Source organism: Pinus tabuliformis, chromosome X (assembly GCF_031772625.1).
Source record: "Pinus tabuliformis cultivar Carrire ecotype Pingquan chromosome X, CPIR1, whole genome shotgun sequence".
NCBI lineage: Eukaryota > Viridiplantae > Streptophyta > Pinopsida > Pinales > Pinaceae > Pinus > Pinus tabuliformis.
In genome coordinates this window covers 246,439,472-246,511,560 of record NC_142308.1, presented here as the reverse complement: position 1 = coordinate 246,511,560, position 72,089 = coordinate 246,439,472, and the positions used below count along the sequence as shown (strand labels likewise).

The 72,089-nt window shown below is 36.5% G+C and overlaps 1 protein-coding gene across 2 annotated transcripts; it reads left to right on the top strand.

Annotated features, from left to right (window-relative positions):
* The first annotated feature begins 22,149 nt into the window (after positions 1-22,149).
* On the top strand, positions 22,150-52,551 carry LOC149139296 (acylphosphatase family). 2 transcript variants are annotated; one of them, XM_089448181.1, is made up of 3 exons: positions 22,153-22,335; positions 22,432-22,728; positions 52,015-52,551. In XM_089448181.1, exons 1-2 carry the CDS (start codon positions 22,216-22,218, stop codon positions 22,696-22,698), a joined length of 387 nt encoding a protein of 128 aa, XP_089304307.1. In that variant the 5' UTR covers positions 22,153-22,215; the 3' UTR covers positions 22,699-22,728; positions 52,015-52,551. The 2 variants fall into 2 exon arrangements, with proteins under 2 accessions (XP_089304308.1, XP_089304307.1); XM_089448182.1 differs by lacking the exon at positions 52,015-52,551 and having other exon boundaries at positions 22,150-22,335; positions 22,432-22,717.
* Positions 52,552-72,089: the final 19,538 nt, after the last annotated feature.

The following is a 72,089-nucleotide window of genomic DNA, read 5'->3' as shown; positions in this document are numbered from 1 at the left end:
ATTAAAACTTATGATTTGCAAGGTTCCATTTTGTAAGCGACATTATAATAGTTTAGATCTTCTTCAACTTTTGAATTTAGGTTTCTACTTTAGAATATTAAAACAAAATTTCAAAATATTAAAACAAATAAAATTGTTAAAGTTTTTAAGTAGGGAGATTTTTATAGTTGAATTCACAAAGTTAAGATTCAGTAAGTGTTTAGTTAAAACAATGAAATTTCTATTTTGCATTAAAATCATTTATAACAAAAATTTACACAACAAATGACATCAATTGGCTTTTGTTTGTTGTCTATATTCTTAAATAACTAATGCATCTACAAATGCTTATAAGTCTTTACCTTGCATTATTTGACAACTTGATATTTCAAGGCCTTATATGACTCCTACACAAGTTGCCCATAAAATCAAGCTAGCTATTAAAGGTATGTAAAAATGTTTGAAACAAAAACATTATATAATATTAAAGGAACACATAATTAATTATGAAAAGGCATGTTGACTTAGGGGCATACCAAAGAGCTATAAATATTTATAATGGAGGGGACATTGTTTTTTCTTATCAATACATTATATTATTTTGAAATATGTTGTTAGTAAAGGAATAGTTAAGTTTTAGGCATTTTATATTTTTATGAAAAAACAATAGAAAAATATTTATAAGTATTGGGAGACTTTAAGTTATTAATAGATTAGATAAGCAATAAATGTAAAATTGAGACTATAATATCAGTTCCAATTAGAAATCAATTTATGAAGGTAAAAAACAATTTCAATATTTTTTTTCATATATATATATATATATATATAATTCAACTCAAATGTTGATCATCTATCTAAAGAAGTTGTATTAATGTAGGAAGGGACTCAAATGCAACAAGAGTTTAGAGGAAGAACTTAGATTGCATTTTCAAAAATATATTTATATTGATATAGGAAGTGATAGAAAATCACAAATGTGTTTGTTGGATTTTTTTTGTAGTTGTTGCAATAGTATTGGAGTCCTAGTAGTAAGGCTTAAAAGAGATTTTGTTAAAGATTTCTCATTATAACTTAGGAATATTTTATTTAAGTAGTGACATAATAATTTTAGATGTTTTTCTTATATTAAGTAGATTATATATGTTAATACTAGAAATTGTACCAAGAGGTGCAAATGAACGTTAATAGGAGGAGAGGAATGTGGAAGGCAATAATCAAGCAAAATATATGGACAATGAAATACAATGTAAGGTATGTGGCATTTGGATGGAGATGAGGACGGGGATTGGGTGGAGATTGTATAGGATTTGGAATTGATCAACCACATGTCAGGGGTTAATTATTCAACGTGTTAGATTCTAATTCAAGGGAGGCAGACAAAAATGAGGCTTTGTGATTGGTTGGGGTGAACAATGCCTCCCCAACCCAACCTCGCAAAGAAATGATTATCGATGTGAGTACAACATTAATATGATATGATATTGTAATCAACCATAAAAGATAATATAGATTGCTATCAAATTCAAAAGGGAAATGTGTTTGTGAACAAAGATGCATGAGGCATCATTTGGCAAGCTACTGCTTCAGAAAAAAAAGTCTAAGGCAATTTTTTTTCCCAGGTATACTAGAAATCAAAATGGGGTGATGAAAGCGACTTGTTGCTTAATAAAGTGTCATAGGCATGTGTTTTATTTGGTTGAGAATGGGGTATGGACTTGAAGGGAAATTTAATGTTGCAGGAAACTTTCCTCTAAGCGTGGGGAGAAGAGATGCATTGATACCAAGCACCCACATGTTTTCTAGAGGTAACAAGGTGGCCCTTCCCAACCAAATGAACCAAACAATGAACAAAAGGCAAATGGTGGAGATCCACTAGATTGAATAAATCTCCAACCAAGTATTTTCTCTCCAACAACCGCTCTCCGTACACATCCAACGCTTTGCCCATCATTTACACATTATACTTAACCAATATTTCGTCCATGCTCGCTCTATGAGGTTGGGGTGGGAAGGCATTGTTCATGCCAACTAATCGCAAAGCTTCATTTCCATTTGCCTCCCTCGAATTCGAATCTAACACATGGAACAACTAAACCCTGGCATGTGGTTGATCAATTTCAAATCACACCCAATCTCCTCCCTATCTCCAACCTCGTCTCGATCATGCACACCTCGCGTTGTATTTCATTGTCCATATATTTAGCTTGATTATTGTCTTCCACATTCCCCCACTCCCCTTTTAGCCATTTCCTTGCACCTCTTGATGCAATTGCTAGTATAAAAATGCTTGGATACTTATAAATTTTTTCTTTTCTACAATATCAAAGAAAACAATGCCAAATTATAAAAAAATTGTGGCTATTTGATTCTCTATATAGTCACTACAACTTAGTTAAGGTAATGTCGGAAAGTTAATAAAATATTTAATTCACTTATTTTTCATTTATCGTTAATGTACATTTATCATCATTTATTTTGATTTGCGACACTCGTAAAGTTGAAATATTTCATAAAATTTCCATATTACCAAATAAAATTGAAGTCATTATAGTCATCAATTTCTCTTGACAACGAGGAAGTATTTGGAATTCCAAGCCCACCTCTCTCCGAAACTTTTCAATCTAAATTTTGTTGTCACTTAATATCTTAATTAGATCAATCTCAAGGATATTTGATGAAAATTACTTATGTAATTTTGGTACCCACAGTTTGACATGCTTCCAAATTGTGTCCAACAGTGCTATCGTTTGCCTTCATAGTAAATTAAAACACAAGTACACTCTTAAAATAATTTGGTTAAGGAATTATCTATCGATTAATCTAAAACTCTAAGTCGATGATTGCACCAGACTCCTGAGAAGTTCTCGGTTGATGAATTTGCACTTCCCAGAGATATAATTTGTTGGGTTGAATGTGGTTTGCCCCATTTTTTAGAGCCACAATGAAGAAAATGTCTACAAGTAGGGCAGGAAGAGTGAGAACGAAGCCATTTGTATACACATTCCATGTGGAAACCATGATTGCAACTTGAAAACACTCTCACATCTTCTCTTGCCATGAATTATGCCAAATAGATAATGCACTTCGTTGCAAGTTGTGGCGCAATAGATTTTCCATAAATGTGAGATGGGAGAGGATATATGGATTTGTTGTTCAGTCTAGTATTAGCCCATCTTGTGGCCATATGATCATGGCATGGTCTCCAAATTTTGTCCCATGGAATGAATAAAGCCAGCCCCACCAGAGATATGGCGGCGCAGAACAAGGTAAAATGAACAATGATAGTGATTTCTATCCTAGGAGGTCTAATTGTCGCTTGTAAACTTTCGCATGACAGGTCCATTGAAGAGAACTTATCGAGGGTGGCCTCTAAAACCATTTGTCCCTCACTCGTCGAAAAAAGTTGAAATCCTGCAGATTTTGCTACCCAATGCAACATAAAAGTCTTGTTAGACAATAATTTCAAAGATGAATTGTTCTTATAATTCATTGTAATATTTGTTATGCCACATGACTAGGGATATGGAATCAAAAGGTGTTGAAAACAACTAACTGAACCAAAGTTGGAGTGTGGAAGGATCTTGAGAAAGGAAGCAAAAAAAGTCCAAGCAAATGACTATGGAGATCTTAACATTCACTCCTTGAACCTACTTTAACCATATAAAAAACAAAAGGCATCTAATATGGGTACAAGCACGAGAATGAATACCATGCAGATCAATCCAAAACAATTCAAATACAATACATTATAAAGCGAAGTAATCTAACCCACTAGTACAAGAGATCGATGCTCATAAGAAGTTCGTAGGTTTATATTATTCTGGGAGATCTTCTTATTTTATATGGTAGGGAGGTGAGTGTAGATTACAAAATAAGAACGAAGACCTCTAGATTTATTAGATGTTAGCTTAGGTAGTTGAAACACGTCATCGGGGTTTTTATACATCATGTCTCTCAAAATGACAAAAATGACACCCTACGGCAACACAAGTGGCCAATCTACCTGGTGAAGTGCTCGTTTGGCAACTGGTTGGGGTGGTGAACGTGGTGTGCATGTGGGAAAGAGTTCAATCCTTATGGTATTTCAGGCTATCATTCAAATCTCAAGTATTCCAAGAGTTTGATTTTGAAGTTGTAGTGAAGCCAAGAAAGCTTAATGCAGGACCTCGAGGGGGCATAACACAGATGTTGGAAAACATAGATGAATAGGGATTTACAATAATGGCCTTTACTTCTAGTGAGGAATGATGATTGGTAGTCGATAAGACTAAGATGCAGATGGAAAACATTTTTTGTTGGAAGGTGAAAAACATGCATATCTCGAAGACATATGTTCACTTGATGCTTAACCTGGATGGCCTAGGGCACAAATGTGTGGACCAAAAAGGCATTATCTAGGCGGTATAAGGTGCCTACCTACCCCCTACTCTCCTTTATTCAGTAAGTTGTTGTGGTTTTATGATGTGAAGTTGTTGACCTTAGGAGACAACGAGCATACTCTATTTGGCCAGAAAGAGTTGACCTTGTTCGACATTAGCACGTTGGATGATGCATATGCCAAGGCCAGGTATGTGGAGCCATAGCCCATCCCATGTACATATCCAAATGTAGAGAAAGATCCAAAGACATCGAATTGTAAAACCACCTTATCTTCCAATGCTGGTATACTATGAAATCAACAGAAGGTTCCAATGAGAAAGAAGTTACTCACCGATGATGAAGGATGGAGAATCTTTTGGTTAGTAAGTTAACATTTATGTATTGAAGAATAAGAGGAGTAATAGTAAACTAAACTAAGGAGAGGAAATTGTTGTTGGGTATTAAAACTGCTTAGATGCAAAGATGTATGCCAGGGAGCTTGAAGCTAAAACAAGATTATCATTTGTTTCTATCCCATTGAGTGGAATGACATTTTTTGTTAAGTTACAAGCACATAAAATGTTCCTTGAATTTCACAGAAAACATTCCTCAAATTGTTGTGCTTTGATCGCAAGTCTGTAATTACCTGAGAATCAAACGTAGGCCTTCTGCTTTCCATTTTGCTTCCTTGTTGTAACTATGTTGGTTAGATTCTTTGTAGTTCATTATTTCATTTGAGCTTCCCCATGGATGAGTTCTTTTCCCGATGAGTACAAGCTGGGCAAGAAAGAATGTTTAGACCTCAGACTCAGCCTAGAGATTCAAACTGTGGATCTCAATGTCACGCAGGCAGGAAAACAACACGGGGTAGATCTTATGCATTGTACTCAAAGGCGTGTTCTTCACTTTAGTGATAACTCTGTTGTCATTAATTTAGAAGAAAATCCATAGGTGTGTTCTTTGCCCTAGCGATGGTTCTGTTGTCATTAATTTAGAATCAAATCCCTTGGTTTATGCATTACATAAATCATTCGTCAATAACCCACAGCTGGGATCCGATCCCCTTACTCGTTGTCAGCTTCATTGTTTCCTACAGCCTAATTGCGAGGCACCTAGCTGTGGTGGATGGGAAGGATGAGAACGATGAACTCTCCTTCCAGGGAATGCAAGATTATTTCCAAAATGTGTTTGACTGTACGAGCGTGTTTTATGACTTTAATTCCGACGACGATATGGTTTTGACGAAGAAGCCTCACCCATTTCACTGGCCACGTGTCTAAGTTTAATCGCAATGGGCGATGAAAATTAAGCTCTCCGATTCACTGGGGTGAATAGCATTTGCTCACCCCAAGCCCGCAAAGAAAACCCCTATCGACATAATTATATATAAAAGTGAATCTATATATAAAGTAATTTCACACACACACACATATATAATCCAATTTTAAGGTCACAATCAAGCCAGATGGTATATGAGACCCCCTTGTTTGTGGGACAAGGGACCCACCTCTGCGCAACGATTTGACTGCTAAGTCTACGCAGGCATACATACTCTACCCCCCTATATATATATATTAAACCACCAAAAAGAATATCATAAAATAAAATGTGATTGTTAAAAAATTTCAAAAACTTGATCAAACTTTGTAAGTTATTTTCAAAAGTTACACATTAATTAAAAGTCAAACATAAGTTTGACACACCTAAATGAAATTTTCATAAATATTGAGATTTGATGTGTGTACTATTTTTCATAAATATTGAGATTTGATGTGTGTACTATTATGACACTTGGTGACACATAATTTTTTTTTAAATGATGAAATTTTTATAAATATTGAGATTTGATGTGTGTATTGTTTTTCTTCAATATTGAGATTTGATGTGTGTACTATTATGACACTTGGTGGCATATAGAATTTTCTTGATCTTTTATTTTTAAAATAATTTTTATTTCTGACAAATTCTATTTATAACCTCATAAAATTAGTCATTTCATCTATATGAACCAATAAGAAAATAGAAATTCAAATTTCAAAAATTAATTTTTATTTTCAAAATATTCAATTTAATAGTTATTTTTTCAAAACTTTAATAGACTTTATAAAATCTTTTTAAAATTTTCACTATAACATGATTACAATATAACCTGAACAGGCGGGTATAATAACGTTGGCAGATTATATGTATATATGACGAAAAGTTGAAGATAAGAAACAATAAAATGCCTTGCCCAACGCCAAAAACAAGTCATAAACAATCATTTGTAATAAATATAACCGGAAGAAGTGCGCATTTATACAACTGGCAGAAATATAAATGTGTCAAATTAACCATACACAACCAAACCAAAGGAATATACAACGTTTAAAGTTGAAATGTGTGGCACTGTAAACAAGGAATCTAAAACCAGAACACCGGGAAATATTAACAGAGGTTAAGTGAACCAACCAAGAGAGTGTTTATTTCATTGCTTAAATATTTCAATTACAAATATTTGCAGAAGATGGTATAAACGAATGAAGGAAGCAGGCAGTGTTGCTTGGAGACTGGAGGCACTTCTTCAAACACATAATAGTGGTACCTAATAAACATGTGTGGTTGACTACCAACTTAGAGATGCATATCTAGAGTTCTACCAAGCGAGAACTCCTCTGCATAAGCTTCCCTCTTCTAGTGACTGCTTTATATATTCAACATATATATGTAACATCCATGTCTTTCTCATAGCCATGCATTCATCAAGATGCATATATTTATTCAGAAAATGTTTTGGATTAATCATATCACTGGTTTTTATGCCTAAACTAATGATGTGATTAATCCGAAATATTTTATGAGCAAGAACAAATAACAATATAGATCACAGAAATTTGAAATAAGTTTGAAACACGTTTGAAATCAATGATGCATATACTCTTGGGAGTACTTGAATCTGACTCTGAGAACTAAAATGGTATCCTCTTCTGAGTGTAGATGATGTGGTAGCCATGGCGGTGGTAATGAGGGACTTGGAAAATTTGTGGAGGAAACATCATTTTTTTTATAATAAATAGTTAATAAGCCCCTTTTGTCCCACATGCACCATGCGTAAGTGCATTACATAACATATATACCACCTTTATAGTCAACTTCGCTTTACGATGATGGGTGTTGTTTAGTGGTGCCAAACTTTGGCTTTAATGGTCCCAATAGGTGCATGGGTCCAAGTATTTGGTCATGCATCTGGCTTCATATGTATATTGGACTTCGTCTAAACAATGCAGACTATGGATAATTAATAAAGGTATGAGTATTTGGGCCTCCCCATTTTTCGTAAATTGGCTTACAGCAAAGATTGGGTCCCTCTGTTGGATAAATTTAAGGCCAAAATCCAAGCTTGGGGGTTTTCATGGCTAAATCTCGCTGGCAAATCTGTCCTCATCAAATCCGTTCTCTACAGCCTGCCCATTTTTCAATTCTCTGTAATTCTAGCCCCTTCAGGCATCATAAAAGAAATGGAAGCCTTCATTCGCAAGTTCTTCTGGAAAGGGGGCAATCATAATGACAAGAAAATCCCTTTGGTCAACTGGGAGAAAATTTGCAAGCCTCAGAGCGAAGGAGGCCTCAACTTCAAGGATCTCAACCTCCAAAACATAGCCATGGGTGCCAAGATCTTCTTGAGAGTCATTGGATCACATCCAGGTTGGGCGCAAAGAGCTCTTTGGAGTAAATACTTCAGGGGAAAGAGAAAGAGATGCTTGGACGCCCCTCTACCCACCACAGGCTCTCAGTTGATCAAACTTTGCCAAAAAGCAGTCCCTTTAATAAGAGACAGAGCATACTGGATTCCTGGAAACGGTAAATATTGCAAGATATGGGAAGATAGAATCATGATGCATCCTCCCTTATCGTCTCACAGCTCCCTACAACCACTGCGCTTGTGGTTGGACAAAGCAGGCTGCAACACGTTTTGGGACATCTCGCAGTGGGAAGGCAGAACATGGCTGCGCTGGAGACTCCCTCCTGTCCCTCCTGAGCTGTCTCAAGCTCGCGATCTGCTCCTTGCATCGCTAAACGGGATGGCGCCTCTGAGCGTGGGTAAGAAGGACGCCCGAGGATGGGGAGCCACCCCAGGACTGTACACGGTGGCGCAAGGTTATAAGAGTTTGCAGGATCGACCTCATGTCCCCCCGAACCCAGCTGTATGGAATGGGATCTGGAACATTAAATCCATGCCCAAGGTCGACGCCTTTTGCTGGCTGTTATGCCACAGAGCGATATTAACAGCCGACAGATTGCAGAAGAAAGGCTTTCAAGGCCCCTCCCGCTGCCATTTATGCTGTGAAAACGAGGAGAACGCTCAGCATATCATGCTGGACTGCAATTATTCAAGAGAAATCTGGCAAGGACTTCTGAGTTTCTGGAATTCTGAATTCACTTTGCCCATGACTATTCCTGATCTCTTTGCAAATTGGCGGAATTACTACCCTGAAACTCTCCCAAAAAATGAAAGATTCAGAGCAGCATGGCTCTCCCTGCCGAAATTCACTTGCTGGCAGATCTGGCTCGAGCGCAACAGAAGAGTTTTCAGGGATGAAAGTCTCAACGCACAGGTTATTATCATTAAAACAAAATGCCTTTGGAAAGAAAGTCTTGGGGATTATCTGCCGGAGCTGAATCTGAGTCAGCATGACTTAGATTGGGGCGCCTCGATGGGCCTCCATTTCTCAGGCGAAATTAGGCACCACAAGATCACAAAAGAATGGCAATTCAGGGGGAAGGAGAACGAACTGTCAGATTTGCTTCTCAGGCAATCCAGATCTTCTTTGTTCTTCGACGGAGCAGCGAAAGGCAATCCTGGATTGGCTGGGGCAGGTGGCATTATAAAAAATAAAGAGGGCATAACAGTGGCAAAGTTCGCTTGGGGATTAGGGCAGTCAACCAGCATGCAAGCTGAGGCCTTGGCACTTCTGCAAGGCCTTAAGCAAGCAAAGGCTATGGGTCTTTCAGAAGTCAGCATTATAGGAGATTCTCAAGCCATCATCAAAGTCTTAGTAGAGGATTCCTCTCTTGTAGACATCAGCCTGGCAAGAATCATTTCAAGAATCAGAACCTTGATGAAATTCTTCCGGACTACATCTCTCCTCCATGTCTTGAGAGAAAATAATAAAGATGTTGATATAGAAGCCAACAGGGCAGTTCCTCTTTCCGCTGGCTGTCTCTTGGTAGACGAAATTGAGAGCTGGGACTCCATTCCATAACGATTGTCATGTTCTTCTGCATTTTGCTAAATCAGTTTGTTTGTCTATTTAAGATAGGGAAAATAACAGAGATAGAATCGATAGTCTGGAATAAATTCCGCGGGTACCCAGGATTTGGGACCTCTGATCAGCTAGTGGAAGGAAAGTTAAGGGCTATGCCCGACCAAATGTAACCGGTGAAAGGCAGTTTGGCCAAAGATCAATATAATTCCATACCCGTTCTTGTAAAAAAAAAAAAAAGGTATGAATTTTTCTAAAATAATGGTTACAAACATAATTTGATGAGGACCGTGGAAACATAACATAGATATTATAATAGGTCTGGTTTAATAAGTTATAAACATAATTTGACGAGGACCATGGAAACATAACATAGATATTGTAATGTAGGGAGGGATGTGAAGGACCATGAATTTTATGACATAAGGATCCACAATACACTAAAGGGGGGAAAAGAAAACCAAATCCCATTTTAACAAGGTAACAAGGTTGGCTCATTGATATCAGAGAATAGACTTTTTATTGAAGCTCTTTCTAGGAAGAGATTTGCATTCCCCTTTAAGGCAAGGACTAGGTTACTTCCTTGGTTGCGGTTGAAGGAGATAGCCCTTTTCTTTTCTTTCATTCTTTTGAGAGAAAACACATAAAATTTTGTATAACAAACTAGGTTTATATCAATGAAGGTAGGAAATGAAGGCATGGGAGTGTATGTTAAGTGAGAGATTGAGTGTGAAAATCTGGATGCAGTGGGGTGAGAGATATTTTTGAGCTTGCAATTGGTAACAATGACAAAAATCGTCGTCAACATATAGAAGTTAAAAGTGAACATTAATGGTATGTCAGAGCCCTGCAATAACATGAATGAGTCTATCGTGTGTCGCATATTGATTTCCATGTAGCATACGGTAAGTAATCATTATAGTCGAGGCTACAAGTGAGCAAACAAGATCAAGTTGTTGATTGTCATGACTTTTAAGTAGTGGTTTTGTGTGGTTTTTCTTGGCTTGATCACACCCACTGAATTCGCGTTACGTTAGCGAATGATATCATATTATGTCTTATAACGTTAGGTGAGGAACGGAGAGATTCTATAATGGAGGATGTCAAGTACATTTAAATGTGAATCACTCTAAGCATGGTTAAGTTTGATATACATGGTCCTATAAAAAACGGTTGATAAATAAACACTATATTTTAGTTTATATTTGACCAAGGGAGAGCCTTAGAGAGATCGTTCTACAAAGTGTGGCTTTCATTTTGTGGACTGAAAAGCCACCTTCGAACTCTGCACAACGAAAGCCATATTATACACAAAAATCTCTCTAAGACTCTCCACGCCTCTCGTGCAGAGAAACGTACCATACAAGACACAGATAGATCGACATTACCATGACCATACCAATGTAATATGTATATTTTAACCAACTTTTATTATATATATATATATATATATATATATATATATATATATATATATATATATATATATATATATTCACGATTATAAATCTTTTGCCTTGTCTTTCATTTCTCTCGATTTGACCTTGCTCCACATTTATCTTTTAATTTTTTATCTTAGGTGGTTGAACGTTTTAGAATTCCAATAACTTTAATCTTTATTTTCGTTCTTAATAGTTTCTCTTCTTTTCAAAGGTTTTTCTACACTTTGTTAGGTTCCTCCTCATTGAACCATTCAAGAAGTTGAACTGCATGGAAGCAATATGAGATTGATTGGATGAATAGTTCATATTCAATCTTAATCCACGCAATGATTACTCAATTTCATTCCCCATTACAAAATCCTCCACTAGTTCAATAGGACTCAAAGAGGAAAATGTTTACGATTGCTAGATACATAATCTCTTCACTGTTGCAATAGTGACTTGAAGAGGAAAATGTTTAGGAGGACAATCTTCATTGACGGTATTTTATATGCAAAAATTTATAATTTCTTGAGATTAAAAAATATATTTTTTAATTCATAAATTATAATTTATGAATTATTATGTTGATATAAAAGTGAATATTTAAAATTTAGAAATCCTAAAATAGCTTTTAAATGTAAATCACTTGACAAAGCATTATGTAATAATTATGCTTTTGGTTAAAACCCAACTTACATGTATCTATTTCCTATCCCACTAATTCTCTGGCCCCATGCAAAAACGAGAGATAATGTGCAAATAGACACTCATAGTAAATCACTAAGATTGTGGGGCTATAAAAACCAATAATTGCATGCTGATTATAAAAACCAAATCTCGAGACCATAAAATTTCTAATGAAGCCTTGGTGTTATATCACCGTATGTGTTGCACAACAACGATATCTTGTGGATGAAGAATATCTCATCTCCAAAGCAGGCATCACAAAATTGCAAGATCTAAGATGGTAGGGGAAGCAACCGAACCTTTAAATTATTGTTATTGCCACAAGTCCAGATGGAAAAATGATGGGTGTTGTGTCATTGTTGTTGTTTAGTTGTAATATGAATTGATCATCAACTAATTTAACGAATATACAAATGGAAAGTCAATGGCTAGATTTGATGGTCATATAACCCGTTTTCCTTTGTCTGCATGTTGATTCCCAAAAAGCCATAAGAACCTTTGATCTATGGAATAGATCTTTTTGGGTTTATTAGAGTTACCAATATTCATGACACACATATATTTTTGTGAAGTTAATTATCAGAGAAAAAATGTAGAACTGCTCATTGTGTGGAGTACGAAAGGTGCAGAGGAAGTTTTCATTGTGTTTCCTCCACATTTCCTTAGTCTGCACAATGTATCATTAATTTATCACAACCTTCTCAGTTGATGTGATAATATTCTATTGTCCAAGTTGTTGTGTCATGGATTCTAGAGGATATAGATTATTCAAAATGTATCAAGCTTTTTTAATTGAAATTTAATATGATAAAATATGGTGGTTATTAAAATTGGCATTCTTTAAGGACATTGAAATATATATTATAACTAACCGTATATATGTAAAATTACAACATTGTATGACGAGGAGATATTCTACCTAGTAGGCTTTCTACGTTTTATTCAACTAAATCCATGACGTTGTAATTCTATATAGAGCATGCTTGTAGAAAATGAAGAAATCCTTGGTTTATACGAAAATAGGATATTGAAATCAAGCAATATCTTATTAGAAAACAAATGGAGAGTGGAAGAGGCATTTCGACAAGCAATGGGATCAATTTGTGGCAAGTAAAGGCAAGTTCGATCCTTGAGCAATGCTTGCTCCAGACCAAATAATATTTTCCAGATCTTGGTTAGCTAACATTCTTCATTGTGCAGAGGTGGCTTTGCACTCCACATAATAAAAACCACATCCGCACTTAGAGGATTGTTATGCTATCAAGTGAATTTGTTTATGCTAGATAAGATATGATACTTCAAAAAGAACTTGCTGGAGTAGGGCTTTGATTGATGTATGTCTATGAGATATCAAACAAGACGTCCATGAAGATGCCTTGAAATAATCTAAATTCACCATTATTTCTTTACTAGGATACTCACTTGGGTCTATCACATACAATGTATCTAATTTACATTGTTGATTAAAAGACCGTTGTGAGAGGCCTTTGAAAACCTTGTTTTGTTGACCAAATGACTTTGTGATATTGAATGAAAGCCATAATAAAAAAACAACAAATTTTAAGCATGAATCACCATTACATATAGTACTAGTATCCATACCTACATTAACTATCACATATAACAATGGGCCTTTTGTATTGCTAATCACACTTATCCACACCTCCGCACTTCGCATTGATGATTATAATATCAATTGTATTATTGAGATCATTGCTTATCAACAATTTCTTTCTCTAAAGTTCATATGCATATTAACATTTAAAAAAGAAAAAGAAAAAGAAAAAAAGATATCAAGCCTCGCTCAAAATGCACACTATATAAGTAATAATAACATGATAAAATGCAGCTCCAATGTAATTGTTTTAACCATAAAATTATCACTAACCACAATATGCTAATATTCACCCAAAAATTACTTATTGAGTCAAGAGGCTCATTCTACAACCCAATATGAAGAGGATGTGTAAGTTTGTCCGTCTGTCCATCGAGTTGGCATGTGCCCCTTTAAAATAAAATTAAATTATGCTCTAAAAGGAAAAATAATGTTGGCTATAGTAAAACAAATTCTACAACCTAGTATTAGGGGGATGTATAAGTCTGTCCATCCATCTGTCGAGTTGACATGTGCCCCTTTAAAATAAAAATAAATTATGCTCTAAATAGAAAAATAATGTTGGTTATAATAAAAAAATGAATATGTCGTAAAGTAATTAGAAGTATAAAAAAATGTGTGAGTAAGACGTTTAAACCTTATACTTTTCAAAATTATTTCAATAAGAGATTTAAATAAACTATTTGAAGATCTATGTTAACTAATTTATGTCGATATCAACTTCATATATATCTATATATAGAAAAAGAATTGTAAAATATATCTACATGTCTTGTAAAATATTTTAATGACAATTGTGTATATATTATATATCATTTCAAAAAAATTATGTATATATAATGAAAAAAATAAGCTTTTATGGTTAAAACTGCCCTAAAATTATTTTTGCTTGGCTAAGAGCTCATCTTCCTCGGATGTAAGGAAACAGGTTAACAACCTAAGACCTAGAGGCATCTGGCAGGAGTGAAAGCATACGCCCTTACGAACCACCAGTGGGTTATTCCAGGTGGCGTGGTTTTCCTTGAATAATGGTGATGAGCTAGCCTGCATTCACGAATAACATCAAGAGATGGCTATCCTCACTGCTGGTTTGACAACTGAGTTATGATAGGTTTTCCCACCCTGTAAAAAAAACATTTATTTGGTCCTATATATACTATATATAGCATTCAAAAATACAATTTTTAAGCAATGAAAAGGAATTTGATCCCTCTTTGCTCATGTTAGATGCGTACTTAGATGGATTTATGCTCGTTATATTTAAAATGATATCAGTGCTAAAATTATTGTTTGTGTCTTTGAGTTTGTTGTTAGCAATATGGTAAAAGACATTTTGTTTACATAATGTGAAGTGCGGAGGTGTGATTAGCAATACAAACATGCCTCCACAACTCTGCACTTTGCATTGCATAAACAAAATGCTTGGAGATAAACTAACATGTGGCATTTATTCTAGTGAAGCATAACAAATTTTTCCTTTGAATAATTGTCACAGTGACCACCAATTCTCCTTGTGCAAGGAATATATGTTGTTGCCATCAAATTAATAAAGAATTCACTCCTTTCATCTTTTCTTTTTGACGATTAAGGAGAACTAAATCTAACATCTTAGAAACTTCATTCATGGTTTCACATAATCATAAGAGTCATAGAAGTAAATTATTTCCCATAAAATACATTGCATTTACAAGTCTCTAGTTTTTCGAAGGAACACATTGCGACGACTAAAAACTTTGTGGCATTTCTTACTTTATAAGTTCATAGTAAAACCTTATCATATTATCGTCTCTAATCTAATGTTTGCAAAGGCCACAACCGTAATGATGTAAACAAATCAGAGCTAAATCAAGAATTCATTGTTTGCTAACAGAGCTGTCATTTTTGCAGATTCAAGAAGACACGACCTGTAATAGATACACAGATTAATATATAAATGCTTATTGCACGTAGTAAAAGCAGCAAAATAGAACACTGATATTTTGCTTGAAGTAGCGAAGGGAATTTCGGTGAAACAAATATTTTCATTGGGAGTGCGAGAGAAAGTGTGTCCGGGGAATGGTGCATAGAGCAAGGGATACAAACTCCCCCCCACACAATTTCTCTGCACAACAAAAATAGTAACAATTTGATATTAAATTAATATATAAATGCTTCCACCACATATTTGTTCAACACCCCACCCCCCCTTTTCCTCCACACTCTCCATAATGTATCAACGTTGGGGGTGTGGGGAGATAATATGAAAATCATAATATTTCCATGAATTGTGCAAAGGAGGGAATAACGAAAAATTGTCGAAACAATTGCGGAAACAGAGCATCCTGCATTGCCTTAATCGCATCAGCATAACAATAGCTACCAAAAGAGGTGACAAATCATGGAAATGATTACAAAAATAAAGCTTCTTGAATAACAACAAAACACAGACCCCACACAAAGAGACAAGGACTATGCTACTATGCAACTATCACCCTTGTTTGATAGCATGGTTGTGTTTTTTTTGGTTATATGTTAACAATTGGATTTTCCAACCTTATTGATCATAATACATTTTTTGAATTTGGTTAAAAATATTCTTGATCTTTTACTAATTTGAATTATTTTACATATGCTTTCGCTTCACTCTTATCAATGTGGGGAGGCATGGAATTTTTTATTGAAGATTCAAACAAGATTACTTATAGTTTCATACTTGGAATCACATAATGGGTTATTTATCAATAATTATAAATTTATTTTAACTCTTGAGAGAGATCAAATCTCTTAGGTGCAAACCTCTTTTTGAGTATAAAATTTGAGGAAAGATATGCACCTACAAAGATTTGATTCCTCTCGAAGCTTGGTAAATACAGGGTTAAGATGTATCTATGTTTTCTAAGGGTGGTTCACAGACACTGGGTGGCGGCTACATCCACAAGAAAATCCAGGTAGATCAACCCGAAGGGATCTACTCGTCGGCTAAATAAGAAAGGCTTAACCCCAAGGGCATCAAGGAGATTTAACCCCATGACCTCCCAACTGGCGAGATACTTAGTTCCCGACCAACTGAGCTAACCCTTGGGGCTAAGATGTATCTATGTTATTTCTTAATAATATTATTTATATTTATATAAATTTCTTTGTCTTTCTCTCACACACACATCTGTATCATTGGCTTGACCCACTAGGGATTTGAACCTTAAATCTCGTGATTTACATGATACTTTGAACCTTAAATCTCATGGTTTACATAATACTTTATAACATGACAAGTGAAAATCACAGCTTTACCTCATAATAGCAGAGGAGATTTAACGATGGGGACTCGACCAACTGAACTAACCCTTGGGGATACATATATGTATGTGGACACACTTGGAGTTTCTCCTTAACATGCTTTATAATTATTTTAACTTAATTTTTTAATATGATATGTATAGGATTGATTTGAGAGAGAGAGAGAGAGAGTATTAAGTTTCTATATGCTTATCACTTAAATTTAAATATGAAGTTATGAAATATTATAGTTAAAAATATGAATCATTATTTTAATTTATATGGTAAAATGGATCATGAGAGATATTATTCTTCTTGGCTCTTGGTTGATTAACAGTTTATGTTAGTTCTTAATAATATTTGTATTTATATAAATTAGACGCACACACACACATATTCTTATTTTTAGTTTTATTAAAACCCTTATATATATGTGTGTGGATGTGAGTGTGCTTGTGCTTTTTATTTTTATTTTATTTTTTCTCCCTGGAAAAAAAGTGTAATTTTATTATCAAGGAGATATAAAATTACATGTTGTTGATACATGTATCGCATGTATTCAAAGGTATAGATCCATAAATCAGTGGATCTTACACATATAAGGCAGTGCCTTTGACAAAATCCCATTGCTTTTGTCATCAACTTGTGACAAGGTCGAAACCCCAGACAAACAAAATGAAACAAGGGCAAAAGCATACAGGGCTCATAAGCCCGCAAAATATAACCATGGAAAATTACAATAAAAATAGGGCCAAAGCTCAAAGAAAGGCAACGATGTGTCCACGGGGCCAACCACAACACAAGCTACAAACAAGTGACACGACGACTTGAAAGCCCCACCATTAGAGCTAAGAGAGAGATCCTGACCCGAGTAATGACGACGACATGAAGGATTCGACCGAGGAACCCAGTTGAACATGGAACCAATGAACTGACCAACCATGAACCCCCCAAAAGTAAGCCACACGAACCCCCAAACGCACTAGAGAATGGAAAAAAAGCAGCACGAAGCAAAGGGTAGAGGCGGCTAGGGATCCCTAACTGTCGAGCCCTCTACTCCCTCAATGCTCCACCCAACACAAACTTTAAATGATAGACATCGACAGAGTGTAGCCAAGGAAGCCCGAAGCAACCAACACAGGAGGGGGCGACAACATCCCGTAGGAGAAACAATGCATTCGACATGGCAGTTGTGAAGCCATAGCACTACAACGATGACCACAATGACCCAAGCCCTCACAAACAAGCAAGACAGTGGGAATTGTACCAGGGGGGCGAGGTAGGAAAGGCAAACGAAGACCCAAACTAAGAAGAAGCAACAACTAGGGTTTCCCCAGTCGCTGCTCCATGTTGAAGTTTGGATCACTCTATGTGCTTGTGCTTTTTCTTTGACATGCTTTATATTTTTTTTAATTTGATTTTTTGTGATATGCATAAAATTAGAGGGAGAGAGGGTGAGAGTTCATATGTTTATTAATTAAATTTAAATATGAAGTTTTGAAATATAATGATCATAAATATGAATAATTAAGATTACAAATATGAATAATCATGATTATAAATATAAATCATTATTTTAATTTGTATGGTAAAATGAATTTTAGTTTATATATTTTTCCACTGGAAAAATCAGTAATTTTCATTATTATTAGAAAATTACATATAGTAGATGCCATTGGCATTGCTGTAATGTTCATAATATCAAAACTTGTCCTGCTAATCAGGAGCTAAAGTCAAATAACTAGACGATCTAGACTTTCCTACCCTTCTTTTTTTCCACTTTCCGCCAACCTTCATTGTTAGGCGGAGCTGTTACAATAATCATTTGTGTTTCATTTGTGGCAGCCATGATATCCTTTTCAGAATCTGTACTTGTTGGCGAGTAAGCTCGCTTGCTGCCTCCAATTTCCTGCCTGGTGTTCTCATATTGCTGCTGTGGGTTACCTGTATTTGTGTCTGTTGCTCCTTCGATCGGATATTCATTGTTATGTATGTGGTGTGGATAGCTTGCTTTGCTGATTTCTGTATTTATCTTCCCGTCTTCATCTTCTTGTATGTTGCTGTTGGTTCCCTCATTCCTTTCCTCTTCTTTTTCCTCTTCTGCATCCTCTGTCCATGTGGCTGAAAATTGCCATCCTTTCGGTTTTGGTGGTTGTCTCCTTTTCCTATCTTTTTTGTTTTGTGGGCATGTACTCTGTAGGTGACCTGTTTGCCGACATATGCGGCAACGAAAGGCGGTGTTTTCATAATCCAATGGCTGTGCCCATTGTTTTCCATTGTGAATTAGGATAATGTGCTCTGGTAGGCCTTGACTGAGGTCTACCTCCACACATATCCTGGCATATGTGTAGATATCCTTAGATAGGCGCTCATGGTCTGCTTTTAAAAAAGATCCCAGGGTATTGCCTATTCCTTCCAGTACTTTGTAGTGCCAGAAGTGTATAGGAAGATTAAACAGTTTTACCCAGACTGGCATTTTGGTGACCACCATGCTGTTTGGATCGAAATCCGGGAACCAAGATTTCACGAAAAGGCCCGCGTTACCCCAGAACCATGGTCCTTCGTTCAATGCATAATCTTTGTCTTTTATGGTGTCAAATTTGACGATAAAGAATCCTTTTGAACAGAGATGGACATCACAGTTTTCTGTCCATATGGAGTAGATCCATTGACGAAGGGCTTCCGGTTTGGGCCAAAATCCATTGAACCTGCATATCACTGCTTTAGTTAAATAATCAGATTGTATTTCATTTACCTCTGGTGTGGAGATTATTAATGCAGGGTTCTGTGTTGTCTGCTCAACAATGTATGCCCCGTTAGTTTATATATATATATATATCTTTATTAATTAAATTTATTAAAATATATGTTTATTAATTATGTGTTTCAAAATAAATTATTATTTAAATTTATTTTAATGTGATATGTATATTAAGATTTTTTTTTAATTGAAAAATTGGTTTGTAATTTTATTAATAAAATAAAAAATACAATATAGCAAATTGAATTGAATGAGTTTTTATTAATTTTATCACTTTTTACTTTTTATTATTTTTTTAGGCAAGTTGATGCTATATTTTATTATTATTGATTTTATGTGTCAATTTACAAACATTACAACATTTCCCCTATATTACGCTGTAGAGCATCTCTCGGCTCAATGACATTGCTAAGAATCCAAAAAATTAATATAACTAATCATGGATTGTCTATTAATAATTTGACTTTTTTTTTAAAACTAGAATGAGAACTTTGTATTTATATGCAAGTTTGCGCATGGATCGTAGTAAATACAATAGGTAGTACATAGCTATATCTTCAAAATTTCTTCCTGACCTCTCTTATCCATGAAAACTACAATTTTTTCGAGAGGGACTCTAAACCAGACAACAAAAATCAAGGTTTGTAGGTATAAACCTTACAAAACTAACCCACCAAAAACCAAAATTTACTTTCATACTATTACTGATTCATAATGCAATCTTTCTAACTACGCAATGCCAAACCATTTAGTTCTAAGTATAGGAGAGGGTCTGGTTCAACCATTGATTTTCAAATATTTCAATCTTAACATACACCTCTCCCAATATTAACTTACACCTTTCATTAACACATAAGTTCACATCTTTATTGAGATCACAAAGAACATGGAAATATGCTATCAAAGAGAACCCTTCCTAATTATTTTCATAAGATTTTATAATGTTTTGTCCCTCAGAGAGTAGCCCTTCACCAAATGCTAGATAAGGAGGGAGCCACCCAAAACAACGAGAGAAGTTACCTTATTTTATTTGGCTAACTAAATCCCCTAGTAGAGGGCATACACTTCATCTTGGTTGTTTGTTATCCATCCTAAGTCCCATGAATAGTCTGCAACTTTGACTTCCTTGGGGCCACAGAGCACCCCTCCCCCTCCTTCCACCCCTTATTAATAAATTGACTCTTAAAAACACCAAGACATGGTGATTAATATTAGTTTAATCCAAATACATCCATATTCAATAATCATAAGTTGATGTATGCTATAATGACTCTATTGACCTCTCATATATACTAATTCTTGCTTATCTCCATGTATGTCTACTATGTTGATCTCTCATATATACTAATTCTTGCTTATCTCCATGTATGCCTACTAGAATACCTATCCATCACTTCTAGATATGTTTGTCTCTCTTTTTCCATTTAGAGGTTTGACCACTTACATATGCATTTGTCTCTTTTTGCCATTTCGAGGTTTGACTTTAACAATTGCTTTGGTTTAAGACCTCTAGGTTCTATCTTTTTTTTTTCCATTTAGAGGTTTGACATTAACCATTGCTTTGGTTTAAGACCTCTAGGTTCTACCTTTTAGGTGCACCTATCCATCACTTACATATACTTTTGTCTCTTTTTTCCATTTGGAGATTTGACCACTTATATTTTTCCATTTTGAGGTTTGGCCTTACTAATTGCTTTGGTTTAAGACCTTTAGGTTCTATCTTTTAGGTATACTACCAACTTGCTGAAAAAACCCCAATTAGCATGAGGGGACTATCTATCCAACAATTGTAAACTTGAGGCTTTCTAGAGCCCCAAATGACTAGAGGAGGATGGTTATACCAATCCACTTGCAAGCCTAAACCCTATACATCTGACTCTTATATAATCCATTAGGGTAATTACATGCATTGCAACTTGCTTTGGATACGAAGGAGCAATCACTTACATTAGGTTGTCTATCAATCACTTAGCTTTAAATAATAGAAAACAATAATGATACTAATCCATTTAGGTATTGACTATTTTTGTAACAAACTTCCATCTAATGATTAGAATTTAAATCAAAGTTAAATACACATTAATATAGAACTTTATAAAATTTTCATTGATATAGATCAATTTAAACTTAAAAAAAGTCTTTAAAATACTGTTCAATTACACACCAAACTAAGATCATGATAGAACTCCAATGTTTATGAAATTTATATTATATAATATATATTCAACTTACTTTAACTTAGTTTTAAACAACAAAACATAATAACAATACTACACAACATCATACTAAAACCCATATATCATTAATTTTAAATAATTAAAAAATAATAATTATAATTAGGTTATTGTTCATCTTAACTTTTAAGATATTTAGATTATAAAATTTATGAATAATTTAATTAAATTAATGTTTATAATTTAATTTCGACAATGGTGAGTTTGTCTCATTGAGTTCAAACATAATAGCAAGATGCAATGAGTTTGTCACATTAAATTCAAACATAATAACATAATGACAAGATGTATATATAAGCAATTATTTTACTTTAAAAAATGTTTTTTATATAATTTTGACAAAATTTAATAGAAATTTTTGTAAATCCAAATTACTATTTCCAAATTTTAACTCTCAAAATATATATTCTTAAAATCACTGAATCCATTTTTAAGTTTTAAAACTCTCTTCAAACACTACCAAATTCAAGGAAAATCACCATCCTCAAATTCATCCCCTCATTAAATTAGAGAAGTCCATTTATTTTATTTTTCAAGTTTGTTTTTTAAATTTGCTAGAGAAGTGTAGCCATAAATATTTAGTATGGGGGAAAAATAAATGAATTATAAACACTTACATGCGGAGAGATCAATTCCCGGGAGCTCTGGACTATAAATGTCGAGATCCATCGCTCCACCCATTACATGCAAAATTCCATTGCAGGCCGGCCTCAGAAGGAGCATTTTCTCAACGGTCAGGATGAGCACTAGCTCGGAGTCTGCCTCGGCCAAAACAGTAAGCAAAATGGCGGAATTCTCTGTTTAATATTGTGGATTTTCGATAACAGACGCACTTTATTCATTCGCATTTGAATTCAAATTATGCCTGTAGGTGAATGTGCGCGTGAAGGGTGTAGTGCAGGGAGTATTTTACCGGAAATGGACAGCGGACAACGCTAAAGAATTGGGGTTAAAGGGGTGGGTTCGTAACAGGCGAGACGGCACTGTGGAGGCCGTCTTCTCTGGGGATCCGCAGGTCGTCGATAACATGCTCGAGAGGTGCAAACGGGGGCCGCCGGCAGCAGTCGTCACAGGGCTGGAAAGCTCTCCGTCCCAGGAGACCGTGGGCGAAGCGTTTGAGTTGAAGCCAACTTGCTGACTAAAGTGGAAACACACTATCATTACTCAGGTTATGGAATTCCTTCCTTTATTTTCTTCAGATACGTCTACTTGGGTAATTAATTTCTATTCGTAATTGTGTTTGCACCCTCCTGGGGTTCGGATTTGTATTTGGGGTTTAGGGTGTGTGGATCCCTTCTTTTATTTTCTTTAGATACTTCTAATGGGGTATTTAAGTTCTGTTCGTAATTGTGTTTGCACCCTGCTGGAGTTTGGACTTGTATTTGGAGTACCCTGCTGGGGTCTGGAGTTGTATATATATGCACCGCACACATAGAAGCCCAGAGAAGCTAGTTGAATTCAATGGATGAGATGTGTAACATCCATCCTTATAAATCAAAATTAAAAGCATAAATCAGTTTTAAAAGAGAAAATTAGAAGAGATCAAACATGAAATAAATATATCTTTTAGACACATAGATGCGTAACATCCCTCCTTATAAATCAAAATTAAAAGAATAAACCAGTAATTTAAAAAATAAAATTAGAAGAAATCAAACATGAATTTATATATATATCTTTTAGACACAGAGATTTGCGGCTCAATCTCTTATTGTCTCTCTATATAGATCTTTTTTTAGACACAGCAATTAGCATCTCAATTTCATTTTGACCCCTCGCTGCTGAATCTATTCAGAATTATCATATGAGGGAGGTATCAACCCCAATACCATATTTTTTTAAAGGGGAAGAGTTCGATATCACCACCTCCTATACATATTTGGGGGTAGAATGTTTAGGTTTTCTTTCCAGTTTGAGGCAGGCTCTTCCACCGTGAGTCAGTAGGGGCTATAGTTATCTACTTTGCTAGACAGATAGTGCTTTTGGCACCATTTCTAGGACAGATTGTCCAAGATGTCTTTCATGGACTCTGTTATCCAACCCACTGTTCTTTACGGCTAAGCGGTTTTGGGGCCTTGTCTACAAGGCTCCTTGGTTTCTCCTTCGCTGCATTAACAGATGCCAGCATACAATCCCTCAGTTCATCATTCTTGCAGATTTTGGTGTATGCCCCCTATGACTCAACATTGTGTTCAGCCTGGTTGAACTTCTTCATTGTGTTTGGGGTTTGTTGACTCAGCTATTGGATGGCAGCAATATCTGTATCTAGCCTATCTCTCATTAGAGACTAGTGCCTTGGCTAGCCCTCTTGGGTGGGCATGTTGTTGGTTCATGTGGATCTCAGATCTCTTAGAGTTCGTGGGTAATTGTCCCTTGCTCCACTTGGTCACCTCTTTCCTACTAGGTAGGAGTTGAACAGGATTACTTGAGACAATATTTACAAGTAGTTCATTCAGGTCACTTGGATAGACCCATTGGGTAGATTATGTTTAAAGATGGCCTTCTTTGTGGAGCACTTCATGGAATTGAGGGATGACCTCATTGTCTAACCTTTGTACACATGTCGCCATTGGATGCATGCTCTTTGCATTCCTTTGGACTAGTTTAGTGTGGGATCCTAAGTCACAGGACACGTCCCTCAGGGCCTCGTGTCCCGTATTTTACGTGTCGGACACGAAACGTGCCCTAAAACGCGTCAAAAACGTTTTTCTTCGTGTCCTTCAATTGAGACATGTGTTTTGGATGTGGCGAAAACGTGCCCTAATGTTTTTGGTTCTTAGGACACGTGTGCCATGAAAAGTGACATTTAAAACCTACAACATGGTTTATTTTTGGGTTTTTTTTTGGCAATGTTCGCCACTGAAGTTGAGTTTACTCACTGACGAAATCAAATTTGTTGTGTAGTGAGAGGAATTCCATCATATTCGAGTGCAATGGGCACAACTTCACATCGATTTGGACTTGGAGGTGCAGGAGACGAGCGCTCACGTGTTTTGCTAAGAGTTTGGAGCACTTAAATTTTTTGTAAGTTGTGTTATAACCTACGGAACTTAACTTAATTTTACACTAGTGACCACGTATAGATCGTGTGTTGAAATAAAAAACCTAGCTCCCCGTCATGTGCTCATTGTTCACTACACCTTCGAGGTTTAAAGGGAGGGAAAGCTCTATTAACGCTCTGGTAAACAGTGAAGTTTGAACACATATAAATTTATAGTTCATAAACTACCTTATGTGAAGTTTGAACATGATCAATGTTGTTTGATGTTAATAACAAAAGTTATAACATGAACAATGAACATTGAACTGTGAACATCATTGATGTAGTAAATTAATAAACTAACTAGTAAATTACTAAATAGTAAATAGTGTATACTAAATACTAAATAGATATCATCATGCTTCATATCTATATGGATCAAGCACTATATTTCAATATTTTTTTAATATATATATATATATATATATATATATATATATATATATATATATATATATATATATTGCGTCCCTTGTGTCCTGTTGCCAGGGTCGTTGTGTCTCGTGTCAAATACTTGTATTTACGTGTCCTTCGTGTCTCGTGTCCTTGTGTCATGTGACTTAGGTGGGATCATGTATGCTTCAGGTGGAGGTTGAACACTAGTTTGACTAGCTAGATAAGATCTTCTAGTTTTGCCATCTTAAGGAGATCAAGACAAAGGAGTACTTCATATTCCATTGACCCACTTATCATGAGATTCAGGGCAGTGCCATTGTCTTTTCAAAGAGTCATATACCCTCGTTAATTTCTTTTGATATCTTGTTAAAATTGGCAACTAGGGCCAAATTCCACCTTAGGATAGCTCATATGATGGTAATGATTATTGCATTGGATTCCTCTTTTCGAGAAGTCCAATTTTGATATAAAGATCATCTCATTTTGACAAGCAGAAATGAAATTTTGAATTTATTCTTTCTCATGCACAAATTGTCAACGTCGGCCTCAGTGAAATGTAGGATCTTAAGCCCAATGGATGTGTCTCCTCACCCTCAACGAAGTGTATAAATAGGTGTTACCTCTCTCTCATTTGGACATCACTCATCTCATCACATATCTCTCTCTCTCCTCTCTTGTTTGGTTCGTATAGCTTGGGGCAACCTCTTCCTATTTCACATGTGTGAGAGAAAGACGATTTTCTGGGTTAGTCAGCGGGACGAAAATTTCCGGAAATAGGTCAACGTTGACCAAGACTGTTTGACCAAGCGTTGACTTCAATCTTGAGGGCAAAATTTCGATTTTTGAAGGCCGCATTGATTGGCATGGTTTTCGAGGTGATTGGGACAATTTGATTGGTTTGACTTCAGTGTTGACTTCAGCCTTTGACCGCAGAAATTACAACAACATTTGATTGGGTTGACTGAACTGTTTTTGGGTTGACTTTGACCCTCTTGGAAGGCTGAATTCTTCTGCTGTTGACTGAGCTACTTGGAGGACATTTTGGAGTTGCTTTGACCACCATTGACTTTCTGGTTAGGCTGCAGTTGACTGTTGATTTGACAAGACTGTTTTGGGAAAGTTAATTTGATATTTGTACTCTCTCTTTGTGCTGAACTATTGAAGAATAATGAGAAGATTTGATCAAAGTGTTTCTCCACATTGGGGTTTTTTCCTAGCATCCCGCCATATCTTGTGTCCTCTTGTCTTGGCTTGTCTTCTGCACATGTTTTTGTGTTCTATTTGCATTTACTGTCAATGTGTTTAAGTTAATGTGATTACTACTAGATATAATTGGAAATTGTCATTGGGCTACTAAAGGAACATTGAAGTAAATTGTGCTAAAGCATATAACATACCATTGTTATCTAAAATTAACATGGTACCAGAGCTCAGGTGAAGACAAAGCCCAAGCAAGAGTGAAGAAAAACAATCACTAAGGGAAGTTGTTGGACAAGGACTTGGAACTAGTCCCAATGACGACTACATCTTTCTTCAAATTTGAGGACAAGCTTAAGGACAAATCCGACTATCATGCATGGAAGATGACTCTAGATTTGACATTGGAAGAAAATGATGCCATGGACTATGTCAAAGGAAGAATAGCAGAGCCTCCTTCAAATGCATCCGCAACTGCACAAAGAAAGTATAAGAAAGGTGAGGTTAAAGCTAAGAAAAATATTGTTGATTCTATTCACAAGCTTTTGGTTGCATATATTTCTAATTTGGAAACATCTAAGGAGATGTATGACAAGCTGGTTGGGATGTTCAAAGTAAATAATGAAAATCAAGTTCTCTTTCTCAAGAACAGGTTGAAAGACATCAAGATGGATAGAGGAGAATCTATCCAATCCTACTTCATGAGGATTACTGAGATCATCTCCTATCTATTAGAGAAGTCTTTGGTGACAGGGAGCTCACGCTTATTGCTCTTGGAGGCCTTACAAGAGAATGGGATGTGTTCAACACTACCATCCTCGACAATGACAGGATTCTGGGATTTGATGAATTATTGGCTAGATGCGCTCAAGAAGAAATAAGGATGATGGAAAGAGACAAGTCCTCAAATGGAAACAACCCTACCACCTCTGCTCATTCTAAGAGGAGGAATAACGCTGGTCCAAGGAATTAAGGACAAGGGTTCAAGTCGGGATTCAAAGAAGGAAGAAACGAAAGATGCTTCAATTGTAACAGGTTTGGCCACTTCGCTAGAGAGTGTCCTCACAAGAAGGATACTATCAGGTATGTTGCCTACGACATCTTTGGGTGCATATTTGTACTATGCTATTTTTGTGGATGACTTCAAAGCCTTGGTTGAGAATCAAACAGGGAAAAATATCAAAATATTGAGGACCGATAACGGGATCGAATATGAGTCAAATGAATTTAAAGACTATTGTAGATAAGCTGGCATAAAGAGGGAGACCACTACTGTATATACTCTTGAACAAAATGGTGTTGCCGAAGGGAAGAATCGTACTCTCATAAAAGCCACCCATGCCATGCTTCATCACAAAGGTCTACTGAAGTTCTTATGGGAATAAGCTACCAACACCACTGTGTATGTTCAAAACAGATGCCTACATTAAGCTTTGGACTTCAAGACACCTGAAGAAGTATTCATCGTAAGAAACCTTATGTTTCTCATTCTAGAAGTTTTGGTTGTCTTGTATTATTTTCATGTGCCGAAAGAGAAAAGAAACAAACTAGATGCATCTTGGGAAGAAAGGAACCTTTGTGGGCTACAGTGAAACTTCGAAGGCATATAGAATCTATGTGTTTGGTCAAAGGGAAGTGGAATTAAGTCATGATGTCACTTTTGATGAAGATTCTACTCTTAGAAAGATTCGAGATCTTCCTATCCCTAGGAAGGACAATGATGACTCTGATGCAAAAAAGCAGGTTGAACCTCCGTCTGATGAACCGATGCTCGATGTGGAAGGTCCGATGGATCCCATTGATCCACCTCCTAGTGAGCTCTCTACTTCAAGAAAAAGTCCTTTTTGGCACAAAGATACTCTTGAAGATGCTGAGAAACATATTGCACCGAGGGGGACATTTCGTGAAAGCAAGAATCTGAATAGGTACCAAGGGTACTTAGCTACCATGAGTACCATTGTACAATCTGAGCCTTGCACATTCGAAGAAGCCGTGAAGCAACAAGTTTGGAAGGATGCAATGAACGAGGAGTATGAGTCGATCATGAAGAATGATGTCTGGGATGTGGTTCCTAGACCCAAGGACAAGTCTGTGGTCACTTCAAAATGGCTCTACAAGATCAAACATGGCGTTGATGGGAGTGTTGAAAAGTTTAAGGCCATATTTGTTGCTTGAGGCTTCTCTCAAAAGGAAGGAGTAGACTACGATGAGATATTTGCACCGGTTGCCCGATATACCACCATCCGTTCGATTATAGCCCTTGTTGCTTCGCAAGGATGGAGCCTACACCAGATGGATGTCAAAACTGCCTTCTTGCATGGTTCGCTTAAGGAGGAAGTATATGTGGAACAACCTAAGGGGTTCGAGGTTCAAGATCGTGAGACACATGTATGCAGGTTAAAGAAAGCCCTCTATGGGTTGAAGAAAGCCCCTAGGGCTTGGTATGAGAGGATCGATAGCTATCTTATGAAGCTGGGATTTACAAGGAGTGATGCTGACCTAAACCTATACTTCAAGGTTGAAAAGGACAGACCTCTCATTCTGGTCCTTTATGTGGATGATCTCTTTCTTACTGGTGATGACCCTCTCATTCATCAATGCAAGAGGGAGGACTGATGCATTATTTCCTAGCGCTGGAGGTCTAGCAAAAGCCAGGTGAGATTTTCCTTTCTTAGGGAAAATACATTCTGAAGTTACTTGAGAGATGTGGGATGGTGGATTGCAAGTCTGTGACTACTTCGATGGAACTCAACTTTAAGAAGCTATGTGGAAGTGTTGTTGGGCCTGGATTAGCAAACCCTATCAAGTATCGTCAACTTGTGGGGGCCCTGATGTTCTTGGTCAACTCCTGTCCTGACATATGCTTTGCTGTGAACATGTTGAGTCAATTTATGGTTGAGCCTCATCACATTCATTGGATAACTGCTAAGAATCTCTTGAGATATCTTTGGGGCACAATCCATTATGGATTCAGATACACTGCTGGGAACTTCAGGCTACATGGATATTCAGATGCTGACTGGGTTGGTAGTATGGTGGATCGTAAGAGCACGTCTGGGTGTTGTTTCTCTTTGGGGCGTGATTCCATATCTTGGATGAGCAGGAAGTAAAAATCGATTGCACTAAGCACCGTCGAGGCCGAATACATTGCTGCAAGTATGGCCTGTTGTGAAGCTGTTTGGTTGAGGAAGCTCTTTAGTGAGCTATTTGAGCACGTGCTGGATACCACCGTGATCTTCTGCGACAACCAGAGTGGGATTCGCCTATCAGAGAATCCTGTGTTCCACAACCGCTCCAAGCACATTGATATCAGGTACCACTTTATTCGGGATATGGTACAACGGGGAGCAATAAGGCTCCAACACATTAGAACAAATGAGCAGGTCACAGACATTCTCACAAAGCCTTTGGGGAAGGTCAAATTCTTAACCTTTCAAGAGAGACTTGGAGTTGTGGAACGACCCTCCTATGAGGGTCCCGTATGAGTTGGACACAGAGCTCTGGGAGCTCCTGGGGGCTTGGGGTACTTCTTGGAGCTATGAGTGACCATAGGGTGAGTGGTTCACCTTCCCCTAGTGGGGGTTGGATACAGGGTGAGTGGTTCACCTTCCCCTGTGATACCCCATTACGGTTGACATGTGTGTAGGGTGAGTGGTTCACCTTCCCCTATCCGGACACATGCATGTAGGGTGAGTGGTTCACCTTGCCCTACGATTGACATATGCATAGGATGAGTGGTTCACCTTCTCCTGCTGATGCCCTGGCACACATCCTATCCATGGAGTTCTGGACTCATGGGGAGTACCTCTCATCTAGCCAATGAGTTGGAAAAAGATGGTTAAGGACCATAACAAGACCGATGGATGCATAGTGTACTGCTGTACTCCCTATGACTAGGATGCATGGTGTTCAACAACTTGATCTAGGATCAAGGACTGACTTTAGTCAGTGGAGAGTGGTATGATCTTATGACTCACTCTCGATCACTTCTTCTTCATTATTACTTCATGGTTCAGCAGAGCAGAGCAAGGCAATGATGACAAGGATGGTACATGATGACAGGATGATGGTTGGATTGGCAGTTGGAATTCTCCCTAGTTGAGAGGGAGTGTTAAAATTGGCAACTAGGGTCAAATTCCACCTTAAGACAACTCATATGATGGAGATGATTATTGCATTGGATTCCTCTTTTTGAGAGGTCCAATTTTGATATAAAGATCATCTCATTCTGACAAGCAGAAATGGAATTTTGAATTTATTCTTTCTCATGCACAAATTGTCAAGGTCGGCCTCAGTCAAATGTAGGCTCATAAGCCCAATGGATGTGTCTCCTCACCCTTAACAAAGTGTATAAATAGGAATGGCTGCTCTCTCATTTGGACATCACTCATCTCATCACATCTCTCTCTCTCTCTCCTCCCTTGATTGGTTCGTATAGCTTGGAGGCAACCTCTTCCTACTTTGCACGTGTGAGAGAAGGATGATTTTCTGGGTTAGTCAGCTGGCTGAAAATTTCAGGGAACAGGCCAACGTTGACTAGGATTGTTTGACCAAGCATTGACTTCGATCTTGAGGGCAAAATTCTAATTTTTGAAGGCCGCATTGATTGGCACAGTTTTCGAGGTGATTGGGATAGTTTCACTGGTTTGACATCAGTTTGACTTCAACCTTTGACCGCAGAAATTACAACAACATTTGACAGGTTGATCAAACTGTTTTTGGGCTGACTTTGACCCTCTTGGAAGGTTGAATTATTCTGCTCTTCACTGAGCTGCTTGGAGGACATTTTGGAGTTGCTTTGACCACCGATGACTTTCTGGTTAGGGTTGCAATTGATTGCTGATTTGAAAACACTGTTTTGGGAAATTTAATTTGATATTTGTACTCTCTTTCTGTGCTGAATTATTGAAGAATAATAAGAAGATTTGATCAAAGGGTTTCCCCACATTGGGGTTTTTCCTTGGCATCCGCCATATCTTGTGACCTCTTGTCTTGGTTTGTTTGCTGCACATGTTTTTGTGTTCTATCTGCATTTACTGTCAATGTGTTTTAGTTAATGTTATTGCTACTGGTTGTAACTGGAAATTCTCATTGGGTTGCTAAAGGAACATTGATGTAAATTGTGCTAAAGCAGAGAACATACCATTATTATCTAAAATTAACACATCTCCACCAGAGATGCCTAGCTTCCCTCATACTCCATTGCCGGATTCTCCAACCATTACTCAAACTAATCACCCCTAGGATAATCACTTATTTATGGTACTCACATTCCCTAGATGTCGCAAGTGTCAAAGTGATAACTACTTTATTTTTGATCGTAGACCATTGAGGATATGGGAAGCCATTCCTCTTTCATATAGACCCCAATGGCACTTTCATCTTGAATATCATTGTGGTAACTAGATGGGCTCATTCAGGTCTTATAGGTGGGTAGCCTCTTCCAAGGAGTAACATATTAGAAATATGCGATCTTCCTCTAGATCCTCAGTAGTCTTCTATTCAAAGCTTTATTGTAAATAGTACCAAGGAGAGGTGTTACTAGGCATTTATCCCTTTTAGCCTAGTAGACACATTAATCACTTTTGTCATGGTGACAATTATGAGATATTTTAATGTCATGGATGGGAAAGGTAGTTAAAAGTGTTGAACCATGTACTTTTTCTAATATTAAAGTCACTTGTACTTTATAAAGTGACTTTATGTGTAAACTTTAAAGTACACAATGTACTTTTCTAAAATTAAAGTGAGGTGAAAAATCACTTTATGAGAAAAATAGAAAAATGTACACAACTTGAAAAAAGTACTAGGAGGCTTTTAAGTAATGGAGCCAATGTGTGAGGGGGATCAATTGAGAGAGTTAATCTCAACCACACGTCTTGAGATTTGGAGATTAAATCTCATCCATTGGATCCTAGGTTTAGGGATTCAATCTTTTCTAAGGGATAGAAGGAGAAACGGGAGGCTCATTCTTCACTTCACAGTTGAGAGAGCATGAAGAGAAGAGAGGAGAAACTTCAAGGAGGGAAGGAGAAATTGTAGCCAAGGAAGGAGCACAAATTCCAAGGCATTGACTGTACTAGCAGCATGAAAATTGAGGATCAGAGGCACCATTTTCTAGGAGAGGGGCTGTATGAATTTCAGGGAGATTGGTAGTGCAGAATTCGAGGCAGCAGGCTCGAAAAACAAGGAGCAGACCAACACGCAGTTCGAGGAGGAACATCAATAGTTTGCCCTGAAATTCGTGCTTTGAATTTCGGGACTGTCACCTACAAGCATCGTGTTTTTTGAGGTAGATTTCAGCAGCAGTTTGGCAAAAATTTTGATGAGGTACAATTAGCAGTGGGCGTGGAAATTGAGGCTGATTTTGGGCACAAATTCCAAGGAGTTGAGCTGTGATAAATTGCAGAAATTCTGGGCAAGAGATTTTGTGAAAATCTGAAAGTTTCAGTGGGCACAAATTTCCAAAATTTGCATTTAATGTTATAGCAGAAAAAGGGAGATAAGTACAATGAATTTTTGTACTTGTTTTGTAATTTCCTAAGCAATAAAATCCTCCTTTGAAGACCGGTTTTCCCCAAGAGGCTGTGGGGTTTTTCTGGGGTCACCTTGACCAAAAACTAGTGTCTCACATGTGTAAATGCTTGCAAAAATTATGTGTTAATTTTCAGCTGATAGGAAAGTGAAAAATTGTAGAAGTACTCTTTGAATGTTTACAATTAATGCATACTGAAATTTATATCAGCATGACAAAACATGTGGGTTGGGCCTAAACAACACATGCAAACTTGTAAACTGGGTTAAGGGTGCAAATCATAATTTTTCTACATGGTATCAGAGCAAAGTTGAGCCAAGTTGAGGCTTAAATCTTCATTTTCAGTCAGTTGATAAAGAGGGCAGCAAGCTACTAAAGTCTTCAAACAGTGAACCATACCTTTGAAACTTTGCCAGAAACCCAAAGACTTTAGCAGTTCAGAGGGAGGTTGGTTCTAGCTTCCAGATTTGCTTCATTTTGTTGGTTGTGGGGTCATGGCTACTGGGTTGAGAGTAGAGGACAGATTGATGGGGGTTGAAAACTTTGGCCCATGGAAGGAGAGGATCATGCTTTTACTGGAGGAGGTGGAAGTGTGGGATGTTGTTGAAGCAGCTGTGCAAGCACCCACTGATCCAGCTCAGTTGGTGGAGTTCAACAAGAAGAATGTGAAGGCAAAGAGGATCCTTCTAGATGCCATCAAGGACCATTTATTCCCTCATGTTTCATGGATGAGATATGCATATCAGATGTGGGAGTCCTTGGTCTTGTTGCACCAAAGTTCTAATGAGAATAGGAAGATGGTGTTGAGACAAAAACTACGCAACACCAAGATGACCAAGACCGATAGTGTGACATCTTTCCTCACCAGAGTCTCACAGGTGAAGGATGAGTTAGCTGCTGTTGGAGAGGTTGTTCCAGAGGAGCAGTTGGTTCGGATTGCCTTAGATGGGTTCACCAAGAAGTGGGATGGTTTTATCCATGGCTTGGTGGCTAGAGAGCACTTTCCTGGTTGGAGGAGGATGTGGGATGATTTCATCCAAGAGGAGACCAGGAGGAGTGTGAGAGGTGGCAGCGAGATTGGTGGGGGAGGTGAAGAGGAGAATGTTGCTCTTGTGGCAAAGGGCAAGAAGGGCAAGAAGATGAAGGGGTCTTCTAGTGGAGCAAAGTAGGAGAAGGGGAAGCAGAAGGCTAAGGAGAAGGACGTGAGCAACGTGAAATGCTTTGCTTGTGGGAAGATGGGTCTCTATGCTGTTCATTGTCCCAACAAGAATGGTAAGAAGAAACAGGGACTTGCAACTTCAGCAAATGTGGATGATTTTGCGACTATGTTTGATTCAGAGTGTGCTTTGGTGGTGAGTTTAGTCACTCATGTCACGTCTTCCCTGCATGGTTCATAGACAGTGGATCATTTTGCCATATGACCGGAGTTAGAGAGCACTTCACGAGTCTTTTGGAGGATGGCATTGACTTGGAGGTTGTGCTTGGTGACAACTCCAAAGTCAAGGTGGCAGATATGTGACAATTTCATTTGAGGGAGACATCACCTCCTCTGAAGGTGAAAAATGTTCTTTATGTTCGAGGGTTGAAGAAGAGTTTGATATCAGTCTCTAGCTTGGAGGACAGGGGGTATGAGGTACTGTTCCGAAAGGGACAAGTGTTGATATATCCCAGAGGATCCAGTATCGAGTTTGCTCATGTGATTGGAGCTCGTAGTGGGATACTATACAAACTTTTATTTCAGCCTCTTCGAGCTATGGTAGTGCAGACCAATAGCAATGATTTATGTGAGCTGTGGCATAGGAGGATGGCCCACTTGCACCATGGAGCTTTCAAGATGTTGAGGGAGATGGTTACAGGGTTGCCTGATTTCAGCACAGAGCATCATGACGTGTGTAGGGGGTGTGCTTTGGGAAAATACACCAAGACACCTTTCTAGAGCAGTGACGACAAAGCTGCAGGTATCCTTGATTTGATTCATTATGACGTATGTGGTCCTAGGTCCCATGTTTCATTGAGTGGATATGAGCACTAAGTGACATTCATTGGTGACCAGTCTAGGAGGACCTGGATTTACTTCTTGAAGATCAAGGATGAGGTCTTTTGGCGATTCCAAGAATTCAAGGCTCTTGTGGAGAACTAGACAGGGGGAGGCAGATCAGAGTGTTGAGATCAGACAATGGGGTGGGTACACTTCAGCAGAGATGAGATATTTTGTGGGACTGCTGTCATCAAAAGGGAGCTCATTGTGACTTATAACTCTCAGCAGAATGGGGTGGCAGAGAGGAAGAACAAGACCATTGTGGGTGTAGCTAGAGCCATGTTGCATGATCTGAGTTTACCTTTCTTCTTGTGGGCCGAGGTGTGTGACATTGTTGTTTATTTCTAGAACAGAAGCCCACATATAGTCTTGGGGAGTAAGACTCCTGAGGAGGTGTATATTGATAAGAAGTCGAAAGTTTGGCACATCAGGATATTTGGGTGCCTTACATATTCACATGTCCCTTAGGAGAAGAGGACGAAGTTGGAAGTTGGAACCCATTGCAGAGAGGGGTATCCCAGTGGGTTACAATGAGACCAGCAGAGCTTATTGCATATATCTTCTTGCATAGAGGAAGATTGTCTTGAGGAGGGATGTGACGTTTGAGGAGGAGAGGGCTTTGAGGAGGTCTCGGGAGGTTGATCAGGTAGAGCAGCAGGCTTCTCAACAGGGGACCACACCATAGGTTTCAGGTGTATTAGGTGGTACGTCAGGATTAGGGGGTTCACCTTCTTCTGGGTTGACAGATTCATAGGGCACAGTTTTGCCTGGTAACGAATCATCTGGTGCAGGTTCATCAAGCACAATATCTCAGAGTTCATGATCTCCCTTGGTTATTTCATAGCCTTCCTCACCAGGAGGATAAGCACTAGTTGAGGATTTTCCCATACCACCACAGGAGACTACTGCAGGGAAGAGGAGGCCAATGGCTTTGGGAGACCTTGAAGGAGGCTCAAGAGGTAGTGGGGAGACCCAAGTGGTCAGTGAGGGAGAGTAGTCTGCTAGAGAGGTTGGGTGGCTTTGTGGCAGATGTTGTGGAGAGTTGGAGACAGAGCCAACTAGTTTTGAGGCTGCTAGACAATAGATTTGGAGGGATGCCATGGTGGAGGAATATGTCTCTATCATGAAGAATGATGTCTGGGAGGTAGTGCCATGTCTTGATGGGAAGTTAGTTGTGACTTCGAGGTGGCTCTACAAGGTCAAACATGCTGCAGATGGCAACATTGAGAAGTTCAAAGCTCGGTTTGTGGCATCGAGGTTCTCACAAGGAGAGGGAGTTGACTATGAGGAGACCTTTGCACCGGTCGTTTGCTATACTTCCATTAGAGTAATGATATCTATAACAACGAAGATGGGATGGAAGATTCACTAGATGGATGTGAAGACCACCTTTCTCAATGGTGCTATACATGAGGAAGTGTACATTGAGCAACCTGAGGGCTTTGAGTTGCATGGGAGGGAGTCTCATGTATGTAGGTTGAAGAAATCCTTGTATGGACTGAAGTAGGCACTGAGGGCATGGTACGAGAGGATAGATGCCTACTTGCAACAGATGGGATTCTAGAAGAGTGATGCAGATTTAAACCTATACTTTATCCTGGTAGATGATGATCCACTCATTTTGGTACTATATGTGGATAACTTATTTATCACAGGTGAGGATAGTCTCATCTAGCACTGCAAGAGAGATCTTGCTTTAGAGTTTGTTATGATTGATATGGGGTTGATGCATTACTTTTTGGGGTTGGAGGTCTGGCAGGAGGCTAGGCACATCTTTGTGGGCCAAGGTAGGTATGTAGGAGATATCTTGAGGAGATTTCGTATGGATGGTTGTAGGCCTATGGCTACTCCTATGATCATCAACTAGAAGAAGCTTCATGAAGTTGATTCCGAGTTGGTGGATCCCACTTTGTATCGTCAGTTGACTGGGTCATTGATGTATTGGGTCAACACTAGACCAGATATTTGTTTTGCAGTCAACACATTGAGTCAATTTATGATGGAGCCTAGGAGAGTACACTGGGTGGTTGCAAATCATATGTTGAAGTACTTACATGGCACAATGGATTATGGTTTGGACTATGTCAGATGTGCTGGAGTCAGGTTGATTGGTTGCACAGACTCAGATTGGGCTGGCAGTGCAAGTGACTGGAAGAGTACTTCCAGATGTTGTTTCTCATTGGGCTCGACAGTTTTGTGATGGTACAACAGGAAACAAAAGTCAGTGGCATTGAGTAGCGCAGAGGGACAGTATATGGAAACTAGTCAGGTAGGGTGCGAGGCATTATGGCTTCGCAAGTTGCTTCATGAATTATTTAGTCAAACGCTGAGACCAACTACGATTTACTGTGACAATCATAGTTGTATTAAACTCTCTGAGAATCCAATATTTCACGATCGATCAAAGCATATAGAGATCAAATACCACTTCATCAGAGACTGGGTTCAAAGAGGAGCAATGAAGCTTGAGTATATATCCACTGATGAGTAGGTAGCAGACATTCTCACCAAGTCTTTACCAAGAGGCAAACATGTTTTCTTCAGAGACAGGATGGGAATGGTGAGCAACACCTTCCCGGTTAAGAGGGAGTGTTGGAAATAGTTCCAACGAGAGGTGTTACTAAGCATTTATCCCTTTTAGCCTAGTAGACACATTAATTACTTTTGTTTTCGTGACATTTATGAGTTATATTAATGTCATGGGTGGAAAAAGTACTTAAGAGTGTTGTACCATGTACTTTTGCTAATATTAAAGTCACTTGTACTTTATAAAGTGATTTTATGTGTAAACTTTAAAGTACATAGTGTACTTTTCTAATATTAAAGTGAGTTGAAAAATCACTTTATGAGAAAAATAGAAAAAGGTACACAACTTGAAAAAAGGTATTAGGAGGCTTTTAAGTAATGGGGCCAATGTGTGAGAGGGGTCAATTGAGAGAGTTAATATCAACCACACATCTTGAGATTTGGAGATTAAATCTCATCCATTGGATTCTAGATTTAGGGATTCAATCTTTTCTAAGGGACAAAAGGAGAAAATGGAGGCTCATTCTTCATTTCACACTTGAGAGAGCGTGAGGAGAAGAGAGGAGAGGAGACACTTCAAGGAGGGAAGGAGAAATTGTAGAGGAGAAATTGCAGCCAAGGAAGGAGCACGAATTCCAAGGCATTGACTGCACTGGCAACACGAAAATCGAGTAGAGGCACGTTTTTCTAGGAGAGAGGTTGCATTAATTTTGAGGAGATTGGTAGCGAAGAAATAGAGGCAGCAAAAAATGGAGCAGACTAGCACGCAGTTTGAGGAGGAGAACAACAGTCTTGAAATTCGAGGCACGAATTTCAGGACTATCACCTACAAGCATTGTGTTTTTCAAGGTAGATTTCAACAACAGTATGGGACGAATTTCGAGGAGGTACAATTACCAGTTGGCACAGAAATTGAGGCAGATTTTGGGCATGAATTTCAAGGAGCCGAGCTGTGATAAATTGCAGAAATTCTGGGCAAGAGATTTTGTGAAAATCTCAAAGTTTCAGTGGGCACAAATTTCCAAAAATTGCATTTAATGCTACAGCAGAAAAAATGAGACAAGTACAGTGAATTTTTGTACTTGTTTTGTAATTTCCTAATTAATAAAATCCTCCTTTGAAGACAGGTTTTCCCCAAGAGGCTGTGGGGTTTTTTCGGGGTCACCTTGACCAAAAACTAGTGTCTCATATGTGTAAATGCTTGCAAAAATTATGTGTTAATTTTCAGCTGATAGAAAAGTGAAAATTTGTAGGAGTGCTCTTTGAATCTTTACAATTAATGCATGCTGGAATTTATATCAGCATGACAGAACATGTGGGTTGAGCCTAAACAACACACACAAACTTGTAAACTGGGTTAAGGGTGCAGATCATAATTTTTCTACAAGCTTCTTTCATTCGACCTTAGATTATAGCGGAGCTAGTTCTAGTGGACCTTGATACACTCACATTGTTATAATTTAGGGCCTTGGGTACACACCCTCTGTGAACATCTTTATCCCAAACCCATTCTTTACTCCTACGGTTTAGTGCTTAGTGCTAAGATTTTATCTCTTTGCTTAGATTAGTACTTCAGATTTTGCTTCTTGCTTTGTATAGGAGTCATGCTTGCACTTCCACATTGTATTGACAATATTATATTTAGTAGTTCCATTGACCTATTATTGTGGTCATTTGTTGGACATTAATCGAATTATCTTATCTTATTTATGCTGTTGGATTTGAATTTGGGTCATTATTGCAGTTCCTTCACATCTCTGCTATCAGACCACTATGCAGATGTAGCTTTAGAATTTAATTCTACACATTATGCTAGGAACAATTATTTCTTCTTAGAGTGTATAATGGTACTAAGTTACTAACGTATTTGGGTTTGATAATTGTTGTCCTAAACTAAATTGTTGGTAATTGCCTACCGAATCAACCACCTCCATGAGCTCCTCCTTTACCTTCAAAGTTGCCACCACCAACTACTCACCCTTTCATTGTTGTTGTAATCTACACCTCCATGTTCCCATATCCACCACCAATGCTTGCCTCTCTATCGGTGCCCCCTCTTGCATGTTCTTCTCCCCCAAAACAACAACAGTTGCAGCCTAGCCCTTTAGCTATGTTGCCACCACCACCAACTCCTTGCTCCCACTATATGTCCATCTCCTACACCACCCCCAACTCTTCCTCCTTCGCCAAATCCCTCGCTACGATCATCATCATGGTCATGCCTTATCCCAAATTATTCCCAATTACACTAGCAAAGCCAACTTTGATCCATGCACCTTTAAATAAAGTGGGTTTGGGTTTATGTTGTTCAAGAAAATAGTACTTCTACCACTACAAAGATGACAGTCAAACCTACAGTGAGAAGCATGAGTTTCAATTCCATAGTTGCTAATTCCAACTCTAGACCCGTTCGTCATTGGAATGATGATGTTAGTTTGTATTGCATGATTAATTTTCTTGCCCAATCGTTGAATTTTGGGAAAATATTTAATAGTGAACATAATCTATTGAAATAACAAAGTTGTGAAAATCTATGTGCCGAGTAATATGTAGTTGAGGGATGGTCAAAATATATCCAAATATTTTGTTGGGATACATCTTTTGATTGGTAGGTATGCAATCACCTTTTGAATTTGGTGGCAAAGGAAGGCACAATCCTTCACTAAAAGTTGGTTTACACATATAGGTTTTGAGGGCAAATATTTTTGTTATGTTGTGTGTTTTTTGTATTGTAGTCTATTTCATATGTCACAGTAGTTAAAGCTCAAACTGTTGTGCTTTTATTTCTGTTTAAGCATTAAAAATACAAGAAGATAGTCACATAATCGAGAATATGTTTATTGTACTAAGATTAAGTTTAGGTCTATTGTGGCGAGCTGACCATTGGAATATCCTATTCAGTACCATACCATATGGGTATCAGAGTAGGTTTATTTGGACATTTTTTGGTTTGAGTGCACTATTTGCTCACTCAACTAAAATATCCAAGCTTGCAAGGAAGTTTTACCTTGTTGATCTTTAGATTGGCACAAGAAAGGTTAGAAACTACTGTAATCCTAAGAAATGGAAGAAGAGCACTAGGAAAAACCCGTAGATGAAGGATAAATAAGATGAAGTAGGGCACAAGAAAGGTTAGTAAGTTACCACAATCCTTAGAAATAGAAAAAGAACACAAGGAGAGCACTAGGAAAGACTTGTAGATGAAGGTGAAATGGGATTTTTGAGATTGTAAGCTCAAGAAATTTGATATTTTTAGGAGCATGGCTGTCCTTTATTTATGCTAATCTTTATTTTCTACTGCTCTTCTTCTATTTCTAAGCAAAGACCCATAGATAAAGGAGAAATAAGATTCGTGAGGGCACAAGAAAGGTTAAGAAGTTACCACGATCCTTAGAAATAGAAGAAGAGCATAAGAAGAACACTAGGAAAGACTATTTTTGGTCAAGTTGACCCTGGAAAAACCCCACAACCTCTTGGGGAAAACTGGTCTTCAAAGAATTCTTAGATTGCTTTTGAAGGAAATTAATACATAGAGAGAAAATCAAACTTATCTCCCTTATTATCTTGCTCAAATCACTACCAGGTTACATTGAGAAATGAGTTTTCTCTCAGTCTTAAACTCAGACTGTCTTAGCTTTGTCTTCTCAAACTGAGCATACAGGTCCTGGCAGTTGCTGCCTGCTCTCCAACTGTAAACAAACTTAAACAGTGAGCTGATTGCTGCCTCCTCTGTGACTGTAAACAACCTTGAACAACGAGTTGAAGGTGACCTGGAAAATACGCTGACAGGGAGCTCCTTTCTCGGCCTTCTTTCCACTCAAAGCTCAGCCTGAACTCCTGCTAACTCGATCTGAATCTTCTGTTTAGACTTGAACTCGACCTAAGAATCACCACAGATTTCGGCCTGTACTTGGCCTGGAAGACGCCCTGAAAATTGCCCTGAAGCTGATACCCGGAATTTTCGGGATATGTGCCAGCACTTGCTGCTTGAAATTTTTGGGATCTGTGCCAAAATCTGCTGCCCTAAATTTTTGGGACCTATGCCAGAAAGTGCTGACCGAAATTTTTGGGATCTGTGCCTGAAATCTCAGATTAAGTTCTAGGGCTGCTCACTGTCTTGGTTTGGTGTGTGAACTCCTTTCCTTTGAAGCAATATCTTTCTCTTTGCTCACCTTGCCCTCTTCTCAATGGCTCTCATGAGAAAATGGAAAATGAAGAATGAGATCAATTTTCCCTCTTTTGTTTCTTTGGAAAAGATTGAATCACTAAACCTAGGATCCAATTGTTCAGATTTAATCTCCAAATCTCAAGATGTGTGGTTGAGATCATTTCTCCCAAATGAACCCTCTCACAAATTGGCCCCATCACTTAAAGGTCTCTTAATACCTTTTTCAAGTTGTGTACCTTTTTCTATTTGTCTTATAAAGTGTTTTTTCAACTCATTTTAATATTAGAAAAGTACACTATGTACTTTACACATAAGTCACTTTATAAAGTACAAGTGTGTTATGAAAATAAATTATGTACAAATAATGTAAATATAGATAATAACACTACATCAAAACAATAATTAATTAGTGATTAGTTTAGTGAAGAGGGGTGTCCCCAAAGGACATGACTGTTCATAAAGGGACACCTGCCTAGGTATATAAAGCAGACCCTCATTATAACATTGAACCATCACTTGCACATTTTTATATATAATAAATTATTATTACCAATACCTTTGTGTATTTTTACATTAAAAGTCAACAAGCTATAAGTTTGGTTGCTTCAGTGGTATCATAGCCATGCAGGACTTTGAGCATTATCCACCGCAAAATATAATCATGTGAGTCTTTGAACGTTGTTCGCCGCACAATATGCCATTACGTTTATGACCTGACTTCGTGGAGCAGTTTAGTAAAATTCAAGAAGCATTTCAGCGTTTAGAAAAATCATGTGCCAAAGCTACAACATGTTTTAAGAAAAGTTGTGCAGAAATCAATAATAAGGAAGATGATAGCGACAGTGAAGAAACGAAACAAGGTGAAGCATTAGATGATTGTAATGTTGAAGATGAAGATGTTGCAGAAAATGATCAAGATGATTTCGAGGAAGCTGATATAGATCAAGATGATGATCCAAATGAAGATGATGTGGATGAGGACTATCTTGAGAAACAAGAAGATGAAGCAATATCTGATTGTAATAACAAAGATGAAGATGATGCACAAGGTCATAGTGTTGTAGATGAATATATAGAAGATTAAAATGATGGAAAAGTGGAAATTGACGATCCTTTTAGGCCACCTCATGACGATTCCTTTTCAGTAGAATCATCCAGTGCAAATAAAAGCATGGCAACAAAAGAAAGAGAGTTGAGTATCACTGTTAGACCTATCGATGAAAACTATGGAAAGTTTAGACCAACCTTTTGAACAATTAATAAAAAAAGGGTTGCGGATGAGTCGAAATCTACGTGGCAAGATAATGCATATCTTAGTGATACGTGCCTTGCCAAATTTACTGAGGAAAAAGCACATTTGGCAAGTCACGGAATAGATAATGATGAATATTTATCAAGGGCCAGCCTTGGCTATGATAAAGAAGACGTTTTTCAAACTCTTGTTACTAATGAAATTGAGAGAGACTTGAGTTCAGCAATTGGAACTGAGGTTGTGACAAATCATGGGAGGATAGATGGTATGATATTGGATAGGCCCAATGTAGGTCATCTCTTTCCAGTACAAGGTCAAGGTGAGAATAAGAATAGAGCTATTTTGGTGGATAATCAGAATGATAAACTTGACAGGGAAGACACCCAACTTAAATTTCATAAATAGATTGACCTTGAAGACGAGGACCTTGGAGAAAATTTGAAGGGTGACTTTGGGATTGATAAGGTCAAAATTGAAATGTTGCGAGATCATATCCGCACAAACAAAATTTACATATTGTCCTTGAATTCATGGAGAATGATCTTGAGATTGCTATAGAAGACAGAAACATAGTTCTCTCCCTAGTTGATATAAAATCCTATATGCAAATGACATTGAAGGGGCTTGCTGTTTGCCATAAAAATGGGTTTTGCACAGGGATATGAAACCAAATAACTTGTTGATTGCTTATGATATAACAAATATGACCTGCTTTCAGACTTTCTTACTGTGTGTTACTTTAGAATATTGGTGCCATCACTGTAACCAATGGGTGCTCCCTCTCTGCGGTGGAGATATTGAGACTAGTTGCTTTGTCTGTGACAACGACTTCATAGAACGAATCGAGCGAGAGGCCGTAGATTATTTTTCCTACCCTCAGCCAGTCATGGAAATTCCAAAGAATGATATCCAACGAAACAATTACAACGTGCGACCAACTTCTGCAACTGCAATAGAAGCGATGCCCACCTTTACCGTTTCACGAGAGCACTTACCTGCCAATTGCACGGTATGCCTGGAGGACTTTCAAGTAGGAGAGGTGGCAAGTGAGATGCCATGTCAGCACTTCTACCATTCCGAGTGTATCGTCTGGTGGCTAGCGTGGCACAATTCTTGCCCCTTTTGCCGCTACCAGATGCCCATCGAGGAACCCGAAGAGTCCATGTCAAACAACCAACACGTTGACAGGAGGCTTCCACTTTTTGTTACCCAAAGACTTCTCCGCATCACACGCCTCCATCCCTGCTCATCTGTCACCCATCACTTGTTCAACTTACTTATCCGACGCTGGAATAAACACATTATAGTTACGTTGATGTTCCAACAAATTCGTGGCTACCTCTGCCTTGTGTCTCGTGCCCCCTGCCTGTCCGAGCTATCCCTGTCAACAAGGGCCGAATAAGACAACCGCCTTTAACCACTTGTCGTTGCTTACCCGTTGTCCACTTTGTCATTGTATTCATGCCCGGTCAACCCAGTTCCACCATTTTGTAGAGTCGTGTCTGCCCTTTAAACAATATAACTTTTAATTATATAAAGTTTAATTATATAAACATTAAACTATATAAATTTTAATTATATGATTATATTTTATATTTTATAATTATATAATTTTAATATATAGTTTACAACTATATAATTAATTTATTTAAAAAAATATTATTATAAAAAAATTGAACAACCCTAATCCCAAGGTGGTACTATCAACGATTACACATGCCAAAATGATGTGGTCAAATGAAGAAATTATTAGTGGTCAAGTGAAGAGAAGACATTCATAGTGGATAAGAGATCAAGTCCTTGCATCAACAAGCTTTGAGGACAAAGCTTTTTGAAGGGGAAGGCAATGTTATGAACATAAATTATGTAAAAATAATGTAAATATAGATAATAACACTACATCAAAACAATGATTAATTAGTGACTAGTTTAGTAAAGATGTGTGTCTCCAAAGGACACGACTGTTCATAAAGGGACATTTGCCTAGGTATATAAAGCAGGCCCTCATTGTAACATTGAACCATCACTTGTACATTTTCATATATAATAAATTATTATTACCAATACCTTTGTGTATTTTTACATTAAAAGTCAACAAGCTATAACTTTGGTTGCTTCAAAGTGACTTTAATATTAGAAAAACTACATGGTGCAACACTTCTAAGTATCTTTTCCACCCATGACATTAATATAACTCATAAATTTCACCAAGACAAAAGTAATTAATGTGTTCACTAGGCTAAAAGGGATAAATGCCTTATTACGCCTCTCCTTGGTACTATTTCCAACACTCCCTTTTACCAAGGAAGGTGTTGCTTACCACTCCCATCTTGCCTCTGAAGAAAACATGCTTGCCTCTTGGCAAAGATAGTGAGAATGTCTATTACCTGCTCATCAGTGGATATCTATGTTGCACAGGTTCGTGAACCTGGGGGTGGGGTTCTCGAATTCGTCCCGGGTTCTCGTTCCCAAGTACCGGATTTGGGTACGAGTGCTTCTGAGAAGAACCCATAAGAACCAGGTTCTTCTATGAACAACTGGGTTGTCCATTAAAAAAATTTGGGTTCTTTTGTCTTGACGGGTACGAAGAACCTTGATGATGTGTACTTGGAACCCCAAAATCAAGTTCTTTGGGGTTCATTTTAGTTTTTATTTTTAAAATTTTAATTAATTTAATGGGCTTCCCCTAATATTGCAAGTAGTTAGTTCTTCATCTTGTGAGAGAAATTGGAGTACTTATGCCTTTATCCATTCAGTAAAGAGAAATAGGTTGGGCTCAAAGAAGGCAAAAAACTTAGTGTACATTCATAGCACACTTCGTCTCATATCTCGAAAAGACTCTGGGTACAAAGAGGGTCCTTTCAAGCGATGGGACCAATACATAAATGATGCTATGTGTGTTGACGAGGAGATACAACCAGATGGCCTTACTGAGCTACCTCAAGTTGCTATGGATAAGCAGAAGCCTCAAGATGAGAGTGATTCCTACCTGGAGAGCATGCTAACTAAAGATTTGAGTGATGTTGATAACATGGATGTTGATGACATGACTTGAGGAAGCCATTGTTCGCTATTAGCTATTTTTATTTTCGTATTTTAAAATTCCCTAGTTCTTTTTTGGAGATGCCTTAAGGAAAATTTTGAATGTATTATGACAATGGGCATATCATGATTCTTACTAATATGTGAAGTAAACTCCAATTTGCACATGATACCAAACTAGAAGTTTTGAAATTTCATTGTGAATGTTGAATGTTCAATGATGTGCATGTTTAAATATTTAAAGTTTAAATCATAAATCATAAACCCACGCACCCTGTTTCAAAAAGTGACGTACTTGTCCACGTCCCCATACCCGTCCCCGTCCCCGAAACCACGTTTCCTGGCAACATAGGTGGATATATACTCAAGCTTTACTGCTCCTCATTGAACCTAGTCTCTAATGAAGTGGTATCTGATCTCTATATGCTTTGACTAATCGTGAAATACTGGATTCTCAAAGAGTTTAATACAACTTTGATTATCACAGTAAATCGTAGTTGGTCTCAACATCTGACCAAATAATCCATGAAGCATCTTGCGAAGCCATAATGCCTCGCACCTTGCCTGACTAGCTGCCATATACTTTGCCTCTGCGCTGCTCAATGCCACTGACTTCTGTTTCCTACTGAACCATGACACAACTGCCAAGCCCAATGAGAAACAACATCCAGAAGTACTCTCCCAGTCACTGACACTACCAACCCAATCTGAGTCTGTGCAACCAATCAATATGACTTCGTCACATCTGACATAGTCCAAACCAGGATCCACTGTGCCCTGTAAGTACCTCAACACATGTTTTGCAGCCACCGAGTGTACTCTTTTGGGCTCCATCATAAACTGACTCAAAGTGTTGATTGCATAACAAATATCCAATCTAGTGTTGACTAGATACATCAATGAACCGATCAGTTGACGATACAAAGTGGGATCCACCAACTCAGAATCAACATCATGCAACTTCTTCTAGTTGGTGATCATAGGAGTAGCCATAGACCTACAACCATCCATACAAAACCTCCTCAAGGTATCTCCTGCATACCTGCCCTGGCCCACAAAGATGTGCCCATTCTCCTACCACACCTCCGACCCCAGAAAGTAATGCATCAGCCCCATATCAGTCATATCAAGCTCTTAAGCAAGATCTCTCTTGCAATGCTGGATGAGACTGTCCTCCCCTGTAATAAACAAGTCATCCACATACAATACCAAAATGAGTGGATCGTCACCTACCACGACAAAGTATAGGTTCGAATCTGCATCACTCTTTCGAAATCCCATCTGCTGCAAGTAGGCATTTATCCTCTCATACCATGCCCTCAGTGCTTGCTTCAGTCCATACAAGGCTTTCTTCAGCCTACACACATGAGACTCCCTCCCATGCAACTCAAAGTCCTTAGGCTGCTCAATGCACACCTCCTCTTGTATAACACCATTGAGAAAGGCGGTCTTCACATCCATTTGGTGAATACTCCATCCCATCTCAGCTGTTATAGATATCACTGCTCTAATGGAAGTATAGCGAGCAACATGTGCAAAGGTTTTCTCGTAGTCAACTCCCTCTACTTGTGAGAACCCTTGCACCACAAACCGAGCTTTGAACTTCTCCGCGTTGCCATTGGCACATGTTTGAACTTGTAGAGCCACTTGGAAGTCACAACTGACTTCCCATTAGGACATGGCACTACCTCCCAGACATCATTCTTCATGATAGAGGCATACTCCTCCACCATGGCATCCCTCCAGATCTTCTGTCTAGCGGCCTCCTCAAAACTAGTTGCCTCTGCCTCAACAACATCTGCCACAAAGCCACCCAACCTCTCTGGTGGTTTGCTCTCTCCCTCACTGACTACTTGGGTCTCCCCACTGCCTCCTGAGCCTCCTTCAGGGTCTCCCAAAGCCATCTTGGCTTCCTCTTCCTTGCAGTAGTCTCATGTGATGGTACGGGAAAATCCTCAACTGGTGCCTCTCCTCTAGGCGAGGAAGGCTCTGGAATAACCAATGGAGATCCTAAACTCTAAGATACTGTGCCCGATGAACCTGCACTAGAAACTGAGCCCTGAGAACTTGTCACCCCTGAAGAAGGTGAACCTCCTGATCCTGATGTACCACTTGATGTACCTGAAACCTGTGGTGTGGCCCCTTGTTGAGGAGCCTGCTGCTCTACTTGATCAACCTCTTGAGACCTCCTCAAAGCCCTCTCCTCCTCAAATGTCACATCTTTCCTCAGGTCTATCTTCCTCTGTGTAGGAAGATATATACGGTAGGTTCTGCTGATTTCACTATAACCGACTAGGATACCCCTCTGCAGCGGGTTCCAATTTTGCTCTTCTCCTCAGGGATGTGTGAATATGTAAGGCACCCAAATATCCTGATGTGCCCAACTTTTGGCTTCTTGACTGTATGCACCTCCCCAGGAGAAAGACTTTGTGTGGGCTCTTGTTTTACAAATAAACAACAGTGTTACACGCCTCGTCCCACAAGAAGAAAGGTAAACTCTGATCATGCAACATAGCTCTAGCTGCACCCACACTGGTCCTGTTCTTCCTCTTTGCCACCCCATTCTACTGAGGGTTATAAGGCACAATGAGCTCCCTCTTGATGCCAACACTCCCACAAAAATCCCTCATCTCCGCAGAAGTGTACTCGCCCCCATTGTTTGATCTCAACATCCTGAGTTGCCTCCCTGTCTGGTTCTCCACAAGAGCCTTAAACTCTTGGAATCTCCGGAATACCTCATCCTTGGTCTTCAGGAAGTAAATTTAGGTCCTCTTGGAGTGGTCATCAATGAATGTCACATAGTACTCATATCCACTCAATGAAACATGAGACATAGGACCACATATGTTAGAATGAATCAAGTCAATGATACCTGCAACTTTGCTGTCACTGCTCTGGAAAGGTGTCTTGGTGTACTTTCCCAAAGCACATCCCCTGCACTTGGGATGCATGCATCCTTTTGTACTCGTGGTTTATGTCTTGAAATGTGTTCCAATCTATTTACCTGTTGCTTAGTTGCCTTGGGAAACATACAAATGTTATTGTGATGTTATAGTTTCCTTAGAAGTGTGCTGCTATACTAGTGCTTTGAGAATAACACTCCATAAATACTAACTACTACATCAAAATATTAAAATGGAGCCAACGGGGACTTAATTTAGTCTGACCTATAACAAATTCAAAATTAAATACAATCTCACTTTTTGTGTTGTGATGTTTCTCTCTTTGTCTCGCTTGCCTCTTTGTTGATGTATGTGTGCCAACTAGTTCCTTGGTCTCGCTATCTTGTCGATATGCTCTTGTTGAGTTCACTTGTCATGCATTCGAGATGCCAAATTGTACCTTAGGGTTTGATACCATGTTGTAAAAGCATATTACTAATAGCAAGGAAGAATTTGTTACCATGTTGTAAATGCATATTACTAATAGCAATGAAGAAAGTGCCCTAGTAATGGAAGAGAGAAAATGTTGATAACTCGCATTACTTCTTCGAAAATAGGACATAAAAGAGAGTATAAGCTAAGGTGACTAATCCAAAGCGATTCTTCAAATTCCAATTAATTAAAGCCTAATCAAAAGTAAGTTGAGTTAATTCTAACTTAAACCTAATAGCTATGAATTATGTATTTCATTGACTAAAGTGTTTTCTAGCTGTTATGCACATTGCACGTACATTATCAAAATGGCCCATTTGTAGTTATATATTGTGTAAGGCACCTAAGACTTTGTTAAGAAATTTACTGCATAACATAAATAATTACTGAGAGGAATAAATATAAAAATAACCAGCAACAACCATAAACACAAATGTTTATCCGAGAAAACCCCAAATCTGGGTAAAAATCCAACCTAATAAGATCTCATTAGCATTGGCCAAAACCTTGGCCAATTTTACCAAGTGAGCCTTCACTGCTCACCTCCAGGTCTTGCATTACAATGAAGTCCTTCCAGCATTTTATAAGCTCCATTACATATAATACTACGGGCAGAATACTATGGGTGCACAATACCATGTGCTCCAAAACCATCACTGTTTAACCTGGTCAACTTTGACTCTATCCTGAGTCAAGTTTACCGAACAATTCCCCCCTTAAACTTGACTTGGGGTTCCTTGACTAACTCTAGCCAAACCTGCTAAGTGAGACAATCCCGCTCACTCTAGCTCTTACCCCCCTCAGAGTTTTTATCCGGGGTATTGTTAACCCGACATCCCCCCTATCACCTAGGTCTAACCCAGACTTTACCGGTGATCACCGAGGAGTACACATGCCTTACCAAGTCTTACAGTAGTATGCCCATTTACATGCAATAATTTTGACTTCATTATTATTTTTTTTTGTTTATTGCTGCTGCGATTCTGATCCATCCTCTCTCAATTTGATTTGCTCAAAAACTTCTATCAAACCGCTCCAACTACGAGCCCGACGAGAACCTCGTAGATTCCAGCACCGGTGGCCTCACGTAGCAGAAAACGAACAATTTTCGAAGCCGCATGAACAATTTTCTTCTGCTGACCTGCATGCAGCCCACGCCTACTCCATCTTTCAACACAGCATAGAACACACAAGAAATATCCCTTATCGATTCCCTACAAAAAAATCTCCGAACAAAATCAGCCTTGAATTTTAATATTACCAAAGGTATCTCTCAACCTTCTTTAAATAGCCGCATGAATCCCGAACAATTCGTCAGCATGTTCCAAACTGGTAAATATCGCAAATGCACTGCGATCCTTGGCAGTTACGGCACTATCTTCCGCACATTCTCCTTGAGGTTCTTCCGCGTACGATTGTTCCACCATTATTTTCAGACCCAGATCTGTGAAAAAGCTGCATTGATCTCATTAGGCACTATAAACTCCTGGCATCAAAGAATCCCTTTGAAACCAATATCTGGCTCTGATACCAGTTGTTAAGAAATTTACGGCATAACATAAATAATTACTAAGAGGAATAAATATAAAAATAACCAGCGACAACCATAAACACAAATGTTTATCCGGGAAAACCCCAAATCCGAGGAAAAACCCAACCTAATAAGATCTCATTAGCATTGGCCAAAACCCTGGCCAATCTGACCAAGTGAGCCTTCACTGTTCACCTCCAGGGCTTGCATTACAATGAAGTCCTTTCAGCTTTTTATAAGCTCCATTACATATAATACCACGGGCAGAAGACTATGAGTGCACAATACCATGTGCCCCAAAACCATCACTGTTTAACTTGGTCAACTTTGACTCTATCCTGAGTCAAGTTTACCTAACAGACTTGTAATTGACCTTATCTGCACTCACTTTGGGTTATTGAACTCGGTCTCCTCATTAAGTTCGATAATGTCACAACTTGCCGCTAGACACAAATTCACCCAGGATTTGCACTTAGCCTCATCTGCACCCAATTTGGGATTTTGAATACGGGTCCCCCTATTAAGTTTGATCACTTAGCAACTTGCCATTAGACAACATACCTGTGGGCTTAGTTTTTCTACTTTGTTCAAGTCTTTGCATTGTAATTTGTTTTGTATTAAATCGATGTAATGCGTGCCCATCAATATATCCAACAATTTTGCGCATCCAATGAAAGCCTATGGAATGCTGTCTTGTGCGTAGTGCGTAAATGGAGAGTCCCAACATAGCGGATAGAGGGTAGACATTTTGGATGGAGAATTTTATATTGAGCATCTGTGGACATTGTGTGGCATGAGGCATTAACATTTTGTGTGGCTTAACTAGTCTTTGCAAATTAGAGTAACAATGAATACTTTAATGTCTTAGCCCCCATAGATCCTTGAAAGGGAGGTCCTCAGACTCTTACACAGTTAATGGCAAAGGCAGCTTTCTTCAGGGAAGGGGAACACGGACCTGGTCTGGGAAAAAAGTGTTCAAGTCAGTGTTCATTATGTATGCTCGTCTCTGTTTTGTGTTTTAGCATACTTTTTTTAAGAGAAAATCGTTTCTCCTTGATGATACAGTGAAGAGAAATATTGGATTTTCTATCAAGTTAGATTTTCAAGAACATAATATCCTGCATGCATTTGCGTAAAGATTATATGTGTTGATCTGCAAGGGCAACATGAACTTGGTTTTGAGGAAATTTTATGTCAAGGTTCATTATGTATGCTGTTCTCTATTTTTCGTTTAGCATATTTTATAATAGAAATCTGTTATCCTTCTTGCTGATACGCTTAAGGTATTAGGTCACGGCTTAATAAGTTGGCAAGGACAGCGAACACCATCTGAAGAATATTGTCATATATTGCAGGTGTAACTTAAGTTGTGATGGAGATGTAGATTTCTCAGATAAATATATCCGGCGTAACTACTCTTGGATATAGGCTTGCATTTTCCAGAAAGATGAATATAAAAAGTATTCAGCAAAATAATTTCCATTTAAGATACGTCGTCTTGTGTTTCAAAACATGATGCAGATGAAAAGTTGATATCTATTAAATTCCTAGCATCTATGAAGTGGTGCGTACATACAAACCTTTAGTTACATGATTATTTTAAGAGTCTACGTGAGGAACTAAAGTCAGAATGTTCAGCATAGAAGAAAAGCGTTCTTGACCTTGAATTTACTGAACCTTATCCCGGAGCTTGCGTCTATCTAATTAATTTATGCTTAGGTTTCAAACATGGTGGCTGTGATAATAATAGTATAGTCGTCCAAGTTTCTTCTAAACGTTTATCACTTTATCTTGCATTCGAAGTTCAAAACATGCACACACGATGCTTTAAAATGAGATATTTCAATGCTTTAAGTGGTATTATGCTAATGTTTAAGAGAGTATTTCTGGCATGATTGTGGATTTAATCATATCAACTGTATCACATGGCTATCATTTGTAAATTATTTGCTCACAAAATGGTTGTATAGTTTGAGAAATATAGGTGCATTATATAGTGAGTGAGGTGCATAATGCTGGGTAAATCATTTGTTAAAGCATCTTTTGAAAAATGTGGTTGTGCATTCTACATTGTGGGAAATTAATGCATAATGTTCGTGCTTATCCCTACCTTTTGAATATGCATGAATTTCCAGGGAGATGCATTATGGCTATGCTTTATCCCTGCTTTACAAATATGAATAGATTGGCAATAAAACTATTCACAGTAGAGTCATTCAAAGTCTAAGTCGGGTAAATCACTTGGCGATGAAATGGTTGTTAAAGTATCTTTTAGAAAATGTTGGTGCATTTATAGTAGAATGTGGGAAACGCTTATTGTTTGTGCTTTTCCCTGCATTTTTGAACACGAGTGGATATGAGGAGACACATACTTATCGTGCTTATCCCTGGTTTACGCATATGCATGGACTTTTGGCATGATCGTGGCTTTACCATATTAACCAGAGCTTACAGTCATGACTGCGTAAATCATATGCTCATGAGGGAGATGCATAATGTTTATGCTTATCCCCTTGAATATGCAATGGATACATGATATTCGCGTTTATCTCTGCTTTATGAATATGCGTGGAATTTCAGTGGATCGTCTTTTATACCATGTTAACCATTGCTTACGGTTGTCACTGGGTATTATTATTTAATCATGAAATGGTCAAAGTATCTCTTGAGAAAAATATGTCAATAGTTTATGTTGTCATTGGATGTTATTATTTAATCATAAAATAGTTGTCAAAATAAACATAAGTGCATCCTATAGAGTAATCCCTGGTGTAGGTGCATTTTATAAAAAGGGTAACCCTTTTTATAGGTGCATTTTATAGAGTAATTTTTACATGGTCTGGGTTACTGGGTTGTATGTTTTGAAGAGTTTTTTGGCATATTTTCTAGTTTAATTTGTCCAGAATTTGGTAGGGATTTATTGGAATTACAAGTATGAGTTGTAAACTCCATAATCCAAGTGTCTCATGGTTTTTTCAGGGTGTTGAATTCATATATGTAGTCAAAAATCCATTTTAAACAACAAAATAGGATTTAACCAAAAATATTTCGCTGAATTCTGGCCAAAAACTCTAAAATGTTGCATGTTTAGACAACATCATTGTTTAATCATGTAATGAACTCTAGTATGATGGAGATGTATAATATTCGGTGTAGTCTAATTTATAGACGAAATAGTATTTTTCACCGGAATTCACCAAAATCCAGCAATACAATTTCAATATTTTTGTTGTTTAAAATACATTTTTGAAGGGATAAATGGGTTGAACACCCTGAAAAACTTTTGGGGCACTCGAATTATGCAGATTAAACAATTTAAACTCAATTTCCTAAAAATCTTTGTCCGATTTTTTTTTTTTTTTAAATAAATTAACTAGAAAAAATGTTATAAAAAAACCATTTCATTTATAAGTTAGATTATGCCGTAATTTTCATGTTTATTTCTATTTAATGACTAATATGACAAAAATACATAATGTTCCCGGTTATTTTTATTTAATAAATCAGCGATATACATAATGCTCATATTTATTATATTTATATTTATAATGTTCGTATTTATTTCTATTTAATCCGGGACATGTGAAAAGTTGAATATAAAAAATCTCTTACATCTTTAATCCAAAAACGTACCATTTGATAAATTCATTTGCCATGAGACTTCTCAATCACATTGAATTCATGGTACACTATAATTCTTACATTTAGAAATTCTTGTTAAGCACACAAGTGCATTAATAAAGCAAGCAATTTATATATTTATAATTCATATATGTATAACAGATTATTTTTATTTAATAAATCAGTGATATACATAATGCTCATATTTATTATATTTATAATGTTCGTGTTTATTTCTATTTTATCCGTGACATGTGAAAACTAGAATATAAAAAATTTCATATTTATTATATTTGGAAAATTTCATATTTATTATATTTACAATGTTCGTGTTTATTTCTATTTTATCCGTGACCTGTGAAAAGTTGAATATAAAAAATTTCATATATCTCTAATCCAAAAACGTACCATTTGATAAATCCATTTGCCATGAGACTTCTCAATCACATTGAATTCATGGTACACTATAATTCTTCACATTTAAAAATTCTTGTTAAGCACACAATTTCATTAATAAAGCAAGCAATTTATAATTCATATATCTATAAAAGATTACATACAATTTCATATAATTCTTAAAAGTTATAGTTGCATGGTATGATGTTATTTTATAAGTAGTATAAGAATATTAATATTTTGAAATATATTATAAATTTATGATTTTTTTTTTCAATTTAAATTAGTAAAATATAATTTCATCAATTAATTTTTTTATTGCTTGAGTATGTCTAATTGTTAAAAATATGTGTTTTTTGCAAAATGTCACATGTTCAAATTTAAAGGGGTAGAGTATTCACATTTTTGTAGAATTTAACAATTGAATTGCTGTGTGGAGGTAGTTGTTCCACAAACAAGGGATTTCATACGCTAATTTGGCGTTGAGCTTGTTCATGACCTTAAAATTTGATCATCTTCTTCTTGTGACTAGTAAAATCAATAATTGAGGCGATCTTGTACTTGCATGATACATGGTTAATTGTTTTCTACCACTATAGCCACTAGGTGTACCATGTCTGCCTCTAATGTGGACATGGTTAAGTTGCAGTTTGAACCAAGAATCTCATAATTTTTACAAAACATGCTTTGACAAATGTTTTTTTATAAAAGGATATGATAGGAGCAACCACATGACCATTACCTCAAGGTGTCCTCATGGATTTCAGTGTAAGTAGGCCTCATGAGAATTGAACCACTCAATGGTGATAAATTCATCACTTTTTTCTTTGGATCCAACCCCTTTGGTAGATTATTATTTGTTATTAGTTACATAACATGATGTTATTGTGACAAGTAAAGTTTAACTTTACAAATTAGAAATTCTTCACATTTAGAAATTTTTATCAAGCACACAAGTGCATTAAATTCATCATTTGCTTGTGTCTAGTAGAATCAGTAATTGAGATGATTTTGTACTTGCATGATATAGGGTTAATTATGTTTTCTACCACTAGGTGCACCACGCCTGCCTCTAATGTGAACACAGGGAACTTGCGGTTTAAACCAAGGATCTCATAATTTTTACATAATATGCTTTGCCAAGTGATTTTTATAAATGGATACGCTGGGTGCATCCACACAACCACTACCTCAAGGTGCCCTCATAGGTTTCAGGGTAAGTATGCCTCACGAGAATTGAGCCACTTAATGATGATAAATTCATCATGTTTTTCCATTGTATCTGCCCTCTTTGACAAATTATTATTTGCTATTAGTTACATAACATGATGTTATTGTGACAAGTTTAGCTTTACAAATTAGAATTTCTGCACATTTAGAAATTCTTATCAAGCACACAAGTGCATTAATAAAGCAAGCATTTAATAATTTATATATGTATATAAGATTACATGCAATTTCATTAATTGATGCTTGTTAAAGTTTATAGTTACATGACATGATATTATTTCATAAGTAGTATAAGAAAATTAATATTTTGAAATATATTATAAATCTATGATTTCATTTTCTTTTAAATCATTGAAGTGTTGATATATAGATTAATAAAATATAATCTCATCAATTTAACCTTTTTATCGCTTGAGTAGGTCTAATGGTTAAGAACATATGCTCTTTTGTAAAAGGTAACAAGTTCAATTTCAAGGGGGTTGGAGTATGTACATATTCATAGAATTTAGTAGTCAAATTGTTGAGCAAAGGTGGGTCCCTTGTTCCACGAACAAGGATTTTCATACACCAATTTGTTGTTTGGCTTATTCACGACCTTAAAATTAGATCATCATCATCATCGTTTTCTCATGACTAGTAGAATTAATAATTGGGATGATCTTGTACTTGCATGATTTATGGTTAATTATGTTTTCTACCACTATAACCACTAGGTGTACCATCCCTGCCTCTAATGTGAACACATATAAGTTGCAGTTTGAAACAAGGATCTCATAATTTTTACATAACATGCTTTGCCAAGTGATTTTTATAAAAGGTTATGTTGGGTGCAACCACATGACCACTACTTCAAGGTGTCTTCATGGATTTCAAGATAAGTAAGCCTCACAAGAATTTAGTGACTCAATGGTGATAAGTTCATCACTTTTTCCCATTGGATCCAACCCCTTTGGTAGATTATTATCTGTCATTAGTTACATAACATGATGTTATTGTGACAAGTTTAGCTTTACAAGAATATTGATATTTTGAATTATACGATAATGCATATTTTCATTTTTTTTAAAACCATTATGGTTAATGTTCTAGCAAGATGTGTAGAAAATTTCAATGAACTACGTTTTCAATTACTTTTTCTCTAACCATTGATTCATAAGCCTAAAAAATTATGTACGAGGTTCTATATTTTTGGTTAATGCATTACTTCAACATTTGTCAATGGAAAAATATTAACAATAAATACTTAGTAGAGAGCTTATATCAAACACTCGTTCATGATAAAATGAAGCTCAAATAAATGTAATGCATCTTCGTTATTATATTGAATACTTTAGGGAATATCACAAATCTATTCAGATATTGACATCTATAACAATATATATTTTTCTGATCTTCACCCTGAAAGATTAATCTCACGCAAATGTAATCTAAAAATAAAGAGAATTAAGTAAATTTAATTAGATGTCACCTCCACCACTTTCACTACTTATATACAAACTTAATAATATTCTAACAAGCACACTTAATTACCAATTATTATTGGATACTTAGCTAACTCATCAAATACTAAATTTCATTAATATAACTTTGAAACATGTTCTAACTAAAATGCATATCAAATTTCTATATATTTACTTTCTTATTGGACTTGCTAATCATTTTAATTATTTATCAAGTAGATCAAAGGAATAAGCTATTCTGACATTTTAACAAACATATTATATATAATACTCTTATGACATTTATGTACACAGGTTTTTCAATAATGCATGAATTCTCAGTAATGAGAAGTGTAAGGTACAACTCATAAATATGAATACAAGCTTTAATCTTACTTCACATTGAAAAAATTTAGACATAATCCATCAAGTTAATTCTATGTCCAAATTTAGCTTTGACATGAATTCAGAGACAACTCATTTATATGGCTTCATTCCAAACATCATTGTGGTTTTGACTTAATTGTCATTCTAACAATAATACTCTATGCTTGGCTTTACACAAGAAAAAGATTATTCCGTTAAGAAATTAAGGTACGAAATCAAATTCAAAACAAGGCAACAATTACAACTAGACAATTGACTTGGCAAACAGGGACTTGACTTGGAATTTACACTAAAAAAATGTTGTAGTAATGGCAATGCAACATCAATTGGGTTATAGGATAATAATTGAGAATGATGTCCACAAAGGGTTTCATTTTTGCTAGAGTGAAAGCATAACCTGGGACAATACCCATATGAGGGTTTTGTTTTAGCATCCAAGGAAATAATTTTCATATAGCCATACAATACCATAATATGTTATCCCAAAATAGGTTGTTAGATATGACGACAATTTCCCCCAAAAAATTGTTGTAAGTAGAAGCAAATTCCAATCATTCTATTATACATAAAGGCCACATACAATGCAGTTTGATAATGGCAATGATTTAACCAACTAAATCATGGAGATTAAGCAAACTTGGTAAATTAAGAAATGATAGCTTTGGGTATTGATTTCCCATTTTCATTGTTTCTTTACATATAAAAGAGTAGAGAATTAGAGTGCCATACTAACTTTGATTCATACATTTATACAAACACGTGGTTTGCAACTTAAGTACAACCACCGAATGGATAGGAAGATAAAATCCATGGTCATCAAGCATAGAATTGGGTGGAAAACCTCCATAGGGAGTTTTTGTACTTTTAGAAATCCTCTAAATCATGAGATCAAGTTGTGCAAACCTATTTGTGGATTCAAAATGTGTGTTCAAAGTCCTTATGGCATAGATTCCCACAAAGAGACCCACTAGGACTCCCTGGTGGAGTCACCAGTTTTGTTTATATGAAATTTCCTTTGCAGTGGTAGAGTAATTTTGACCCATAGGCCTGCCCAAGGACTATGATAGATAATGCATTAGATATCTACTTAACGTAAAAATGAATGACACATGCATGCATAATATAAGTAAATAGGAAGAAAAAATTGAGTGCACCTTACCTTGGAAGGTGGATGCTTGGTGCTTTTGGTGGTGAAGCTCCTGGAGATCTTGGCCCTTGAGCTCCTTGCACCTGTAACCTACACACAAACAATAGAAAACCACTCTATCCATATCCTTGTAAGCCGCATTAGCGTTAACATCATAAATAAACTAGAAACATACATTAACAATAATATAGAAAAAAACTTGTTGCTTGGGGGGGGGGGTAGCTTGATCATTTTGTTCTACAAATAGAAGTTACAATGTTTCTCCCTTTGTGGTCCTTCCCCTTGGCTCCTCTCACCACAACTCATAATTAGTCTCATTATGTTCTACAACTTATTACAAAGAGAAGTGGGTTCTCAATTTGACAACATTTCATTATCTTTAGCTTTTCTCCCCTTTCTCCATGTAGAGCTTTGTTTTCAAAGATGACTTTGAGGAGTCATTATATGCATCTAGAAACTTTCTTGACCATGTTTGATATTGTTTTTGATCCTTATCTTCAGAATCTCATCATTTTTTACCTTTTCAAACCTTATCCATTTGCTTTGCTATCCCTAGCCACTCCAACTCTATTTTACTCATTTTTTCATGCTTATCTTCAAATTCTCATATTTTTTTTTTATCTTTTCCAACCTTATCCATTTTCTCTGTTAGCCCTAGCTGCTCCAACTTTGTTTTTATGAGTAAACAAAACATTACAACTCTCCTTGGTAGACTAACTGGAGCATTGCAACCATCCTTGCTAGTGTTCTAGGGGAATTGTAGAGACAAAACTAAGTTTTTGGGAGGGTTTCGATGGAATTTCTCTTGCATTCCAACCCTCATTTTGAGGTGCTTCCGTAATAGATCCTAGGGTAATTTTGAGCTATGATAGACCCCGAGGGTGAAATTATGAACCATAACAATAACCCTATATGATAATATATAACATGATGCCAGGTTCCTCCACCTATTGCTCTAGTTAGATTTCTATCCCATATGGCATTGCTTTTTGAAGGAAGGTGGGTCATCTATCGACACGTAATTTAACCATTTTGCAATTTTATGCTTTCATTTAATGTTATGGGCATACTAGCATGGATCCTGGGAAATTGGAGGATTTATTGATCTCGATTGTATTCTTGTTCCCTTACTTCACTTGGGAGGTTAGTTTTTGACTCTAGTCAAGTGGGACCTCCTAAAAGGATTTAGGATTTAGGAAGGGCACTATTAGGGAAACAATGATTGATGTAGCATGTCTAAGAAAATCCATGCTTATCACTTTCCATATTTCCATCTTCTCCATCTCCATTCTTCGGGTTGGCAATGATTGGTCATGGGGATTTGCATCCTTCATCCACATTCCTGAGTCTAGGCTCAGAAAATTGGCCCCGGAGGTTGATGTAGCTAAAAGAAAGGTAAAAGCATAAGAAAGCGACAATGAAATAAAATTTTAATGGAAAATATGTCTGGGAAATTTATTTAGCACATGGGAAAAATCCTAGCATGAGTTGGACCCCCCTTATTAGTTGTCACCCAGTTCCTCAAGCATTTAATGCTTCATCTAAAAAAGGGAACTCTTTTAAGTCACAACCCCAACGAGTGAGAAATTGCTTCATCCTTAAGGGGTATTGGAAAAATACAAAAAGCAATCTTGGGCTTCTAAGCTATGCATCCAATAAAGATAAATCATAAAAAAGTAAAAAGAATACCAAAGGGTTGGTAAAAGCAAGCCAAGAAAAGGGGTAACTCATGCCACCACAATTTCTCGCTTCTTATATCTATACACTCAGGATGGTGAATCCCCATCAACTGGTCACATGGTTGTGGCACTTACCTTGTAGTCTCTCCCACTTCACGACCATCATTATCACACATAGCTATGGATTGATGGGCTAACCTGGGACATGTCACTCCCCTTGGGGGATGGAAACACCTAATAGAGTTGCTGACCTAATCATCTCTAATATACTGAGGTAACTTGTTTACATCTCCTGATCTAGTTAGACATTTGGATGTAAGCTTTATGTGAAGTATTCTTGTGCCCCTAACATTAAATATGGTCGACTATGATGTGTTAATGGTTATTGTCCCTAATTGTTGTTGATTTCACTTGATCTTGAGAGTTTTTTTTTACATGGTGTCATCACAACCGTAAAGACCCCTTGATAGATGAGCTTGCTCCCATTTAACAACACTCAAAGAGGTTGTTGTACCCTATCCAAAGAGAAGTTTTTACCTTGATGATGCTGTGTTTGCCCTTCATAGGCCATGAGACGATTCCACATCATACTTGGTCCTCATGAACACCCCTAGATGCTGGAATGTTGAGTTAGTAATGGCTTGGTGTTGGATTTGTTGATGATGTGCCTAGATGGATCTGGGATGCCCCCAAGCTGACCTTGACACAATTTGATGGGCCATTAGAGGAAATTTCAACCTAAAAGTGACATCTTAAGGAAAAATAATTAGATAATAGTTAAAATAATAAAATAAGAGTTATGAATTTTGAAGGGAAACAAAGAAAACTACTTTTGTTTTTAATTGTATTTTTGGCTTATCTCCTTATAGGTTTACTTAAATTTCAAGTGTAGACACTCATTGGATGCAGAATTAAATTCCACATCCAACAAATACCCATTATGCATACTTTTGAGAAGATCCACATTGATAAAAAATGAAGACACATTAAAAAAAACGTCTTGAACACACCCTTTTAATGTAAATCCATTTTGTTTTATCAATGTGGGTCTTCTCAAAAGTATGCATAATCGGTACCCATTGGATGTGAAATTTACTTCCACGTTCAACGAGTGTCTACACTTGAAATTTGAGTAAACCTATAAGGAGATAAGTCAAAAATACAATTAAAAAAAGTAGTTTTTCTTAAATTATGTGAAATAATGTGAAAATTTCATGGGCACTTTTAGGCTTAAATTTCCTCGAATGGTTGCTTGTTGCAGAGCCCTGCTGATGATGGTTATTCTAGAGATGGTAGGGGAGGGATTGCACATCGTTGGTATGCCCCAACGCTTGAGTTGATGGTGGCACATCGCCACTTTTTCCCCTAGAAGGGTGATGTGGGGCACATTGGTGATGATGTCATGGTATTGGAGGCACTTTTGGAGGCATACCCATCACACTTTGAGCTTTTCCTTGGAGTATGGAGCACTCATGATCCATTTGTCACTTGCTTGTGGCATATTGGGAATTTATGCAAGATGACATCATAGTGAACATAATTTCCCCACATGTGTGGTATTTTTGGAATATATTATGATGTTTTTGAGTTATATTGAGGTTGGCTTGTAATCTCACACTTTTTGAACACTCAAACAAACTTATTTTAGGGATTTGCTTGTTAAATTAGTGGAAACAATGCTAGTTAGTCCTCGTATAAATAGATGAAGCCTTACTCCACTTTTTGTCATCACACAGTGATTCAATCTTCTCTTCCAAAGAGTGTGAATTAGTCTTCTTGTTTCGACTTGGGAAAAATGTGATCCTTTGGGATGCCAATTTCTCTTGGAGATGGTACTTTGATTGGAGATGATTTCTATGATTGATTGAAGTGTTTCTTTTGGAAAATTCTGTAACTTGACTACATATATTCTATATTTTGCATGTTGTATTTGTGTAGTAGAGTTTTTAATTGTGGCATGTTATAAATTGCTAAATATATCTTGAAGTTTTTCTCCTTTATGATATGTAAAATCATTTTTTGGGAAACACTTAAGAGAAATTCGAGTGTGCATCCCTGAAATTTAAAATCTCCCCTCACAAGGAAATTGCTAGGGTTTTATGTGGATGTCCTAATCATCCTCTCTTTTCTTCAACAAGGTCGTTCTCATTGATTTAGCCCTGGAAGACTCCATTGTCCCATTTAGGACAAGGCACTAATCATTGTTGTATTGACCAAATCTCCTTATTTATTTATTTTTTCCTTCTTTCTTTTTTCTAGATACCTAGGGTTAGGGCTAGCTTTTTATGTGAGAAAATTGTTGAAAAGTAAATCTATGTTGATGCTTTATGGTTCTTAAAGTAGGAAATGCATTGATAATAAATATAAAATAAAAATATAGCTATTTCATGTTGAACCCTGCTCTTTAGGGCTGATGCCATCCTTTTATGTTGTTTACAGATGTTTTCACCTATAAAACACCATTAATAACCCTAAAGCATTGGTGTCTATTTGAAGGCCTTTCCTCTTTTGTTGTTCATTGAAAGGCCTTTTCCCTTGGCTGTTATATGATATCATCTACTTTATCATTGGAAATTGTAAAATCCTTATTTATAATGGCCCTCTAATTGGTATAAGGATAGAGTACATGAGATTTGGCATAGAATATTAGACCTCTTAGGCTTCGTTGACACTGTATCCAATATAGTATATCCCATATAGTAGACCTCATATTCATCACCTTGAGCCATTTCTCATTGGTTATGTTTAGGTGAGTGTGTAGGGAAGCCTTCCTTGTGGTCAAATACCATCAAAGAGAAGGAGAAAGGTTGCTGAGGTGACAATGTTAATTGTTTCTCTTGTTGCCCTAATATATGGTTATCCCTAGTGAGGCTCCACACTAGGGATGCAAGATTTTGCAACAATAGGTACTCGTACGTTCAAATTACTCATCTAAGTTTTTATATCAAAATTAGCCTAGGGTGGGACTAAGATCCCCTTGACACTTTTCTTTTGAGGGTTCTCGAGTTGGCTTTCACTCTTTGGAGGAACCAACAAATCTAGTTGACACGAGTTCTTTTTTTTCTTCCTACTATAAGTATTTCATTTTTACTTGTTGGCATACATTTGAAATATTTCTGTCGGTGTAGGAATCTCACCAAACAATTCTATAGCTTTGTCAATTCCCATTATGTGTACTTGAGATGGTTGAATTTCTCCATAAAAAGATTCTTCATTCAACAGTAAGTTGTAAACATCTAGAAGACCTATGTTGTTTTCTATTGTACTAACAAGTTTCTTCAGCATGGAAAGCCTTACAGCCCATGCAATAATATGGATGAGGATGTTTCACCACATTTGTTAGTTTCAATGAGCTACGAGGTCCAGGATTTCACAGTGGTTCTCTGTGTCCATTTCTTGGTGGAAATATGAACTGCACCTGACCCTTTTCAATTTGTAAGATTCTCTCTTGCTTAGAAGCTTGGTTTTTCTGTGATTTTGAGCTCTAGTTCTTTGAAATTTTCAACCAAGAAAGATAATGGATCCATAGTAGATGGCATAGGTGTTGGAGATTATACTTTTTTCTTGTGTTCAATCTTTTCTCTTGATGGTATTAAAATATTTGGTCTGTCTTATAAGACTAAGTTTTCATCCATGTTTTTTGTCTTGAATTTTGATTCAACTAATTTTTTTGGCCTTGCCTCATTTAGAAAGAAATTGAATTTCCCTTGAAATGCATTCATGTAGTACATCAAGATAGTCACCCTTCGTGAATGTGTTTGTGGGGTCTACTGCACAACCTTGTCAAATATTGCATTGAAATCATGAATAGATTCATTTTCGTTTCTTTTAATGTTAGTTAAAGCATTCAAGAGGAAAAAAATCTTTTTTCTTAGCCCATCTTTTAAGAAAATCATCACAACAAGAATCAAAGAATCAATACTATTTTTAAGCAAACTAAGAAACCATTTTTTAGGATTGCTTTTCAATGATGGTGAAAAACACTTAAGTAAAACATCCAAATGAAAAACAAAAAGAGAAATCATATGTTCCACAAAGGTATCCAAATGTTCTCTTGTTTCAACAACATTATCCCCACTATAGGTGGGCATTTCCTTTAAGGAATCTAGCATGTCATGGGGTTAACTTGCAATGTTAGTGAAATTAAAAGTTTTATATGAATATGTCAAACACGAAGCAACCATTATGTCCTAAGTATGTAAATATTGTTCAAACCTTTTTCTTAGACCATTTGAGGCTTGAATACCTTGATTATTAGATTTTCCGAATTTTCTTCTTTGATAAACAAGCTCAAGTTCAAGGACTTGAAGAACATCACCTTGATAGTTTGCTCTTGTAGAGTAACTCTTCATATTTTGTTGTTGTGGAGTTAGAAGATGAGAAATATCAAGTTAATTTGTAAGAAAGCTCACCAAGATAAAATACAAAATGAAAACTTACATGGAAAATGTCATTTCAACAACTAGGGCAATTGACCTTCTCCTTGACGATGGCACCAAAGGGTGTTATTACTTGAATTAGTAGCCTTGGAAGGGTTAGGTAAAGGTACTAAACTGTAAGCACACATGAGATGCACCCCCTATCACTTCATCACACTCTCCTCTCATTTTAGGCCAACTTTTAGAATGCCACCGGGGGTATCCCAATCCATACACACTTCACCAACGATGATACTAGACTAGTTTTTATAAACACACAACATGAAAAAGGTTAGGATTTAGAAGTATAACATATTCCAGGTATGATATATTATATTCTACAATAGAAACTACATACCAACAAGCAAAACTCACTCAAGATACTCAAATAAATATTACCTTGAAGCTTCAGAGCAAGAGAAAGGCACAAAATTCAAGTGGAGTGATTTACCCTTGATGGTGACTTTACTTGTTACTTGATTGGGACAAGCTTGCTGCTATCTTACACTTCCATATCTACAAAATAACACAAAAATGCAGAAAGAAAGATTTGGAGTTTTCATGAAGCAAAGAAAGAGTTTGGAAACACACAAAGAATGATGGATCCTTGGGTGCTTAAGCTATGGTATTGAAATATAAGTGAAAAAAACCCATCAATATATAATATATAGAAAAATGATAAGTTACAACAATCTGATCCAAACTTGCATAAATTAGGGGTCCAATCCCTAAGGGGTAAAAAATAGAAAGTGCCCTAATAATTTTTGTAATAATTAGGGCAGAGGTAAATACTTCCAAATATTAAAGATATGTAAATGGAACACTTCATAAATATAACTAGGGCCTGAGGGGTTAGAAACAACCACGTTCATGAATTTCTAGGTAAGAGGCCTCACTGATCTTTGAAGATATGACTATAAATAAAAATAAGAATTATGGAGACACCTTCAAAACCATCAAATAAATGTTAGATAGACCTTTAAAGCATAAAAAATATGGTCAGTTTCACTAGGCCTCTAGATCCTTAATGTGGCACAATTTTCAATAAAATGGCCTAAATTCAAAATGTAATTCGTTAACTTTTGTATAAACCATAAATGCAAGATATTTCACCAATTACTTTTTATTTTTGATGGTTGGAATTTTCTATTTTCTAATTTTTGTATTTTATTATTCTTAAGGTTTTTTGAATAATAGAAACAAATAAAGATAATTGCAAGAATTCCAAAAAAAATTGTTGGTTTTTGAACTAAGGCTTAATGTCTTATCTCTACTAAGGCTATTGGGGTCAAAATGGATGCCTCTCTTAAGTTGGTTGTCTAATGCTTATGGATTAAGGAAAAGAGGTAGAACTTGAGAGGTTAAATTAACTCTTTTTCTAGTTAAGACAAGATAATAAATACAACTGCAACAATTTTGAAGAAAAATGGTTGGTTGTTGGATTAGGGCTTAAGTGCGGTATCTTCACTGAGGCTATTGGGGTCAAGATGGATTCCCCTCTTAAGTTGGTTTTCCAATGCTTATGGATTAGGGAAAAGGGGTATAACCATGGAAGTTAAATCACCTCTTTGTCTAATCAAGACAAGATATGAAACAAAGCCCTACTAGAAGAGATCCCTTTCGATTCAAAATCCTACAACCTTAAGATCAACTGTGACATGAAATAAAAGGAAACCATTTTCAATGAACCTTAGATATGGCCCAAAAACGAGAGTAAAAAATTACCTCACATCAACAAGAGAGAAATCGAATATTAAACACTGGGCATTCCTCTCCAAATGACAAAGTTTCCCTTCAATGGGTTGATCTTGCAAGCATTTGTAGTAGTCTCAAATTAATCACAAATTTTGCCTTTGAAAAATATTTAGAAAAATCAATAAAGAGAGACTCCAATGTAAACACCAAGCTTCATGAAAATAATTACATTATGGCATAATGATCTGAACAATTCACAATGATTTGGAAAGGAGGAGCTCTCTATTTATAGATGAGGCTTTCAACATCTCTCCCCCTTTTGCTCCAAAGGAAAAGGCGACTTGTCATCCATAAAATGCCTAGAGACTAAGATAATTTCAAAAAATGTCTTTTGCATTGCTTAAACCCCTCAAATTAGAGGTGATATCCCAAAAGAGAGGTTCAATTTGAAATAAAGATAGGCCAATTTGGCCTAGAAGTACAACGTTCCCTTGAATTTCAACTTGAATTTTATTGAAATAATTCTGAGTGCTTGGGAGGCCCAATGCTTTGCTTATCTTGCTCAACATTCCTATTTTAAGGCCTTGGACCCCTCCATTAGCTAGTATAAGGTGGAAAGCATCTTTTCTTTGGTCTAAAAGTTGCTTGAAAGTATGATTTAAGGCTTCATCTTGCTTGCTTTTGAGTTCACCTTGGTCCATGTAAGTATCTTTGATGTGCTTTGACATATTGCTTGCTCAGCATATGTTTCACACTGTTCCTTTCGCCCCTCAAGTTTCCCCTAAGTGAATTAGTTCCCTTTTAATGATGACCACATGCTTGAAAATGTATTTACAAGATGGAGTTTTGAGTGCTTTAATTTGGAGATGACTTGGCTTGACGTGGAGGCTTCAATAAACCTTCTCTCTACATTGGAGGATGTGGGAATTTTCCTTAGGGAGCCACATGCATCATGAATTATGATATTTCCATGAAGAAAGATGGCCATGGAAAAGGAGGTGTGCATACATAAGAAGATTGTTCATGTGTGGAACAAATATGTGCACTAGGATAGAGGGAAAATGAGGAACTCATAAGAAGCGATCAATGTTATGCATCATGCACCTTAAAAATGATAAGAATCCAACAATTATAGTCCACTTTGAGTGGGGAGACCTCCTATTACAATGAATACAATGTATAAGCAAAGTTTTGATTCCCTACGACTAGGTCTCTTGGGAATATATATATAGGAGACAAGGGTTACAATTATAATTAAAGGGTACAATGAAAGGAATTAATAATGGGTTTTTGGTTTAACGTGGAGTTTTCCTATGGCCTTAAGGCTTTATTTTGTTTGTTTTTGAGTTGATCTTGGTCCATATGAATATCTTTGACTTGCTTCAACATCTTGCTTTTAGTATCTTTGACTTTCTTTAACATCTTTCTCAACATATGTACCATGATGCTCCTTTAACCCCTCTCGATTGCCCCAAGTGAAGTCACCCCACTTTTAGTGATGAAAACATGCTTGCAACGATATTTTTAGGAAGACATTTTGAGTGCTTCAAATTGGAGATCACTTGGATTGACTTGGAGCTTGCAACAAACCTTCTCTATGCCTTAGAGGATGTGGAACATTTCCTTGGCGAGCACAAATGAATTTTGAATTGTCAAACCACCATGAATAATGAAGGTGATGGAAAAAGAAATGCGCATACATAAGAATATGGTCCATGTGAGAAACAAATAGTTGTGTCGGGATAGAGGGAAATGGAGACCTTACAAGAAGTGATCACCTTTACAGGGATTTAGGAATAAACATTCATTTAAATCTTGTGTCCTAAGAGTTCCACCTCCATGATATCTACATACCAACCCAAGACATAAGAATTATCATCAAGATAGGGAGTTGCTGCCCACTAGGGGGAAGTCAGTGGACCCACAAAACTATGTAATATGAAAATGAAGCTAAGAAGACCTGCTATGATTGTCCACCAATGGGGATGTAGGATACACTTTTACCCTTCATCCCACATGGCATTACAAGGCTATAATTGTACACATTTGGCTTACAAATGAAATGGTCAAAATTTTAGGAGTACCCATGTTGAAAGAGGGGTAACAAGATCCAAGACTACCCTTGACCTTCTAACCACTAGTTAACTCGTAGATTTTCCTATGCAATTGGAGGATTAAGATCCAACTAATTTTTCATCAAGATAATATTCAGTGATAGGTGCATCAATTTTCATAGTGATTAATGTCCATTTCAAAGGCATATTCAACAATTTTGAGGGAAATGATTAGTTTTAGCATTTTCCTATTTTCTAGGAGCTAGAGTTCTGAGGTCTATGGGCTGGAGGTGGTTACATATTATCGATCCTTGCAAGCTCACAGTGCTAATGAGATTTCTTTGAGTAGCATGTGATACATTGTTATTATTAACAAGTAGGATTTCATGGATCATATGGTGATTCTAAGTATATATTTAGATTCCTTGTAGAAAATCAAGTTTGATAAGATTGATTTCATTGATGTATGAGATGATACTATTTTTAGGCATACTATATATGGTAACGATCTCAAAACAATTCCCTTTCCTTTTCGCCTTTCCTTGTTTTTAGGAGTTAAGTTGCTATTTTTGGCATGTCTATATTTTGTAGTATTGTTTTGAGTAGATGTGGATTCTAGACTCTTGGTTGTAGTGGGAAATTGAGAACTTGTGTTAATTGAGCAAGTGGAAGCTTTTTATTGTGAGATGTGGCAACCATTCCAATGCGTGTCTCATATTCCAAACCCTAGTTTGACCCCCTTTGGTATTTTTTGAATTTGTTAAGTTTATATAGTTAAAGCTATATCTTATCCTCATGACTTCATATCTAAATTTGCTAGTGTATGACCCTTTACCATTTTTTGAACCTAAGTCACCTTGCTAAACTTGGTGCGACTAAAAATCTAAATTTGATTTCATACTTTTGCTATCTGTAATTCAACCTCTTCATCCAGTTCACATGTGAGCTAGCTTTAAATCCTTAACCTATTGTGTTATTATTTGGTGGTTTATGTGATGATACTAAATTTATCAAGCTCAAAACCCTAATTTGCTTGGGTTCTTGTGTTTTTTTTGTTTGCAAGTTGAATCTCAAACTTCAATGGGTTATTTTTAGCTAATACTCTTAAATATGAGAGTATAAATTTCTAATTTGGGTCTACAACCACATAATTGGGTTAATACATGGTACATACACATTAGTTGAAATGATTACCCGACTAGGCCATCCTAGTTCATATTTTTTGAGATCCTATTAATATAGAATGAAGAGGACAAAACCATGGAGAATTATTCCAATAAGCAACAATAAACCTTCTTCACATTCTCTTCCATCGTTTCTTTGTTTCATTGTTTCCTAAACTATACATAGGCCTAGTCTAGTTGCAGTACACACGTTTGGTTAAGCCATTATGTCTAGGACAACATGGTGTTACATGACCACATGGGTCACAATAACTTGAACGCCAAGTTGAAACAAAAAATTTCAGGTAAATCGCAGGTCTGTGACAAGTGGTATCAAAACTTATTAAAGGCAATTTTGAGGCTCTTTTATTAGAGAAAATTTTCTCCCAAAAGCCCACCCCCAAGGAAATTATATATAAAAAAGTTATCACCACCATGTTAAAATTATGCATGCCACATCACATTGCATATAAAATAGACTAATCTAGAATTATGAAAAGTTAAAAATAATAAAGAGAGATTTAAATTCATGCTCATAAACAATAAATAATAATAAATACCATACAATAAATGTTTACTAATAATATTAAAATATAAATATAATATATCATTAAATACATTATAATAATAATTTACAATATAAATACAATATAAGAATATATTATATAATAACATAGAAATATAATATAATCATAATATAGTTTCAATTAACAAAACTATTATATTAACATAGAAATATAATATAATCAGGTCTCAATTAACAAAACTATAATATAATTATATCATGATTATTTATAATATGTATTTCTTTGTAAAAGGTCACATGTTTTTAGTAATCAAATAGCTATGAGTAAATTTATTCTCCCCAAACTAGGAGTCTCATATATTAATTTGATATCTAATTTAGACGTGACCTTACTCTATATATATCATATAATATAATATAATATAATACAACAATTTTAATATATTTCAATATAAAATATAATGAATTAGAAAATATAATATAATATTATAGTATATTGCATAGAAAAAAGTCAACCATACCATATTACACTATAAATGTTGCCATAAACTTATTTATGCTTAATAATTTCATTATAAGAAAATTATTTTATAGATTAATATTCTATTATAATATAGCTCCACGGGTGTAGTTTAATTTGATTGGGGGATTGTTGTGATAAAAAGTTTTTATGAAGTTTGAGATTTAAATCTTATGATTTATTATGTAGTTGTGCGTGGGGTATGGGTTCAAATAAAGGTTATAGTGATAGTGATAGAAATCAACCCCTATTATATAAATATAGCTTAATTGTTGATTTCTTTAAATACAATGAAATATTATACTATAATATAAATTAATATATAATATATAAAATTTATATGATAATAAAAATCAATAAAAATAATTAGAATTTTAAAATATATATATATATGAATGATATGATACGATAATAATAACAATTTTAAAAGTATTATAATATTATATAATGTAATGTAATAATATTATATGATAATAATAAAAATTTTAAAATTATATATATATTATTATTAATTTAATTAAAGTGTGTCGATAAAACTATAAAGAAATATAATAAATAAATGTTAATAGATGTCCTATAATAAATAATGAACATATTAATAATATAAAATATTTGAGATAGCTATAAAGAAATATAATAAACAAATGTTAATAGATGTCATATAAGAAATAATGAAAATATTAATAATATAAAATATTTTATGAAAATATTAATAATATAAAATATTTTATATTGAGTATTTCAAAGATATTAAATTGCATAGTTTAATTCTTCTATGTTTTGGCTTTATTATGAGTATATTTTTTAATTAATTTTGTTTTAATTTTGGTACAAATTTGTTGGTATTGTAAATTTGAGTTATGTAGTGTTCATAATTTGAGCGCTTCAAGTGTTTTTCATGGTGTTAAATCTATATGTGCATTAAAAAAAAAATAGCAATGAAAAAATCATAATCAAATCTTGCCCAAAATTGTATCATTTGATTCCAACAAAAAAAAACCAAAACATAGACTCAACTAGATTACGCCATATTAAATATACACCTAGACAATCTTATCAAGATCTTAATTATGTTGGGAGTACATATGGTTTAATATTTTCAAATAAAAGCATGCCACATAGTCATCCTTGACTTTAATATGTCCAATTAAACTA

Bases quoted from the DNA above. Each gene is read 5' to 3' on its own strand.
- LOC149139296 (XM_089448181.1), top strand. From the start codon at position 22,216: ATGTCGAGATCCATCGCTCCACCCATTACATGCAAAATTCCATTGCAG. The intron at 22,336-22,431 runs GTAAGCAAAATG...TTATGCCTGTAG, and splicing joins AGTCTGCCTCGGCCAAAACA to GTGAATGTGCGCGTGAAGGG.